Source organism: Balaenoptera ricei, chromosome 10, assembly GCF_028023285.1.
Source record: "Balaenoptera ricei isolate mBalRic1 chromosome 10, mBalRic1.hap2, whole genome shotgun sequence".
Taxonomy (NCBI): Eukaryota; Metazoa; Chordata; class Mammalia; order Artiodactyla; family Balaenopteridae; genus Balaenoptera; species Balaenoptera ricei.
Window position 1 is genome coordinate 71,767,541 of NC_082648.1, and position 60,948 is coordinate 71,828,488.

Below are 60,948 nucleotides of genomic sequence, written 5' to 3' on the forward strand. Positions count from 1 at the left end.
AAGCTAAGGTGGAAAACAGAGAATCTGAATATAGTGTGATGATGTTATTCCAAAGATGACAGAGCACATAAGCAGGGCAAACAACTCCACAAAGGAAAATTCCTTCTAAACTGAGAACTGAAACCTATGTTGATTCTAGCCAAAGATAAAGAGGAAGATGGGGAGGGATGGAGAGCAATCCGGATACATAGAACGGTGTGTGGAAAGAAATGGATTAGGAGGGATTCAGAACATTCGAAGTATAAATACATCGGTTACATGTGGCTGGGGTGTAGAACGTGCCAGGAAAGAGATGAGCCAGAGGCGAGGCAGAGACGTATTGCAGAAAACCAGGTCTGTCTGCCATCGCAAGCAGTCTGAACTTTATCCTGAGGGAAATGCAGAGCCTTAGACAGATTTTTAAGAGAATAATCAGAGCAGAATTACGCTTTTAAGTGCTCTACTTATCTGCCTTTTTCTCTAGAAATGAAGGAAAATAGTGAAGTCTATACTTTGTTATTACTCTCAGCAGCATTAGATTTATATTCACCAGGGAAGCCGAACATAAATGAACACAGCTTCAGCCTCCTTCGTTGTGGGCTGAATGAAGTGTGTTCTCCAAAAGGCTATGTTGAAGTCCTGATGCCTGGCACCTGTGAATGTGACATCGTCTAGAAATAGGGCTTCTGCAGATCAAATTAAGTTAAGGTGAGATCATATTGGACCAAGGTGGGCCCTAATCCAATAAGACTGCTGTCCTTATTAAAAAAAAAAAGAAAAAAAGAAGATACACAGACAGGTGAAGAGAGAACACCATGTGACGATGAAGGCAGAGATTGGAGTGAGGCATCTTTGCCCAGCACCACTGGAACTAATAAAAAGACATGGAAAAGACACTCCTCTAGAACCTTCAGAGAGAGCGTGGCTTGATTTCAGACTTGTAGCTTTCAGAACTGTGAGACAATAGATTTCTGATGTTTTAAGCCGCCCAGTCTGTGGTACTTTGTTATGGCAGTCCTAGAAAAGTAATACACCATTCCTCCTAGGTCTGCCCTTAGGCCTTCATACGGGGGTCACTACAGAGCACTACAGAATTCACCAAGTGATAGGCAGTTGGCTCATGAGAAAAGGCCATCATTATATTTTGCAAGACATTTTTACATATTTTCCTCTCTCTAAATTTTCTATATGGGTATGTCTTTAGGTAAATGCAATTGTCTAAGCACCCAAGAAGTTTCCTAAGTTAAGTGTAGTGCCTTCTCATTCACCCGCCAAGATAATAGTGCATGTAGAAATACTCCCTGGGCAGGTGATTCCCAAGATTTTATATGGATGCCATGATGGTAGTAAGAACAAATGAGTTATTGCATGTGGATGTGGTAGCAGACTGGCAGCTTGTTAGCAGAATCTGGCTCTTAGAATGTGTTATTTCATTAGAACATATGTTTCTTAATTTTTTTTAACAATCGTTTTGAATGAATTTAGACGAGGAGCCCAGTTTCCAACATTCCCTCCTGCTCTCTAGATTCTCAAATGTGTTTAACTTGAAGGATCTGAGTTTGTCACTATACACTGTCCACCTTGCTTTGCATATATTTACCTGCCATCTGGCTATATTATGCTTATAGGGGGCAAGAAGGGTCTGCACTGATCTGGTTCTTCTAAGGCAGTACAACCAACCATTGCTATCCCCATGTGAAGAAGATTTGGGTATCCCTGTTCACAGTCAAAGTTCTGGTCCCTCAGGCTTCATTCTTTCCTTTGCTTCTTAGTTCCCATTTCTTCCCTCGGTCCCTGACTCTTGACTTTTGGACTACATTGTCTATATTCAGCCCTGCATTCATTGATTGTATCTTATATTTGGCTCCTCTAATTTGGCTGTAATTTACAAGAGGCATAAGCTTGGTAAATATATGTGGAATAGAACAGAGGAGAAGTATATAATGTCTTGGCCATTTCTAAATCAAGAAGCTTAATTTGTCTTGGCATCTCAGGGCCAGTCTTACACACAGGAAAAATAGGAAGTACTTATATGTGGTTTGATTTTTGTGGGTTCTGGAAAGCCTCAAGCTGGTAAAGAATCATCTTCAGCTTTTGGAAAATGCCTGAATATAATGTCCACTTAATATGGGCCAGCAACTGTGCTGAGCATTTTATCTCATTATCTTCTTTAATTCTCATAATACCTCTATATGATAGATATTGTTATTAATCCCACTTTACAGATAAGGAAACTGAGCTCAGATTGGCTTGATAAATTATCTAGAGTCACATAGTATTAAGTGGTAGAGCTCATATGAAGAAAAAATTAAATCCAATTCCAGGACCAAAGTCTTCTTTTTATATATAGGTTCTTATAAACTTAGAATTCATTTTTTAATAAAATGTTACCTAACCTAAAAACAGAAAAAAGTGATGCTGCTTTAGTTGAATAGAAAGGAGGGTGGAGTAAGTAAAAACCTAATGCACTGCCTTCCCAAGTACTAGGGCTCTGTGGATTAAGGGTGGAATGGATTTAAGGCTGCACTCTCTATTAAATGGTAGCTGCCACAGAGAGTGGAGCTAAAGCCTAAAACTTCTCCTAGTCATTCATTCCTTGACTAATAGCTATGAATTAAGGAGAAAAGCACAGAAAAGAGCAGAACACTGCAGCCGGAAATGGGCAAGGAGGGAGGAAAGAGCCGAGAGAACCTGGTTGACATGAAGCTTAAGGCTACCCAGGTAAAATTTATAAACACCTAGCTTAAAGGGTGTTAATAAAGAGCAGGGATGCAATAGATAAACTCTCTATACCTAGCTGCCCAGACCTCAATATTGGAGCTCTTAACAGAAATGATTACATTTCACTGTTTCAAAAGTTTGGACTCTAATTTTCAGTAGCCGAGTCTCCAGATTTTCAAATCCTAAAACATACTGTGCTTCTTAAAACATGAGTAATGTGTGGAAACTACTTTTCTTTTTTTAAAATTAATTAATTAATTAATTAATTTTTTTGGCCACACCGTGAGGCATGTGGCATCTTAGTTCTCCAACCAGGGATCAAACCCTCACCCCCTGTACTGCAAGCACAGAGTCTTGGACCACCAGGGAAGTCCCTGGAAGCTACTTTTCTAAAATTTCCATCGTTTATGCTAAGCAATAACCCTCTCCCAATTAGTTCCTTTGTGCGTTTTAAGATGGGGCTGCTGTTAGGGCTACATTCTAAGGTGAGAGTTCCTAGTATTTCCTTTGTGTGAAATCAATGAGACAAATCTGAAACCTGTACATCACAAGGTTCCAAGTCAGCCTTGAGAGGTAATCAATAAGAGCAGGTGAGGCTGCCATGCCTGGCTGATCAGTGAAGGATATCACAACCTGGGAAAGGAACACAAGGTCCCACAGTCCACTCCTCTACCTAGTGCACACAAGCAAGCTCTTTGGCCAGAAACATCTCCCTATTTTTTTCTGAACAGACCAGAATTGTTTTGCTTTCTTTAATGATATTACACAGGCAATGCTTTTTTTTTCTGTTAAAAGACAAAAACTCATTCACATATAAATTACTTTCCTCTCTGATGACTAGGATGATGACGTAAAGACAGAGATTTAGAATTTTATTCAGACTATTGTTAAATAATTATCTTCATCATTTTCATTCAGAAATAGGATCATATAATGACAAAAATATTTTCTCTCTATCCCAAAAGCATTCTTAATGGCCTTGACATTACCTGAAATTATTTGGTCACAGTAAAGAAATACGTATGCCTTAATCATACACAACTATTGAATTCCTATGAAACAAACTACTTGTGAAATTTCAGGTACTTTTTCATTTAATCATGACGAAATCAAGGCAAAATCTCTGAACTAGTGCTTGTCATCACTATATGCATTATAAAGTTTAGTTTTGTAATAAGAACACCAAAAAATGATGCTTCTATCTATCACCCCCATTCTAGAGGTGTTATGCTCATTCATCTGCCTGAAAATAGAGAACCAGTTTTAAAAGCCTTATTTTAAAAAGTTGGAAATGTGAAAAATTAAAAACTTCGAAAAATTCAAGTGGAGGATATGGACTACTGATTTTTAAAAGAACACAGAAAGGTGTTCTGAAAGAACACCACAAAGTGATGACAAAAAGGGTGTGTTGTTTTTGCTATTGAAATTCAGCTGTAAAATTCAACAGGAAGGTAGCTTAATGTACTTGTTGGGGTTGGGATTTGTTTAAATATAAATATTTTATGAAGAGTGGCAAAAAAATAAAAATGAAAAAGTTTTGAATGAGAAAATGCTCTCTGTTTAGTGGATATGAGCTATAAGGATGAGTTGAAGGTAAAAATAAAATAGTAAATTTCATATCATGATACTACAGTGTATACTATGTAAATACGCAGATTTATTCTACTGAATCTAAGTCCTAGAACCAGTTTATCAATGACCTCACTTGGCTAAAGAAATGGGGAATAGCCGTTTCTATTTAGAATGGCTGGTTGGTTGTTCGTTTAGTTGTCTACATCAACATTGCAGTACTTCATACAGTAGCTCAGAAAAAAGGATTGAGATGACTAAATCTCATAGGATTGTTTATAGAAGGGCTGAATAAACATAATTCTACCTAAAAGTGTATTAATAAAGTATATAGTGGGATTAGGAACCAAGATGGCAGAGTAGAAGGACATATTCTCACTCCCTCTTGCGAGAACACCAGAAGCACAACTAGCTGCTGGACAATCATTGACAGGAATCAATAGCAGAATAACTGAGGCAGAAGAGTGGATCAGTGACCTGGAAGACAGAATGGTGGAATTCACTGCTGTGGAACAGAATAAAAAAAAAAAAGAATGAAAAGAGATGAAGACAGCCTAAGAGACCTCTGGGACAACATTGAAGGCAACAACATTCGCATTATAGGGGTCCCAGAAGGAAAAGAGAGACAGAAAGGACCAGAGAAAATATTTGAAGAGATTATAGTCGAAAACTTCCCTAACATGGAAAAGGAAATAGCCACCCAAGTCCAGGAAGCGCAGCGAATCCCACACAGGATAAACCCAAAGAGAAACACACCGAGACACATAGTAATCAAATTGGCAAAAATTAAAGACAAAGAAAAATTATTGAAAGTAGCAAGGGAAAAACGACAAATAACATACAAGGGAACTCCCATAAGGTTAACAGCTGATTTCTCAGCAGAAACTCTACAAGCCAGAAGGGAGTGGCATGATATACTTAAAGTGATGGAAGGGAAGAACCTACAACCAAGATTACTCTACCCGGCAAGGATCTCATTTAGATTTGATGGAGAAATCAAAAGCTTTACAGACAAGCAAAAGCTAAGAGAATTCAGCACCACCAAACCAGCTCTACAACAAATGCTAAAGGAACTTCTCTAAGTGGGAAACACAAGAGAAGAAAAGACCTACAAAAACAAACCCAAAACAATTAAGAAAATGGTCATAGGAACATACATATCAATAATTACCTTAATGTGAACGGATTAAATGCTCCAACCAAAAGACACAGTCTCGCTGAATGGATACAGAAACAAGACCCATCTGTATGCTGTCTACAAGAGACCCCCTTCAGATCTAGGGACACATACAGACTGAAAGTGAGGGGATGGAAAAAGATATACCATGCAAATGGAAATCAAAAGAAAGCTGGAGTAGCAATACTCATATCAGATAAAATAGACTTTCAAATAAAGAATGTTACAAGAGACAAGGAAGGATACTACATAATGATCAAGGGATCAATCCAAGAAGAAGATATAGCAATTATAAATATATATGCACCCAACATAGGGGCACCTCAATACATAAGGCAACTGCTAACAGCTATAAAAGAGGAAATCGACAGTAACACAATAATACTGGGGGACTTTAACACCTCACTTACACCAATGGACAGATCATCCAAAATGAAAATAAATAAGGAAACAGAAGCTTTAAATGACACAGTAGACCAGATAGACTTAACTGATATTTATAGGACATTCCATCCAAAAACAGCAGACTACACTTTCTTCTCAAGTGAGCACGGAACATTCTCCAGGATAGATCACATCTTGGGTCAAAAATCAAGCCACAGTAAATTTAAGAAAATTGAAATCATATCAAGCATCTTTTCTGACCACAGCGCTATGAGATTAGAAATGAATTATAGGGGAAAAAAATGTAAAAAACACAAACACATGGATGCTAAACAATACGTTATTAAATAACCAAGAGATCACTGAAGAAACCAAAGAGGAAATCAAAAAATACCTGGAGACAAATGACAATGAAAACACAATGATCCAAAACCTATGGGATGCAGCAAAAGCAGTTCTAAGAGGGAAGTTTATAGCTATACAAGCCTACCTCAAGAAACAAGACAAATCTCAAATAAACAATCTAACCTTACACCTAAAGGAACTAGTGAAAGAAGAAAAAACAAAACCCAAAGTTAGCAGAAGGAAAGAAATCATAAAGATCAGAGCAGAAATAAATGAAATAGAAACATAGAAAACACTAGCAAAGATCAATAAAACTAAAAGCTTGTTCTCTGAGAAGATAAACAAGAATTGATAAACCATTAGCCAGACTCATCAAGAAAAAGAGGGAGAGGACTCAAATCAATAAAATTAGAAATGAAAAAGGAGAAGTTACAACAGACACCGCAGAAACACAAAGCATCCTAAGAGACCACTACAAGCAACTCTATGCCAATAAAATGGACAACCTGGAAGAAATGGACAAATTCTTAGAAAGGTATAACCATCCAAGACTGAACCAGGAAGAAATGGAAAATATGAACAGACCAATTACAACTAATGAAATTGAAACCGTGATTAAAAATCTTCCAACAAACAAAAGTCCAGGACCACATGGCTTCACAGGTGAATTCTATCAAGCATTTAGAGAAGAGCTAACACCCATTCTTCTCAAACTCTTCCAAAAAATTGCAGAGGAAGGAACACTCCCAAACTCATTCTATGGGGCCACCATCACCCTGATACCAAAACCAGACAAAGAATACTACAAAAAAAGAAAATTACAGACCAATATCATTGATGAATATAGATGCAAAAATCCTCAACAAAATACTAGCAAACAGAATCTAACAACACATTAAAAGGATCATATACCATGATCAAGTGGAATTTATCCCAGGGATGCAAGGATTCTTCAATATATGCAAATCATTCAATGTGATAAAACATATTAACAAATTGAAGAATAAAAACCATATGATCATCTCAATAGATGCAGAAAAACCTTTTGACAAAATTCAACACCCATTTTTGATAAAAACTCTCCAGAAAGTGGGCATAGAGGGAACCTACCTCAACATAATAAAGGCCATAGGTGACAAACCCACAGCAAACATCATTCTCAAGGGTGAAAAACTGAAACCATTTCCTCTAAGATCAGGAACAAGACAAGGATGTCCACTCTCACCACTATTATTCTACATAGTTTTGGAAGTCCTAGCCACGGCAGTCAGAGAAGAAAAAGAAATAAAATGAATACAAATTGGAAAAGAAGAAGTAAAACTGTCACTGTTTGCAGGTGACATGACACTATACAAAGAGAATCCTAAAGATGCTACCAGAAAACTCCTAGAGCTAATCAATGAATGTGGTAAAGTTGCAGGATACAAAATTAATGCACAGAAATCTCTTGCATTTCTATACACTAATGATGAAAAATCTGAAAGAGAAATTAAGGAAACACTCCCATTTACCATTGCAACAAAAAGAATAAAATACCTAGGAATATACCTACCTAGGGGGATAAAAGACCTGTATGCAGAAAACTGTAAGACACTGATGAAAAAAGTTAAAGATGATACCAACAGATGGAGAGATATACCATGTACTTGGATTGGAAGAATCAACATTGTGAAAATGACTATACTACCCAAAGCAATCTACAGATTCAATGCAATCCCTATCAAATTACCAATGGCATTTTTTACGGAACTAGAACAAAAAATCTTAAAATTTGTATGGAGACACAAAAGACCCCAAATAGCCAAAGCAGTCTTGAGGGAAAAAAACGGAGCTGGAGGAATCAGACTCCCTGACTTCGGACTATACTACAAAGCTACAGTAATCAAGACAATATGCTACTGGCACAAAAACAGAAATATAGATCAATGGAATAGCATAGAAAGCCCAGATATAAACCCACGCACCTGTGGTCAACTAATCTATGACAAAGGAGGCAAGGATATACAATGGAGAAAAGACAGTCAGTCTCTTCAATAAATGGTGCTGGGAAAAATGGACAGCTACATGTAAAAGAATGGAATTAGAACACTCCCTAACACCATACACAAAATTAAACTCAAAATGGATCAGAGACCTAAATGTAAGACCAGATGCTATTAAACTCTTAGAGGAAAACATAGGAAGAACACTCATTGACATAAATCAAAGCAAGATCTTTTTTGATCCACCTCCTAGATTAATGGAAATAAAAACAAAAATAAACAAATGGGACCTAATGAAACTTAAAAGCTTTTGCACAGCAAAGGAAACCATAAACAAGACGAAAAGACAACCCTCAGAATGGGAGAAAATATTTGCAAACGAACCAAAGGACAAAGGATTAATCTCCAAAATATATAAACAGCTCATGCAGCTCAATATTAAAAAAAAAAACAACCCAATCTAAAAATGGGCAGAAGACCTAAATAGACATTTCTTCAAAGAAGGTATACAGGTGGCCAAGAAGCACATGAAAAGCTGCTCAGCATCAGTAATTATTAGAGAAATGCAAATCAAAACTACAATGAGGTATCACCTCACACCAGTTAGAATGGGCATCATCAGAAAATCCAAACAACAAATGCTGGAGAGGGTGTGGCGAAAAGGGAACCCTCTTGCACTGTTGGTGGGAATGTAAATTGATACAGCCACTATGGAGAACAGTATGGAAGTTCCTTAAAAAACTAAAAATAGAACTACCATATGACCCAGCAATCCCACTACTGGGCGTATACCCAGAGAAAACCATAATTCAAAAAGACACATGCACCCCAGTGTTCATTGCAGCACTATTTACAGTAGCCAGGTCATGGAAGCAACCTAAATGCCCATCGACAGGCGAATGGATAAAGAAGGTGTGGTACATATATACAATGGAATATTACTCAGCCATAAAAAGGAATGAAATTGGGTCATTTGTAGAGACATGGGTGGACATAGAGACTGTCATACAGAGTGAAGTAAGTCAGAAAGAGAAAAACAAATATTGTATATTAATGCATATATGTGGAACCTAGAAAAATGGTACAGATTAACTGGTTTGCAGGGCAGAAATTGAGACACAGATGTAGAGAACAAACATGTGGACACCAAGGGGGAAAAGCGGCAGGTGGATGGGGGTGGTGGTGTGATGAATTGGGCGATTGGGATTGACATGTATACACTGATGTGTATGAAATTGATGACTAACAAGGACCTGCTGTATAAAAAAATAAATTAAATTAAATTCAAGAATTAGAAAAAAAAAAAAAAAGAAAGTATATAGTGAAAATTAAACATACAATAAAACTACCCATGCTGAAATTTGGGGGACGTTTAGGTCCTTTAAAAAAAAAAAAGTATTAATAATCACTGACTACATCTATGGTAAAAGTGCTTATTTTGGTTTACTTAGATAATGCTGCAGCTGGTGGAAATGATAAACGTTTAAACTGTTAACACTCTGAATGTATTGGATTTAAGAGAATAAACATTGTACAAAAATAAAAAAAAAAGAAAGTATATAGTGAATAAACTTTTAATTGATTTGTTTAGCAGAGAGATTGGGCTATCCAGATCTCCTCTTGCTCAGAGAAAATATCGTGTTTGTTCAATCCTACCAGATATTGAGATAACTGATCTCAAGTGATCCCCTACTGGTCCTTTTAATATTTACTCAAATTCAATCAAAGCTTTAAAATGAAGGGGAAAACAGGCATATTCCTGACAAAGGAAACAGAGAGTATTCTGGGGGAATGAATATAAGCCAGGCATCTGCATCTTTGAATTCTGCTGACCTCATCAATAATGTGGGTAAATGCCAGTGATGACCAGATCAAATGAATGCCACATTGCAACCATGCTTGAAAATTTCAAGGTTTATTCAGTCTTTTCAGATTGGAGTACAGTGCTGTGTAGTGTTCTGCTTTTTTTTTGCTTTTTATAAGCATTCCTTTAAAGAACAGTGAAATGACATATTGTTGCAACTCTTTTAATGGCTTTTTCCTGAGCAAATTATATTCTCAGAAATGTAAATATCAATCTCTTCTAAAGAACCTTTATCTTCCTTACTATGCAGTTGACTATCCCCTGAAAAGTTAATAAATAGAAAAGGAATAGCAGATGAGATATCATCATTAATCTACAAGGCATGGTTTCTTTTATTTACATGGCACCAAATATAGTATTGCATAGGCACCACAGGGCATGTTTCTTTTGCTATTCATATAGATCAAGTGTTTTTGTTTTTGTTGTTGTTGTTGTTGTGGTGGTGGTGGGGTGTGTGTGTGTGTGTGTGTGTGTGTGTGTGTGTGTTGATGGTGGTGCTGGGAATGACTGTGATGTTTTAAAGTAATAGTAGAATCCAAAGGGCTTTGAATTTAGGACAAAATACTGTCCCAGTTCCTTTTCTCTTTTTAACACCACATGATAGACATTCTTAAGGCAATGTTTTAGACGAGAATTATATTAGGACAACTAGAAGATCAGCCATTTTACAGTCAGTCATTTGAGGCAAAATAACATATGAAACATTTTACATCAGTCCTAAGTTATGAAGGTAAAAATATTCTATACTCAGCAATGGATAGCTTAGAGGAAATGTTATTTTTAATAGTTCCAATATTTACCTAGAGTTTTTTCCCTTTTTGTCAAAACTTTTTGTCTCAAAAAACCTACAACTAAAATTTATGGAAAAATCTATTTAATGGCTATAATTGATATTGATTTTATTCATATTCAGTTGATGTAGATATGTATCTCTTTTGGAATTGTTCAGAAAACACAGTGACCAGAAAAAATATCAAAGGGATAAAGATATTTTACTTTTTAAGGAATTTTTTTAAAATTATGAATTCCAAATTCTATCTACCCAAATTATTTTCCTCCCTAGATATCACAGATACTGAACTTTAGTTTTTATTCTGTTTGATTCAAGACAATTAGAATTCATATTTTACTTGATTTCCTCTTAATCTTCTTCATACTCATGGTTCCTAACCAAGAATGCACATTAGAATAAGTATTAAAAGACATACTCATGTCCTGCTTCTAATCCTAAAAGGATTCAGATTCATTAAGTTAGAAATAAGGTCACAAGTGACTCAAATTCATATTTATAGTTAAGAAGCACTATGTCTTGATTTTAAACATTCTGGAATCACATACCCATTTGAAGAGCCAATGAAAAAAGATAACTTCTTCCTAAAATAATGCACTTAAATACAAACATATGGAAATGAAAATATACTTTCATAAAATATACCCTAAGACATCGTTTCACCAAGATATTAGACTTCCTCATTATGACTCTAACACCTAAAAGTGAGTACATTTTCTCCCTCTTCCTTTTATTCCACTCTGAACACTTTACTAGCCCTCCTGTCACACTCCCCAGACTGCTTTCCACTTGAAGATAGACAGTCTTTGGCTATGTTACATCTAGGGGCAAGTTTAGGCCAGAGTTTACAGAAATACTGGAAAGTAATACAAAAGCAAATAGCCTCAAATTTTGGAGTACAGAGAAGCATACTTCATACTACTGTTTATTGATTAAATACTACACTGCCTGGGAAAAAGCAGGTAAGGGCACTCCCAGGCAGATGTGAGAAAGTTGGGAAAAGATGAATAGTTTACGCCTCAATTACAGTGGTGTCTGGGATAAGTGCTAAGAATAAGGCAGGTTCTTGGTGAATAGATGCTGAAAGAATGGGTGAATAAATGAATGAACAGCTGAAGAACTGACTGAAAAAAGCAGAAAGGAAAGATTGTTCATTCCCTTTCACTTCTGTGGCCTTAGTTTCCTCATCTGCTACATGGGCGCATTAGAAGCTGTTCAGATTCTCTTCCGTCTCAGACAATTCCTGTATTCTTCGTATTACTCTGTGAATGGAAGGGCGAAGACCTATTCCCTAGTGCAAGGCAGGTATCCAGACTGTAAATTAACAGCCCTCATGGCAAGAGAGGGAGTGTAGAGGGATGGTGCTATTTGGCAATGTATTATCATGTTAAGCTAAAAGCTGGCGGGTAAAGTAAGTAAGTATTTGCTACAAACTTTCTAACATTGAGTAGCTTATGGAAGAAAATACTGCTTCAATGTGAAAATAAATAAAATTTATATTACCTCAACTTCTGGAATAAAGAGGCTGATTTATGTGCCTTCATGTGAAACACGGTCCAAAATCAATTTTTCTCGAAATAAGTAAGATTGAGGAGAGAATACCGAATGCTGTCATTATGTAATGTGTATACATGGAGCAGCTCTATAAAGACACATACATTTGTAATTGTGGTTGCCTTCGAGGATGGGAAATGGGTGGCTAGGAGAAATTTTGAAAGGAAAATTTAATTTACACTGAATTGGGATAATTTTTGAGTTTGTATAATGTGCATATATTGCCTATCTATAAAATATTCTTAAACTTTAAAGTACTACAAAATATAATATTAGTGAAGATGCAAAAAAAAAAAAAAAAACAGCCTGAAAGTTTGTCACCAGTGGAATTACATTTTAAATGCTGTGATGCAGTCTGTTAATAAATGTCCACAGCAGATGAAGAATATTTGGCCAAAAAAAATCAGTGGATACAGAGTGTATACTACCTCCCCTATTTTGCTGCTTTATCCACCATTATTTTTAAAATGTGACCAATATAGTGGTAGGACAGTTAAATAAAAGCTTTTTAACTAGATGGCACTCAGTGGAGTTCTGGTTCATCCAACGTCATATATAGAACAGTTTCATAGAAATCATCATAATTTTTTACACTTCAGAGACAGTACTGACCCAGCAAGCAGTCATCTGTACACATGGTTTCCTGGGAGACGATAAGTATTTTTCCAAGAATTCTGGGACTACATTAGAACACCATTTAGCCATAATACTGTCTTTTTCCTTTGTCTCTAAAGTGGTGGTAACTCTATTAATCAGTTTATTAATCCCTCTTGGAATGTGAAGATTAATTATTATGAAATGCCTAAGTGCTGACAGAAGTGCAAGATAATCTAGTTCAGGTGGCACAAGAAAAGTCAATGAGAAAAACAAACATCATTTTTTAACTTTGTTTATTTGTAGCTTAAAATGTAATGCCATACAATTTTACCAATCACTTAAAAAAGGATTTATATTTGCAGAAAACAGAAGCAAAACAGAAAGATATGAAATAAAATGCCATCTTGCTTCAAGTTTTCAAATCAGTACTTAGAGTACTAATATACATCTATATACATTGCAAGTATATTTTACAAATATACTATGAGTAATCTTGAAACCGCAATAAATATCAAGTAGATTTTTAGGCACACGCATAAAAAAATGCGGAATCTGCATAATTCTTGAGAGTGCTGAGTGACTCATTCGTAGATCATTTTCACACATATATTTTACACAAAATATACAGCCATCACACACATGATCCCCAGTCACCTCAGAACCTCACCTTTCATCCCAGCATTAGTGCCTTCTTATTCTTTGATACTATTGCTCTATACAGCTATTACATAAGAAAATATTTTGCAGTTTTCTTCAACTAATTGCCCAAGAAGGTATCAATGCTACCAAAATAAGTACAGCCTATCTACACAATATATTCATGGAAGTGTGCTGAGCAGCACCAACTTACAGAACTGGTCATTGTAACCCTGGGGTTTACCCTGAAGGCAAACATAAATTTTGAAGTATACCATTTTTGAGTTGCCCATACCATGACATCCAGAAATTATTAGAAACTGAGGTAACACCTGTGGTTTTTAGAGATAGGAATCCTTGAAGAAAACACCAAAGGTATTTTTGAAAATTCTGACCAACATGGACCTCAGTTATTGTACACTTTGTCTGTGGCTCTTTCTGTGCAAATGTAAACCAGAGAATCCAAAGGAATGCTCATGGTGAATTTACGTACACTGCTAGGATTAAAGGTCACAGCCATGGAACACCTGAGATCGCCCTCTGATAAGCGAAGTCTAACGCTTCTCTTAGTAGAGCCAATGTTCATTGATAAAAATGAACCAGATAAGATCCCACTGATTTTTGCCCCCCAGCTACAAGTCAGATTCTGGCATATCTGGCATATCTGCCATCAAGTACCCTATTCCATATCGTCCATTGGGAGCAGTATCCAGAGTGGGTGATCCACTCTGTTTTCGATAAATATTTTTACCAAAATTTGGAGAGGACATCTCGCTTGATGTCTTTCCATGAATGAGGCTTGCATCATCTCCCTCTAAGTTTATAGGCTCCTTCAGAACCCTTCCTCTCTTATAGGTCACAGACGCTAAATTACCAGAACTATCGTCTATAAGGTTGCAGCGACGAATGATGAAGACAATTGGGACGGGCAGTATTGCCAGGACCATCAGAGAGATACAGACAACCATTCCCCACGTTGGGTAGCTCTGAAATTCCTCTGATGCCTGTTAAAGCCAAAAAATAATTATTAATAATCTCTTTCTCTGCAGGGACATGAAAAAATATATATTTGTCTCAGGTTTTTAAGAAAAGAATCTGGGCTAGTCTTATGATTTTGACTAATGAATTGCTGTGGAGGTGACAGTAAGCAACTTCCAGGGCAAAGCCTTAAAGGCCTTGCTGTTTCTGCCTTTGTGTCCTAGAATGCTACCCTGAGTCCATAATGCCTGGAAGAAACCAAGAATGAAAGCTCACATAGAGCCCAGCTCTCCAAGTTTAATCAACTGTATGAGTTAGCTCACACAAGACCCAAAGAAGAATCATCCAGCTCATCCACAGAACCCTAAGAAATAATAACTCATCATTGCTTTCAGTCATTAAGTTTGGGGGTCATATGTTAACTAAGCAATAGTTACCTGTTACATGTGCCACATTATCTTTCTAAAATCTGAAATTAAATTTTGAACTACATCTAGCCCCAAGGGATTTGGTAAGGGATAACAGACTTATTTGTTTAGAATAGTCTTGAATTTAGTTGCTATTATATAGAATTACTAACCATAGAATAAAGGTCAGAGGTATCTGAAAAATAAGCATTCTGATTTTCTAACTGCTAATATGTATTTTAAGATTGCACTACTATGTAGCTAATGCAACATAAGAACAGAAATTGAAATAGTCATGGCTAATATAAAACAGTTATAGCAAAATTTTACTTCAATATTTACTTAAATTATGTATACATGGCTAATGCATAGTTTCATTGTTAGAGTATCTCGAATATAAGTTAGTAAATTTATACAGGAAAAAATATTTCTGGTGGTTTGATCAATATGTTTTCTAAAGTCAAAGGCCCAACTGGTTCATCTATGGTGACATGAATAAAATTACTTTAATGAGGACCAAGTCAGTACTTCTCATGTACTAAAAAAGTCCACAACGTATAAAAAAATCATACATATTTGGGGCCAAAAAAACATAAAAATCTCAAGATCCTCACATAAAAGCAACACCATTCATTTAACAGCAAACTATGCTGTGAAAAAAGCAAAAAAACAAAAACCTCTAAAATGACATGTATATTTTTATCTACCTTCCTTATTTTGCATTTTACCTTATCTTCAATCCATGCATTATAGCCAGGAGGACTTAATCCCATATTCACAATGCTAGCAATTAGCAGTGATAATAGCATTAGAGGAGAAATATATTTCCACATATAGTAGTAATATCTGTTGGGAGCAAAGCCCAGCATATCCTTTAGGTCTTCCATAAACCTAAAAAGAACGAAGGAATTTAATTATTCCTCGAGTTAATATAGCTATATTAAAATATGGTAAATTAAATGTCCTTTAAAATACGCATTATATCAATGGTTTGACGGGGGTTAACCATGATACCCTATGACATTTTACACTGAGTCTAAAAGTCATATTGGAAGATGACTTATAAATTAAGAACATTTATAAAGTAAAATGGAACCAGTTTACTGTAATTTTCATTTGGAGAAAGTCCCCGTAAGTCAATTACTGGAAAGTCGCCTCCAACTGATGATTTCCACTCTATGAACACAATATTTGCAATACATTAAAATTTCCTTGTTTCTTTTTCTCTTAATTAGCCATATGTAATATCATCCAATCCAATTGGTGTTTATATTATCTGACCTCTCATGTCTTTCTGTAGTCTGTTTTTTTTAACTGAAAGAAGGTCCGTACATTGCAGTTGATGTATGTGTTTCTCAGACCATTTTTCGTCTCTAAGTTCCTCATACATCTCTTCATCATTTCCTCTGATTTTTTGTTGAATCAGCTGGTCACTCTGTCCCACAGTCTGTATTTGGCTGATGGCATTCCCACAGTTTTGCTTCACAAGAGCATTTGATCCTCCTATTTCCCATGAATTAACACTTAGACCTAGTAATGATTAGACTTACGTGTTGTTTTTTTTTTTTGAGTCAGGTTATTGAGGTGCTTTTTACCTGAAGTAAAATTCACCCTTTTTAATTGTATGATGTTAACACTGTCAGGAGCATGTAGACATTACATACTAGTCTACATCCCTTAATGTTTATCTCGAGATAAATATTTACTGCCCACCCACCAGCCCTTGTATTAATGTTTCTGCAGACTTCGTGGTTGTCTAAAGCTAGTTCTCTCATAGATTCTTCAAAAAGGGATCGTAGTAACTATATTTCCTAATTTCTTGCATGTTTCTAATTGTTTGTCTGTGGTCACTATACCTGAATGTCAGTTCAGCTGAATTTAAAATCTGTGGCTTACATTTTTTCCTTGAGAATCATACATATGTCTAACTACATAATATTGTTACAAAAATTTTGTTGACTATTAGATTTTTCTCTCATAAATAATCTTCTTTGCTTTGTTTTGTTTTGTATTATTTTTGCCTGGATGCCCTTTTTTTTGTGTGTGTGTCTTGTAGTAACATCCTAGGCTATGTCCTCGTGTTGGCCTTTATGTCTATTTCTCCAAGTATGTTGTTTGCCCTTTCAACATTCAAATTATTTATTTCAGGCAAGTTTCTTCAATTATAGTTTTTAGCATTTGTTCTGGCTACTGTTTTTAGAGGTCTTCATTGTACATATGCTGAATCATCTTTGCTTAACTACTGTGTTTATTTATTTCTCTTAAATCCTTTGTTATTTCTCCTTGATTTTCAAAAGCATCCCTCCTTTCTAGCTTCTAATTCTTCTGAAATTAGGCACTGTACTTATCATTTTTGTTTTCTTTTTAATTTGATCTTCATTTTTTAAGTGTTTTTCTTTTATTTACAATTATTTCCTGAGTTCTATCACCTCTGTTTTCAAATCTTCCTTTTCTCCAACTATTATAATTCTCAATTTTAAAATAACTGATTTCTGCTCTTTTTTTGTGGCTTCTATCATTTTTAAACATTTATTTCAACTCATTTTGAAGTATTGTTAGTTTTCCATCTATTTTGCATGTGTGCTTTTGTTGTCTGCAGAGATTTTACTCTGCTCCTTTCCTATTTAAAAAAAAAAAAAAGAAACTTTTCTTAAGATTTGGCCACAGTTAAGTGAAATGAATTTTCCTGTGTGTTTTAGGAGAGAGGGATGGGCCTTTCCTCTCTATTTTTGCAAAGTAATCAAAAAAGGTGGCTTCAGAATTTCTCAGTTCTGTTTACCTCTGCTCTCCTCCTCATATTGACCTGGACTTTCTTTTCCATGGCCCCTACTACCTCTCTCCTACTCAACTCAGGTTTTGCTCCCACCACTTTTTCTTCAGTGAAGAGCTTTATCTTGGAAGAGAACTTCGGGTTATTCATTTCAAGGGTTTTTAGAGACCAGATTGCTCTAGCACTGATGATCTTATTGTATTTTGGTCCCTCTGCACTCCGCAAAATGTGGGCAAAGATCCTATAAAATTTCTCCCAGTTTAGCTCACTGTCTTCCGATCAGCCTGCCACACATTTCAGGGAGGACCTGGGGGTGACTGGAAAGCTGTCAGAAGCCCAGCTGCGTATCCTCTACCATCTCCCACACGGAAGTGATATCACACAGGTCCTGTGGCTGCCAGTGGTTTGCCCCAACCTTTCATATTTGAGGGTTCACAGGACTATCTTCTTGCCAGTGTTTATGGGTATTTAGTTCTGCTTTCTAGTCATCCTTTTTCTCTTTCATTTTTAAAAGGAGACTCAGGAAAATACAATCTACGCAGCCATCACTTTCAGCTTTACAGGATCCTCCTTCTCGTTTTCTCTCATTCTTATTTCTTCCTAGTCCCTAACTTGCTATGCTCCAATATTTCTTTTTCTGCATTTGAATTTACTGTCTCAAAAGTTTAGGTTTTGAAAGTCTTCTTTCTCTCAACTCTGTGTCTGGAAATGTAGGTAAATGTGGCAGAAGACAAAGAGCTGAGCTCATGACACTGTTGAAGGGGAACAGGAAGAATATAAGGTTGCTACGACATTTAAAGGAGGGGAAAGTAAATAAATGAGAGCATTTTAGACAGGAGAATTCTAATTCTGCTCGTAGGACAAGATATGAGCTTTAGAAACCAACAGACCTGGTTGCAAATCATAGCTCCATCATCTTTTAATGTATATCTTAGTCCTTCTGAGCTTAATTTTTGGCATTTTCAAAAAAGATAATACCTGTCTTGGAGGGTTATTGTTAGACACATAGACAACATATGCACAGCACACTACCTCACATACAGCAGAAATTTATAGATGCATGTATTATTAGTAGTATTATTCTTCCTGTTGTTATAATGATTATTATTTAGGAACTACTAAAAAGAAATATTTACTACTATGCCTACTGTAAATGATGAAGTGTCTAAATGGAAATCTAAATTATGATCTTATTGATCCATAGATCAGTCCAATAACAATGTCAAATTCCAACACAGTGCAGGTTAGGAGTTGGGGGTAGCTTGGTAGAGTGTAGAAATATCTGGTTTTGAAATTAAAGTCCTGGCTCTGTAACTAACATACTGTGTTCTCCTGTACAAGTAGGGCCAATTTTCCATCTAGGATATGGATAATATTAGTTACCACAGATTGTTATAATGACTAACATTAAATGCGTGTCATACAGCTATTACTACTATTGCTATATAGTACATGATCATTAAATGTAAGTTCCCCTATCTTTCCTTGCCTGGAGCTTTTGCCAGTAATAAAAACATTCTTTAAACTTTGTCGCAAAGCTCACTCAATACCAATAAAGTTCTTTATGTTGTTTAGGAGGACTCTGGTCCACAATGAACTTATTCCTACTTCACAGAGACCTCTAATAAGCTTGATGGTCTTATTACCTTTAGTTAATCCATATATGTTAACTAAAGACAGCAACTTTAAAAAATATTGGACAAGGCCTCTGGAAACTTTTTTTATTCTGAGACTACTCTAATGCTTCATTTCATGCCAAGTATATATACTTTTCAAACTGAGCAGGTATATAATTCAGAGGTTTAAGCATCTCATGAATTCAAGTCATGACTCCACATAAATATGAAGTTTATGTATAGCAAATGCCATATATACCTTGGAGCGTCATATATATATATACCACTTCCCAAAATTGGCCTGCTGCATAAAACATTGTGTAAAATGATAAAATAAGGCATTTTGTAGCATAACAAAATTAAATTCCTCTTGTAAAACAGGTTAGCAACGTAATTAGAAGTATCGTCTTTAGAGTTAAGCAAAAATGGCTATGAATCCCAGGTCTACCTCTGTTCAGGTGTGTGATGAGCAAGTCACTTGGTGTCTCACTAAGCCTGCATTTTCTTATCTGTAACAATAGCTCAAAACAACTTAACAAGGTTCTTGGAACTTAACCAGTATGCTCTAAACCTTGGAAGTTCCTATTTGATAGCCAGAATTAAATCAAAGCTCCAAAATCCTAAACTACATTACCATCTACACCATTCTATCTAACCATCTAATAAGGGGATATACTTCGTTAAAATTATTGAATGGAGTCTTCAAAAGATTTGATTTTTGTGACAAGGAATTTTTCCCTCTAGTCACTTCCCTCCTCTTCTAAATGAGTTATATATTAACAATTGGTCTTTCCAAAATAGAGATGAAAAATGAATGCATAAGAGAGAATATACTTACTTATCTATGCCGTAAACAAAGGATACAGCAATATTCTCCAAAATGACTACAATTAGCAGAGGCAGGGTAGCAGAATAATCATCAAACATTGTAACAAAGTAATTTCCAGAGCGCTGCACAAACATCAGGCCAATACAAAATGCGAGAAGACAACAGATAACTGGACAAAAGGAATAAATAACAAAATTAAGCCCTACTCAGAGTCAAGTCTTTTAAACTTCATTATAAGTTATTATATGCAACAATAATTTTGTTTCCACTTTTATAAGTTGTCAATGATACAAATAGGATACCTTTCCTGATACCATGGAATATAACATATTGGGAATTAGTTACCTGGATTTAGCCCCAGATTTAATATGAATTCATTGTAAGACAGTAACTCAACTCATCTCCTCGAGTCTGTGGAAACGTGTTTACTAAACACAAATAACAAATGAGGCAAAACTGAGGATATATTAAAAGTATAAATCTCCATACCCCTCTTCTCATTATTAATAGCAAAGTGACCTTTCCAGGCAGCAAATGTTCGTGGGTCATTTCTACTTTTAAGAATGTTTTATAGTTTTGGAAGCAATACTGAATTTTGAAATTAACAATGAGATTAATGTAGCTTAAAATAAGACTATGATAACATGTATTTTTCTATCTGATTGAAATATGGTTATTGTTAAAGCATAACTGAAAAAAATCTGATGAGACCTTGCCTTAGCAGCAATCTGTATCTCTGTCCTGATATTGCCCAAATAGATTAGTTGGGAATACAGCTATGACAGGGTTGGGCAACCTGATTCTCCAGGTAACTAAGAAGAACCATCTAAAAGGAGTTTCTGCAGCAGTACTGAAGAAAGATGCAGAAACTTCTAACCAGCTACCCTTAATATAAAAACTTAGAATTCTGGAATCCATATAATATTCCCATATTTGTGTTAGACTCTTTATTCTCTCTTGCACGTTGGTAGAGAAGCCCTCAAAAATAAAAGATGGCTGTGTTCTCTTTCTCAAGCAGCTTTTAGCAGAGGTGAGTAAAAGTGAAAGAAGTGGAGCAGGTAAGGGCAGTTCAGAAGGGGAGAAAAGACATCCCGGGGGTTCCATCTGATGGGGGTTCCCTAAAAATCTCAATAAGTATGGGTTAAATTAAGCCATTTCCTCCATCTTGTAAGTGCTATGCTAGTGGTATGAGTTACATCGTACGTAAGTGAATATTCTATATAAACATATCATGTAGAAAAGGAAAAGTAGCGTTCACTTGGAGTCTAACGCATATTGAAATATTTGAATGCTTGTCACAGCAAATTGTACTCAAAGTATCAGGATCCAAGTAGCAGAGCTTGGATTTGAACCACAGCCTGTGTCACTCTCACTCTCTCCTAATTACATTATAGTATAAGGTAGATAGGAAGAAAGTGTATTCCAGGTGGTAAAGACACTGAGAGTTTTGCTGACGATGTGAGAGGAACAGATAATGAGTAAGTCACTTATCTAAGTCCTACTGTCCTATCAGAGGAGATGAAAACATCTGACAAAGGTGATGGGGTAACATTTAATCTAAGTATATAAAACATGACTCAAAGTAGAAGTATGATCCCAGAATACAGGTAACAGGGGTAGAGAGTATATTCCTCTTTACTCTGACCTAAAGGTCTTCCACTGGGAGTTACCAAATACTCACATGTGTGTTTCTCCCTCTACACTGTTGTTTTCCCCTTAATTTTGCAAACCCTCTTACCACAGGAGGGTTGGGATATGGGGCAAAGACGAGGAAAGCAGCAAAGATGACTGTTATTTAGTCTGCATGTCAGGCAGGGTATTGATAGCCTTAAAATAAATAGAAACTGCAGAAGTAGAGACTGACTTTCAGGAAAAGATAGAGACATTTCTTATTTATGTTCAGCTGAATTAAAGATATTTAGATGTAAATATCTCACAAACTGCTGAAATTGTTTTACACACACACTTAGCAGAACGGTGAGTGATAAAGATATATATGTATTTGAGAGTTATTTACACATAAATTATTATTAAATCTTTCAGAGCTAAAAACAGCCTTGGGGAGCTTGTGTACCACTGCCCAGCATTTAAGATCATCTATATATTTTTTCCCATTAATTATTGCATCACTTACCAGCACTGTTACTGCACTCTGGTCTGGCTGGCTTCCTCGCTGCTTCCTTTGTCTCTACTTGGCTATGTAAATGAACACTATCCTCTGACCCCTGAGAAGACCCCTTCCCTCTCTAATTCAATTTCCATGGCTTTCGCTGACACTTCCCTCATATATTTAGATGACCTCTGCTGCGTCTTAATTCGTAGAACAGGTAAAGTCCCTATCATGCTATCTATCAGTATATTACATGGTACAAGTCTTATCTACCCACCTTGATTTTAACTATCAGTCCTACTCTTTTTAGAGGAGAGGCTCTCCTATATCTCTGTATCTCTGTTGTAATTTCTCTTATATCCTTGATATCCCTCAAATGCGAGGACGATGCAACACACAACCAGTATTTTAATAACTACTTGTAGATTGGACTTCTAACAACCATCAGTATTGATAAATTGTGTTATTGTCTTTCCTACCTAGATATATTAACTTCTATCAGGCTACAATTGCTCTTTTATATGAGAACTCAATTTAGGTTTATCAATTTCAGCTATGCACTTTTGGAAAATCCAATGACCTGAACTACTATTTTTATAATTATCTGAGTTGAATACAAAATTATACATGAACATTCTGTGACTTTGTTCTAGTGCCGGTAATTCATGATAATGACATTATTCCTAATAAAGAGTAATAGAATAAATGATCACTAATAATTAATAGAATCTGTATTAAATATGTCATTTGCATATTATATAAATAAATCCCTAAATAACAAATACTAGTATTATTAGTAAGTAGACATTAATAATAAACACTTTTCCTATTGCCATCTCTGATCTCTCACCAAGGGTAAAACAGCCCGCCCACATCAGTTCAATGAAAAGTCAAATACATAAAAACTAACCAGTGAGAATTTCTTTCCTCACTTTGAATGTGTCCACAATGGGTGTGATGATCCCTTCAATGGTTCCAAACATGCTGCCAAGCCCTAGATTTACCAGCATGAGGAAGAACATCACTGACCAGAAGGGAGATGCAGGGAAATGTGTCATTGCTTCTGTAAAGGCAATAAAAGCTAAACCAGTCCCCTGAACAGCCTGTAAGATATACAAAACGGCCACGTTAATACAGAGCAATATGAAGTGCTGGCTATATACATCAGTTGCAAAGGGCAGGAGAACTCTGAATAATGCAGGGGAGTTACTGGAGATAAACATGCTGATACCATGTTGTCTCCTAAGAAACTGTTGCCTCTAAACAAACTTCAAGGTGATCGTGTTATCTCATAAAAACAGCAGATAGACCAAAATTTTAAAAGAACTTTAAGAGTAAGTTAGTAATTAAATCTTTCCTTACAGAATTCAAGATTTTTATGTTAATGATGGCTTCATCCATAATTTCCTGAACGTGATTCTTTATGTTTAGTCTCAAATACAGTTAGCTATCTTAAAGCAAGTGATTAACAGCCAATTTCTCCATTATATTTTCCTTTTTGCCAATGTAAAGAGAGGGTGACAATTAATGCAAGGCTATTTATTCATGTTCACCTATGTCGTGTTTATTAAAATGTATGACAGTGGCTAGAAAACGGACTTAATCATGACTTATTGAACACAATTATTAAGATGGGCAAATATCATTCATGTGTCCAAACAACCATACAATATGTAAATGATAATTGTAATTCAAGTTTTGTATTAAATATTATACCAGGAAAGGTACCAGACTAATTTCATTTTCTGGGATGAAAATCACCTAATTTATATCCATATTTTAAATTATTGTGGCTTAATCAGTGAAACTACTTTTCAAAGTAAAACAGACTTTTTTGATTTAAGAAAATGTGTTCTCTGAAGTAAAGAATGTGAATTTTGAAACAGCATGATCTTCCACAGGCATTTTAAAGATCATTTTCCTAAAAGAAGTCTTCTGGGTAATGCATATTTTAAGTTAATAAGAATTATTTTATCGCATAAACATAGCCTACTAACTTTATTTAGCTCATCTTCAATTTGACAGGAATTGAGATGAAGAGCAGGAAACTCTTCTTCTTTCACTTTTTGAATGATGTCATAAACTAAATGATAATCTTCCGCAGTAACAGCTGAAAAGTTGATATGATGCGGAATAATATCTTGACTAATGTTGCCCATTTTCACAAGTTTGATGATCATTTCCAAATTTCTGAAAAGTAAAACAGCATTAATGAACACATGGGTTTGGGAAGGAGATTTTTTAATATAATTATGCCATCAAAAGCTAAAGAAAATTAACAACCATACTCTGCAATGCATTTCTCATTTATGACATTTGCTTTGAAGCCCAGAACTGCAAACACCACCAATGTTGCCAGGATAGAAGTAAAAAAATTGATGAAGGACACCAGGACGGCATCAAAGTGGCAGTTGTTGTCTCTCTTGTTGTAGCTTGAAAAGGCAATGACGCCACCAAATCCCAGACCTAAGGCAAAGAACACCTGAGCTGCAGCTTCTCTCCAGACCTTGGGCTCCAGCATCATTTCAAGCTGTTTAAAATTAAACAGAATATAAGTCAGCTGCAAAAAATTATTTCAGAATAATCTACAAGGAATCGGTTCTATTGTTTAAATACATCATAATGACACTTATGCACCCAAAGATTATTTAAAACAGGGGGATAGTCTGTTCTTAAGTAGAAAGAACAAATTTTTCATTTAGGAATAATACAAGGAATATGAATAAGAAAGGCTATAGACTATCGAAACTTTAGATGGAGATGTTACTTAAATACATGGAGAAAATACTTATATGGGAATTTTTAAATATTTTTAAGACAAATCATCAAAGGAGTATTTGAGAGAGAAATGAAATATCTTCAGTTATTCTTATTTATGTCTTTGTTTTCTTTCCAAAGCAGAATAAATCAGTTAGCCATAAAAGTTAAATAATTGTTTAACAAATACCCTAAGTTTTGTGTTTTCTGGTGAAGTCTAACAGCCAAAGCAGATAATAATTATAAGCTGGGTAGAGCTGAACTATTTGTACTTTGCATATTCAGATAGGTATTATTCATTCATTGAGTAGTTTCCTGAAAGCCTTTTCTTTGAAAACAGAAGAAATCCAACCATATCATCGCTAAGACCTTTTCAGATCCAAAGTTCTAAAGTTTGGAATCTGTGCTGAACATATATTTCAAGTAACTGTGCTTCACTTCTTAAGCAATTATCACTGTATATAACCAAACCTTTTAAATGGAACTATTAATATTAGCCATACCTGGCACAGACCTCAGTAAACAGTTGTCTGATTTCAGTAGCAGTAGTGTTTAAATTGGTATTCTATCTCTTTTCACCATTGCAATGAAATTGCCTTTATTGGGAACAATGCCAAATGTGGTTAAGAACATGAGTTACATAGACACTTTCAGATCCTGATTCTGCCACTTAATAATCTAAAAATAGTGCAACCTAGGGCAGGTGGCCTGTCCACTCTGAGTTCAAGCTTTCTCAACTGAAAGATGAGAGTAACAAGACATGTACTACTTATCACATTGCCTGCCGTCCTCAAAGTCCTCAATAATTGCTAACATATGGACTATAGTGGCAGGCACACTGATAAGCACCTTATATGGATGACCTCATTTAATATTCACAACAATCCATGAAATTGTGGCTAATATTATCTGCATCTTAGAAAAGTTAAGTAACCTGCCTCAGGTTACACAGCACTTCTGGGGTAGAGCTGACATATGAACACAGGTAGATTTCAAAATGCATAAGCTCTCAAACATTAGGATATGTTGTTCAATTAATTTTAGTGATTATTACCGAAATTTGTGCAATGTTATCATAAAACATAATCATGATTATATTTATAATTTATCTGCAATTAACTAAAATATGCATACTGTTTACTGACTATCGCTGCTACATTACCATTCTACGGTTGATACCCATCTAATAAAATACACTCATTCAACTGTCTATCTCTACTTTGCCCACTAGATGGCAGACAACACCTATGTAATAAAGACATTCTGATTATTTCCAATTCAGGAACTAAATCTCCATTCACTGGGAATATTTCGTGTGCTTAGGTACTTTCTCCCTTACATAAATAATGTAAATTAAAAAGTTATTGACAACTTCTTATCGTTATTATATTAACTATCATCCTACACTGGCCTAATACAGAATCTTATCAACAGTCCATGAAAAGTGAGCTGAAGAAATAATTAACTATATTTTAATAGTTATCTCCAGTTCTGGTTTAAAATGTTAACAGTGCTGCAGTTTTAAACACGGGGACCATGTAAAAGCATCATATCAAAGTATTTAGAGTCTAAAGTATCTAGTTAAATTAAATATTTAGAATTATGTCACAAACAATTGCCAACACAGAGAAAGGTGATACTCCAGGAATTCACAACAAAGCTAGTTGTTTTTAACCCAGAGAACTTTTTTTTTTTTTGAAATTGCAAATATAAATATTTTGGTCACTAAGTATGGCCCATCTGAGGCTGATTTAAATTATAATGTAGCTGAAATTCATAAATCTGAACTAATTATTCACTGAGGAGTTCCAACAACTCTAAATGATAAACAGAACTTTTGAACTATTCGAGAAAACCAGATCACAGTGTCAACATTTTTGCTACTCGAGAATGAACACCACGTTGGAACCAGATATACAAAGAACACAGCTTCTGTGACACAGTATCAAGGCAGCTGCCAGGAGTGACAGTTCCAAGGAGGCTAAAATCTTCTGCCCACATCTCTCAGCACCATGCTTGGCTGCACAGTCATCGTTCAGACAACTTCCAATTTCTGAGCTAATTTTGAAATTGTGTTTTTATAACTCGTTGTCTGCCTATGATAGAGTTAGCAAACTAATGTGAAGTGTAATGTCAGTGTATAACCAAAATATATGTACACCTCAAACTTGATTTTTCCTGTCAAATCAGTATAACAAGTCCACAAGGATTGATTAATCAAGTCAGCTCTAAGTTAAACAACGGAGTCTAAGTTCCTAACCTTTTAGAAAACCTAATGAGAATTTTCCTAAAATGCATACGCATTTATAAAAGTTACAGAACTTCCCAAATGCACTAATGTTAAGTACTATTCTAGAAAATACAAAACGGCAAAACGAAACAAAGTAAGAAACCTTGAATTTCTCTGAGACAGGATTTAGAGGGCAATAGGGTTCTTAACCTGGGTCCATGGATTTTAGGTGATCTGTCAACCTCCTGAGACACTAAGCAAATTAATATGTTCATTATTTGTTCTGGTAAGAAGATTTCATTATCAGTTTTTTTTCAAAGGGGTCCATGTCAAAAGGTTAAGAACCACTGAAATAGAGGAGGAAGAGTAAAGACTGAAAAGTTCTAAAATGTACCAGTGTAAAAATAGGAAGTTAATTTATTATAAAATAGGAATTTTTGAAGTTTAAATAGTGAAACTCACTAATGGGGCCTTTAAAATCGGAGAGAGATGGATATAATTATAGATGTCCAAAAGCTCCGGTTTTACTAGGCTGGTTAACATAACAGCTATAATTTAATAGTCTAGTGCACATAGGTTAGAACAATTATCCCTTAAATCTAACTGTGGGAACATTTTAACAATAAACATAAGGCTTTTGTGATCATAAGCCTTAACTAGAAATACAGTACATACCTCAGGGGTAAACATGTGACGGATGCCATCAATTGAACCATTTAAAAGGAGTGCTCTGATTAGGAAGCATATAAGTACCACATACGGGAACAGAGAACTAAAATACATGATCTGCAAAGTAAGAAAGATTAAAAAAAGGTGAGACATACTAACAACTATTTTCTTTTTCATAGTTAAGATTATGTGTTCTGTTCTATACTGTGAAAGTGACACTTTTTATAATATGATAAATAATACTTTTAATACCTTGCATAGCCATCGTATCAGAGTGGCTTAATAGCCTTGATTCAATGTGACTAGTTAAGATTCTATTTGAGATATAACAAAAAATAAGAACATTTTCCTTATTTAAACCCCTTTTAAATAGTCCATAGGTATGGTGTAATTTGAATAGTGTTGATTCCTTGCAGTTCACAAAGCAAGCAATATTTAAGAGAAATGAATGGACACTAATTCGTTAACAAATTTCTACTTTATTGTTTTAGGTAGCAAAAAAAAAAAAGTCCTTTTTTTGTTTGTTTGTTTTTAATTAAGCAAAGTTCCATTATAATTCTATAAAGCTTCTGGAATAGAGAGTGGTCCTGTTAAGGCTCCTACAGAACTTGAATAATAGTGTAGAGATTTTTACTTTCTACTTCAGAAGTCTCATCATTAAAGTTAAGCAAATGTTTATCATAGAAAAGCAGCTGTCCTAACCAGACATGTACTGCCTCCTTGACATCTCCATGTGGTATCCAAAACTTACCCGATTTTCCGCCAAAGCTGTCCCCACCCATCTCCATCTCCCACCACCCATCCATTTGCTAAAGTCAAACATCCAGAAGTAGTTCTGCACTATTTGTAATATTCTAGTTTCCAAGCTACCACTCAGGTTATCTCATTCCCTGCTTAACCCACTCCAGGGACCTCTAATGCAGTTGGAGTAAAATGCGAATTTCTCCCTCTGTCCTGCAAAGCCTTAGACTAGGCTGCCTACCTGCCTGCCCCACCACTCTAACCCCAGCGGAGCTTCAGCCCCGAGGGAAACCAAGCTCTTGAGCTTCAGGGCCAGAGCAGGCTGTGCCCTCAGTCTGAGGTATTCATCTCCCTCATCTGTCCAAGACTCGCTCCTCTTTGTTATTTTACGTCTCATCTTCATTTTCTCAAGACTACCTAGAACACCCAGAATAAGGCGATGCCTTTTTCCCATCAATATACCCCCATCTGCCCTCCTCTATGCCCCATGAACCTTCAATAATATTATTTTGTTTTGTCTTGACAGCATTTAACACTGTTGAAATTATCTTGTTTACTTGTTAATTTTCAATCTCCCCTACTGGAATGTAAGCTCTGTGAGGGCAAGGACTTTTTCTCTCCTGTTCACTACCAAATCCCAAATACCTAACAGAGTTCCTAATACATAGTACGTATATAATACTTATCTGTGGAGGAAGGAATGGAGGAAGGGTAGGAAGAATGGAGAAAAAACCTGCCATAGCAGAGGATGGCTCAGGCAGGTTAGAGATATTGAATCCTATAGTAACTGTAGACAAACAATAGGCAAGTCAACACAATAATTTGCCCCTCTTCTACTGTTCTCTACACCTTATTATATTAAGCATTCTAAGAGAAAATTAATATTACAAATAAAATCTCAGCATAATTAGAAAGCCACATTTTTCTAAAAATAATTATATTTTAATTTAATTAGTTGTAAAGAAATATAATTTTTTGATCATTTCAAAATGGTATAATTTTTAAATTGCATCCATTCATCCACATTTCTTGATTTCTTTTTATCAGAATGCTTTTAGATGGAGTAATTTTTTTCATTCTTTCTGCCTACTTTTAGAATTCTTTAAATTTGTGGGTCTACTATATATATCTATTCAAGTAGCCTTGGTCTCACTTGATTACAGCTATTCCTTTTATGATTCTTCACAAATCTTGGGGCTAACCAGAAGCATGGATTCACCTTTGCACAATAGCTTCTTTTTGTTTGTTTTTTTTTAACAGAACTCAAATTTGCTGCCTTATAAATGACTTAAAGGACTTCCATTAATGCATTTATTTTAAAAGTGAAAATGAAGGCTGCACACTGAAATAATCTGGATAGTTTGATTATGATTCTTTCCAATAAATACGGTATACCCTCAGTATATTTTAAATATAATTTCAAATTAGAAGCTAAAGGAAGAAATGATTCTTCCTGTATGTGTATTTACCCAGGTTAAACAACTCTAACACACCTGAATATGGTCCTCTTCCCCACATCCCATAACAACTGACCAACAAGTCCAACTGACTCCAAATTTCATCTGTCCCTTCGTTTTCATCCTCAGTGATGTGTCACTTTTCACTATTAGCTTCCTCCTCATTTTGCTTCTCGATTTTCCCTGCCAGCTCTCCTCTTCATCCCTGAAATTCATCACCCACCCTGCTACCAGAAGGATCTTTCTAAGGATCTGATGGTGTAATGAACTGCTAAAAATCTTCAAATATTTCACACCATTTGTTAAGTAACAGCCAGTCATTTTACCAGTGTCCATAGATACTTTAATACCTGCAATCAACTTACATTTCCAGCCTCATTTCCCACAAGCTGCACAAATTGTATGTAAAAGTCACACGGGGTTACTCAGCAGAATTTGGGCTTTGCACATGCTGTTTTACATGCCTTCAATGTCCTCTCTCTGAAGTTTCTGGTGAACTCTTCTTCAACTGTCAAACTCTAGCCCAAAAGTTACCTGCTTTGTGAAGCCCTCCCCCAGTTCCAAGTTAATTTCAGTGACTGCCTCTGTGCTCTATACTCTCAGACACTTTTTATTTGTACATCTTACTGCGTTTATTCTGCTGTCATTATTTGTCTCACCCATTAAATTATGGGTTCCATGAGGATAAAGATGGTAGGCTATTAACCTTTGCACATTCTTAGATACTCAAAAATATTGTACATTAAGAGAGAATTCATAGGAAGTTTTCCTTTCTGTACACATTCCCTAAAAAAAAAAAAAAAGGAACAAACAAAAAACCCTCATCTTTATTTTACAGTATTTTAAAAATTAGGTACGAATTATATGATGAGACATTTCAAATTTCATTTATTAATTCAACACATATTTGAGTTCTTAATACTCATCTGGCTTCAGTGATAAGACTCTGATAAGATAAGGATAGCTTCCTCCAAAAAGGAACAGGAAAATTTCATGTTGGATGTAACATGGAGGAAAGTAACAGTCAAGATTTTAAACACTTAAAAACTTAAGTAGTAATAGGTAGGGTTCACACCTGATTTTTTTTCTTCTGTGAGCAGGTAACGGACAAATATTTAATCATTAAATTCTGAGATTTAAAGATGTGTCTTAGGTCAGCATTTTACAGAGGTATCCATGTTGTGCTTTTAAACACAAATTCATTTTATTTAATCATATGGGTCTCATAATAATAAAATTATCAGTTGAGTAATATTTTTGAAAATAGTTTAAATTCTACCTGACTATATGTAAAATGCTACCCCAAACACTTTCTCCTTATTTTATTTTTTGCATTGCTACCTGATATTATTTTATGATTTGTTTATTGTCTGCCTCTGCCACTAGAATGGACATTCCATGAAGACAGATATTTTGTCTGCCTTGTTCACCACTGTACCTCCTGAGCTAGAGCAGTGCCTGGCACACAGTAAGTGCTCAATAAATATGTGTTCAGTGAGTAGATGAATGACCCTTAAGTATTATTCTTAAGAACTTGGAAGTGAAACAATGAAATATGTTTCTTTGGCTGATTTTAAGACTCCCTGGGCCTTAAAAACTGACATGCCTTTCACAGCAAGTACATTCAGTAAGAGACATAAGTTTATCAATCAAAATGTTGCATGAAGATATTTTCATTCTACTCAACTATTGAAAAACAGAAACTATATGAAATCATTTAGTTGTTTTTCTCTCTTACATGTTAAAATGTTTATTTTAAACATACCTTCAGAAAGAGTCATTCTCTCTGAGGATTTCATAGCCTAGTTCTAACTCTGCCACTTATCAGTTGTTTAATTCTGGCCAATTATTTATTTTTCCTAAGCTTAACTTTGCAGTAAAATGGGGATAAGAACATGCAAATCATCTTGCTGCTAGAAAGATTAAACAAGCTAATGTATGCAGAGTACTTACTTAGCACAGTAGTAGTACTAATGGCAAAGTAGTACTAGTAGAAAATATTAGAGTTAGAAGAAAGCCTAGAGCTTCTCATTTCTATCCTTCCCCTGGGGGCAGGCATCCCCTGTATAGAGGCTCTAACAAAGGGACATGCAACCATACCACCTCTGTTGGACCATCTCCAGTAGTGCTAAGCTCTGCCACTGTGCAACTGATTTCATTGTTGCCAGGCTTGATTCCTGAAAGGTCTTCCTTTCCTTGAAGGTTTACCACCATCCCGCCACTCTGCATAATTCCAAATATTTGATCATGGTCCTGTTCTCTGTGACCACACAGAATAAGGCTTATTCCTCTTTTTATTCAACTATTGGAAGACTGTGATCACAAAGCTGAGATGGCTCTTTTCCATAACAAAGTAGAAAATAAAGATTTCAGTAAAATCCAGTATTACAGGTGTGGTTCAACTGGCATGTGCCTACCTGACCTAAAGGAGAATGACACTGTCATACTCCTGTCTTAATTCATGCAGTTTCAAATTAGCATTGTGTGTGTGTGTGTGTGTGTGTGTGTGTGTGTGTGTGTGTTGGCTAGGCATATCACAAGTTGACTTTTCTTTCAGCTGCTAAATTCTCTAAGTTTTTTTTTTCACATACTACTCTTAAACTTCATTACCCTTAAACCATATATCTCTATACTGCATTTGTGTGATTGTTTATTTGGAAGCTTTTTTGTTTGGCAGGCAAACAGAGCTTTACATTTATTCCTAATAAATTTCTTATTATATTTAGCTCATTGTCTCAGAATGAGGAATTGTCACAATTTAGACTTTCATAACTTTGTTCATATTACTTACAGCTTTCTCCCCATCTGTGCCTACTAAATTTTTTCTTCAAAGTCTGCTGAAAAGCTACCCTCTCCCTGAAGCCTTCTCGTTGAAATAATAAACTACATGTAGTCTATAAATTGTATTAAATTTTTCCAGATAAAGTTATATTACACGACATAAGAAAAACATCCCCAATGTTGTGATAAGAAAAGGATGAATATTTCTTTAAATGATAAGACACATGCTCAGACAAAGAAGAAATAAAATGTGGTGGTAAGACTTGAGCAGAGAGATTTTTGGACTTCTCTGGCTGACCATAGTTGGTTCTCGTTCTGTCAAATGACATTACCTTAGGAAGCATATAAATGTGGTTAGATTTGGCTTAGGAATCTAGTCCTTTATTTATAACTTGACTGTAATGGGGCTCTGACATCGTAGAAGACACACCAAATGGAACCAATTAATTGAACTTACTTAATCACAGAATACACTAACATTCACAGAATATGGTGTTATCTACCACATTCATTTCTACAAAGGAAAAACGGTATAGAAGTTCCATCAGGAAGGTAAATGTAAAATCAGCTGTGAATAACAAGTTTAAAAAAATTGCCAAACATTTCTAATTAAATATGAAGTAACAGGAAGCAAAGATGAATTAGACAGACTTCGCCTAAAAGAGTTCACTTTTTGGTGGGAAAAAATATACCACAGTGAGAGACGTTATAGTGTTGCAATTAAATAACATGGGCTTTAGATTTAGACAGAGCTGGGTTTGATCCAGGTACTAGCATTTACTAACTATGATTCTTTGGGCAAGTTACCTGTTTTCTCAAACTTGTTTTTTTATCTGTAAAGCAGGTCTGAGAGTAGCAATTACTTCTTAGAGTTGTTTTTTTTTTCTTTTTGTTTTTAAGATTTAATTGAGATAAAGTATATAAAGCACTTATCACAGTGCCTAGAACAAAGTAAACACGTAATAAATTTTGCCTTCTGTTATTGTTCTTGTTCTCATCATTATCAGAATCATCTCCATCATCATCATTTATTACCACTAGTACTGCTGCTGCTACTACTACTACTATTCCCACTCTTACTAGTATATGATGGTAAGTGGCAATATGTTAGGCTGGAAAGATATATGATCAGATCTATGCTTTGGAAAGAAAAAACAGTAGAGGTGGGTTATTAAAGGGCAGAGAGAAGACGAACCAAAATTAATTCTTGCTATGGTCCAAACAAAAGAAGTAGAGAGCTTTAAAACAATGGCAATAATAATGGGAAAAAATGTAATATGAAAGCAAAATAGTGAATAACAATTACTTTCCTAATGCATCCTTTTAAAAAATTATCTGATTGACTTCCTGGGGTATCTAGAATTCACTTACTGTCTTTCTCAAGCACAGCCTTATAAAATTTTCCATTTGCCCTGGCAGGCATGCCCTTTAGTCTTTTATATTACTCTGAGTTCCTTGTTGAGATATATCATAACTACCTAATGTTCATATCTTTAAGAAACACTCCACACTAGACTATTTTAAAATCTTTTATGCAACTTTTCCCTAGAGCACCTATAGTAGAGAAAAATGAATGATATAACACAAATAAAATAAACAAATTCTTTATTCTACCACTCTTCCCAATTTCCATGATTGGAACTAATCAGAGAACTAAAAACATTAAGGTCAGCTGAATACCAGCAACAAGAAAGGACTTTTAAGTATTGATAAAAAAGCTCAAAACAGATCTTGATAAAATAGGGAAAGATTATAAACGACTTTAGATTTCATTATAAAACACTTATATCTTTATTTATGTCCTTTCCTTGATTTAAATACATTGTTTAAAGCACCACTTTTTACCAATCTTTAACTGCTGAGAGTAAAGTGCTACTTGCAGTTTGCCCACACAGATTTATAGTGGGTGGGGGAGATAGTTCCCAGGAATGGTGATGAGGTGATTAGCAGAAGCAGGAGGGACTCTAACATACTAACTTTTCCAGAAGACTGAATGCCTTTGATCATAGCCAAGCACACCACAACCCAGGCAGCCAGCAAGCAGACGGTCATCTTCCAGTTTAAGCCCCCACTTTCCGAAATGGAACTGGAAATATTCAGTGCTTCTCTGTACCAATAATAGGTAGTGGCAGAACTTTTTTCGCATTCTGGCTCTACAACTGTAGAAAGAAAGGTAACACAATCATTTCAGACTATAAAGAATAATGAGGCCATTTTCCCCCCAGTAAGCCTGTAAATCAATTCTTAACTTTTCCTAGAAAAGTACTACTATTCTACAGAAGCATTTAAATCCACAATGAAACCTCAACTGTGCAAAAATGTGAAAAAGTCAACAGACATGAATCCTCTTTGACATTTCTTATTACACATTTCTGAAATAGGAATATGTGAGATTTTTATCAAGGTGATTAAAATGTATTAGGTTTATAGCCCCTTCTGCCCCCAGAATTATCTGATTGACTTCCTGTGGGGCAGAGCTGTCAAAAACGCTAGCTTCTAGCCATGTGTGACTTTTGAAACAGAGCTGGTTTGGAGTGACTGGTGCTGTAAATATAAAGTACACAGGGGCTTTTAGAGACTTAGTGTGAGAAAAATAATGTAAATTATTACATAACTAATTTTTATATTAATTATATGTTGGAATGTTAATATTTTGGATATATTGGATTAAATAAAATATTTCACCTGTCCCTTTTTACTTTTTGTAAATATGGCTACTAGGACATCTTAGACTACATATGTGAGTTTCATTCTATATTTACTGGACAGCGCTAGGGAATTGTTCTTTATGTTCTAGGATATAAAAATAAATGATAAGAAAACCATAGAAAAACAACCCAAGACATAAAAACAACTCCTTCAATCTAAATTCTTTTTGTCCTCTTTTTTATTTTAATGAAAATGTAAGGCATCAATAAAGATGTACAGAATAAAATATTGTCAAAATTTACAATTGAAGGCTTATAATTGTTTACCCTAACATCATGGGGCACAATAAAATTACTTGGAAAGAGCTAGATAAATTAAATGATGCCAAACATCTATCTTTCTGAGTATATCAAGGAAAGTTTGTTATAATAACAATTTTGAAAGATTTTTCCACATTATTTAAAAAAAAAAAATCTTGAAAGCGCCTGCCTTTACCAACTGTATGATCTTTAGATACAAAAACACTACATGGTACATATCTTACAAGTGTGTGAAGCATTTTTCACCAAAGGACACTGATCCCAAGGTAGAGGTTGCTGAAAAGACTGAGAAAAATAAAACAAACTCCAGCCAATGATGACATTGTAGTAGAGAGCCACAAAAAAGCATACCTGCAAAATAAAATAGTGTGATTACATTAAACCTCTCATGCCCCTTCCTTTAAAACAATGAGATGAAATGCATAAAACCCGTTTAATACTTTAAAAAAAAACCTCCTCATTTTATTTTTATTTCAAACACATTATCTTTTCTAAAATGATGACTCTCATAGACATTAAGAACATGCATTAACAAGATTGAACTACATTTAAATTTACAGCTTGTTTTGTGTATTACTGCAAGCTCCAGTAGTGTTTTTTTTAAAACATGATTAAAGAGTTGAGTAGAAGTACACACTCAAAGGTTTCATTTAAATTCAAACTATATCATTACAAACCCTGTAAAAAGTATAAGGCATATACCATACCAGGAAACTTACTACACAACTTGCAAATCCAATCCCTCCCAGTTTAGGGCTTATGTAATTCCACACACCAATGCTTCCTCGCCGAATTCTTTGACCCACAGAAAGTTCCAGGAAAAAAAGGGGAATACCTATTACCAGAAGCAGTATTAAATATGGCAAAAGGTAGGCACCTACAGAGACAAGAACAAATAAAATAGATTATATTTTCAACAGTCACAGCAGAGAATACACTAATTCTGATTATCTCATGAAAGATGATATTTAAACTTCTATATAGTATAACTACAAAGGACTTTAAAGAAAATGCAGTTTCATTACTTTAAGCTTTCTGGTATTTGAAACTTGAATTTGACTGCTACAAAGAGTTTCTGATAAAAAATAATTATTAAAAAGGTAAGGATATCAATGAATAGTTTTAGTTTCATTTTATTGAAACGGCAAACCACCTTTATTTTTCGTAAAAATAATTGCTTCCTTAAAATTAATTATTTTCTCAAATAGGTTTCACTAACTCCTGGAAATCTTATTCATATGACGTTAATGAAGTCATTTATTAAATTTTATTCAAACTCATCTAAATCATGCATTTCAAATCTGATAAGTCAAAATGAATGGGATGTTATGGTATTAAAACTGACTCTTCCTAACTAACAACAGGGAAGAAGAAATGGCTGCTTAGACTGAAAGAGAAAAAAGAAAAAAAAGAAAAAGAACTTCTACCACAGACAAATGTCATTTTTTCCCATATATATATATGTATATGTCATATAAAAAGTTCACTTCAGGAAACAAGTAATATTTTGCTTTCCAAAATTCTGTTAAGGGGTAGGGAGGACTGACTAAACTGAGATATTTAATAGCTATTGTAAAATATATGTGCTATTTCCCTTGTAGTAAAGTTTTCATACTTAAAAAATATATATATTATTTTACAGCTAAATTTCAATTTAAGATATATGATTAGTGACTTTAAAATGTACTGAACAGTTTGACAATGTTAATATTAGACTCTGTTAATTGATAAAGTCAAATGTGAAACCTGTACTCATTTCTACATGAGAATACATATGCAAATTATTCATTATATGACTTCTAAAATGGACTTGCTACATTCAGATTTCCTGTCTGGAGTTTTGTCCAACCAGATACTGCCAAGTGGGTCATGTAATCAATGGTACTAATTCCCTTTTTAAAGTGGAGGCCATTTATTATATTTTCTCCTTTTAAAAAAGTGTTTAATGGTATTGAATAGATTTTGGAAACTATTCAAATTGTTATGGTACCTAGTCTGCTGAAGAAGTAAATATTAATGATTTTTTTTCAAATCATTTATCTCAGTATCTATATATCTCTGAAATAATTACTATATACAAGAATTTCCCAGGACTTCCCTGGTGGTCCAGTGGCTAAGACTCCACGCTCCCAGTGCAGGGGGCCCGGGTTCGATCCCTGGCCAGGGAACTAGATCCCACATGCCGCAACTAAGAGATCGAATGCCACAATTAAAGATCCAGCGTGCCGCAACTAAGACCCGGCACAGACAAATAAATAAATAAATGTTTTTTTAAAAAAGAAACTGAATTAAAAAAAAAAAATTCCCTTAACATGGTGGTTGGTAGAAAATCTCTACTCTCTTACAGCTGATTTTCAGTCTTTGAGACATGAGTTGATCTACAAAGGGGTATGCAATGTAAAGCATCGATGCATGAGATTATAAAACAGAATTATCAAAATTCAAATTCTAAAATGATTAATAACATTCAGGCACTAATGACCTGAACATGTTTCCTGAAGGACCGAAAGTGCATTTTAACACGTCTCAAATCCTGGGGTGTGAATTGGTTTATGTGTGTGTGAATGACTAGGAGAAAAAAGAATGAATTAAGACTGGACTCATTGGGAGCATTTCCTCAGTTATGTGTACATGACATACTATTAGATACCTGACCTTTTCTTCCAACTCAAATTTCTCTAACACGAGCCTCCATAACAAAAATAGTCATAGCTAAACTACAACTGAGAATTTACTATTTGCCAGGCACATTTCTATCCACGTTACATGTAGTTACTCATTTATTCCTCACAAGAATCCAATGGGGCAAGTACCATTATTTTCCTCATTGTACAGGTGTGGGAATTCAGCCATAAGAAATAAGTTAACCTGTGAATGGTCACCTGGATAATGTGGGAAAGAGCCAGGCTTTATAGTCAAACTGACTTCAAAATTTGAGCTGGTAGCTTCTACATTATAACACTTACTAAGCTTAGCCATGTGCTTTCAGTAATATCTTCAGACAAATCAACTTATATTGGTCTATTACTTTTTATTCTATTATTCATAAAGTGCCTCAAATGATGAATAAGATTTAGGTAACCTGAGACTGTTTGACTAAACAGTCAAATACCTAGACAGCTCAATGCCATACTGCACGCTGAGTACTGCCTTTTGAACTCCAACAGCCATCTTGAAACGATAAAGCCCATTGGTGTTTCATAATGTCACTCTCTAGCATTTGTAATTAGAAGAGAGGAAACAATACTAGGAAGGGCATCTTGACTCTCTTTACGTATGAAAGAAAGTAAAGAGGAGGAACCATTTTTGCTAACAACTGATTACTAACTATGAAATCCTTTAGAGCTCTCCACCAAGACAGATACTGTATTAAATGGAAAGCAACCTGAGTTTTCAGCCAAGATAGCGGTCTTCCTTAATAGTATCGCCAGTTAGGCTCATAAGGTGAAAGGTCTGAAAATCAGAATTCATCTTCTGCCAGTCTTGCAAATGGGATGATTTGTGAGACACAGAAAGCAGGGCAGTACATGGCTGCTTGTAGCTGATTTAATAAATAATTCATCTGTGATGTTAAAGACTAGCTAGAGGAGCTTGCCGTTTCAGTGGAGTGATGGGTAGTGCATCACCAGCTTCACGTACTGATTCTTACCTCTCTGGCAGATTTGTCACACAGGCTACTTTTCCCCAAACCTGTTGTTTTGTCCCCGGTTGAATTAACTAAGCAAGACCTTAAACTTATTTTGTCACCATGACACCTTAGCTTTTTATCTATTAGTGACTGAAAAGAAACCATTTCACATATGAATGGTTTTATTATTTCATTTGATATATAGGTTGTAACTACATCAAAAATAAAATAAAACCATATTTTTGTCCAGTCAGCAAAACTATCACAAACTGGAATCAAAGACCAAAATATTCAGTCTTTCCTTTACGTGCCGAAATGCTGCTTACAGAATATTTAGTGTTTAATCACACTTGTTTGAACAGCTTCCATATATGTATATGGTAAAGATAGTAATGGTAAAGAAAGTAAAGCTTAATATTAAAGTTATTTTAATTTAATAACCCAAATGTTAGTTAACTTAATGTTCAGTTTGACTTTGGTGTACTATTGAGCTTGTATCCTACATGAACAATGTATTCTTTTGTATATGGTTTTATTTTCTTGATTTTAAGACAATTTCCACTAAATAACACTTGGTAATTATATGCACAAATACAAAAAGCTAAATATCATGTTGATCTAGATAATATGTTTAAAATTAGGAATGCTAATTATCATCTTAAGGATGCTAATATCTAAGGATGAAGACTTTCTGGCATTATATTAAGTATCTGGTTAAATTCCTTCTACTAGGATATACAAAGTTCTGGTCAGCATTTGAAGACTATAATCATTCTAAATTTTATGTACTTTTTGCTTTTTTGAAGAGGGAAACAACTTAAAATTCAGAGTTAGTAAATTGTGGACAGAAAATTCTCCCTTGTCTTGTTTACCAATATCGTTTCATATCAAAAACTTGAGGACTTTTCTCCAAAGTGAATAACTGATAGGCACAAGGGATGGAACACTGGTTAGAAAAGTCAGTAATTTAGAGATGTTAATAGCATTCACAGAAAGAATTTGAGAATTTATGACCTTAAGCAATCCTTGAGTGTTCATAGCAAGCCATCTGCTCCTATGGAAACCTCATCTGAAAACAGAGCTGAAATTACTTCCAGCAAAAGTGTCTCCCTAGTTTTACAGTGGAATTCATAGTTTCTAAAATAGTGAGACTACAGCAACAACAGGGGCTATTTGACATAATCAACTGCAATTTGCTCAGCAATGTATCACTCAAAAAAAAGCAGAAAACAGAAACTTACCACCCCCATTCTTCTGACAGAGGTATGGGAATCTCCACACGTTCCCTAATCCTACAGAAAATCCAACCTGGGCCAGGATGTATTGTAGTTTACTGTTCCAAGCTGGTCGTTCATCTTCGACTTCAGATCCTTCTTCAACATCTGTGTCTTTCTCTTCTTGGACGTCAACAATTAGTTCACTTTTCTTAAAGGCATCATCAGCTGAGTCTTCATTGGAAAGAAGGTCTTTGACAGACTCAATAACCTCATCGTCTAATTCTCTTTTTACCACCTTGCTATTCTTAGGCATTGGAAAGTGCGGGCAGTGGTATTTTTTTAAATTCCCTTTTGGTAAGTTTGTTAATTCTTTTTAAAAATATGTTAGTTGATAGGAATAAAAGATGGAGGAGGATATCAAAGAAATCTTTGATTCAAGGTGATAAAGTCTTATGGATCCTGGATCTCTATGTCCAATATTCTGTGGGTACCTGTAAAATTTTAAGTTGAAAAACAATAATATTTAATAAGGAAAAATATTTAAAATACCAAAGACCCTTTCTTATTAATTTTTATGATGCAAACTCTTTCTACAAAGTGTAAAACATATGACTGTCCTTGACCTTTCAGAGCTTATTATTTCCAGAAGTATAAGAATTGTAAAGTACGCAAGGGCTTCACACACATTTTCTTTTAGCTAACTTCTTCCTCCTTGCAAAAATCTACTTTGATCTCAGATATACACCACTGCATAATGTTTACTCGGTTCATTCGTAAGTAAGTAGAATTTTGAGACCCTTTTTCTTAATTCTTCCTTTTTCCCTCTCTGACTAAAGTACATCCCTTATTTTATTGCTTATAGAATTATATACACAATTGCATGCCATCCCTGTAAATTTGTCTTACACAGAATTTCTTCTGTTGGCATATTCATCTACTTATTCATTTGATATTAAGGGAAAAGACATTAAGGGATATATTGGGGGAGGGGAAATTTCTCCTCTTTCCCCTCTTAGTTCTTTTGGTTGGTAATTAAAATGACATAAGACAGATTAACAGGAGAAAAAAAGTTTATTATTTTCATACAGGAAATCCACATAAATATGAAGAATTCCAAAGACAGCAAGGCAAGGTGAGATATATATATATTATTCTGGACTAAGAAGGAGGTAGGGATCTGAGGCTTTAAGAGGAAGTAAAATAATTCAAAGGAAGATAAAAAGAGTTAATGTTTGGTAAACAAATGTTTGCTGGGTCATCCAAAGACAATAGGACACAGAGAGAACTTTGATCAAATGGGCTTGGCTAGGTTCCTTCCTGTCTACCACACCTAATACTTGACTATAGTTATCAGTGGTGATAGCTCCTTCCTGGGACAGGCGTCCTATCTTAAATTCTTTTAGGCAGTAAGGGGGGAATTCAAAGTTTCTTCCTGAGTCTTTTGGGCTTTCATTTTTTCAGCTCAAAGTAATCTGCATGCTGGAGTGGCACATCTTGTGGCAACCTACCCTGAATCCCATCAGACACAAACATTAATGAAACATACAATATCTGCTTTTAACGAGCTTATATCTACTATAGAGAAAGGCACATCCCAAATAACTGCACTACACTGCACAATGTAAATGACCCAACATCCTTACAATAGGAGAGACCAGGAACATTGGATAAAAGTGAACTTAGAGTTGAGCAGAAATGGAGTGGGCCACACCAAACATAAGGAAAAACATAAACAGATTCAGGAAGTGGTAAACATTTGTGATATTTGTGTGTACATTCTCTCAAACAACTCAAGAACAACACTGCCATCACCTTGGCATTTTCCCCTTTCTCCATTTCTGTTTGCGTTATATCTCATCTCCTTTCTCTATTCAGATACAGACCAAGTAAGTGTACAAGGCATATCTACGAACCAGTGAGACTATTTTTTTTTTAATTGAAGCAGAGCTGATTTACAATATTGTTTTAGTTTTAGGTGTACAGCACAGTGGTTTGTTTTGTTTTGTTTTTGCAGATTATATTCCATTATAGGTTATTATAAAATATTGGGTATAATTCCCTGTGCTATACAGTAAATCCTGATTGCTTATCTATTTTATGTATAGTAGTTTGTATCTGTTAATCGCATATGCCTAATTTGTCCCTCCCCCACTCCCCTTTGGTAACCATAAGTTTGTTTTCTATGTTTGTGAGTTTGTTTCTCTTCTGTATTCATTTGTATTATTTTTCAGATTCAACATATAAGTAATATCATTTGTTATTTGTCTTTGTCTGACTTACTTCACTAAGCATAATATTCTCTAGGTCCATCCATGTTGCTGCAAATGGCAATATTTCATTCCTTTTTATAGCTGAGTAATATAGTGTGTGTGTGTGTGTGTGTGTGTGTATACCACATCTTCTTAAGCCAATTATCTGTTGATGGGCACTCGGGTTTCTTCCATGTCTTGGCTATTGTAAATAGTACTGCTTTGAACATTGGGTTCATGTATCTTGTCAAAGTAGAGTTTTCCATTTTTCTAGATATATACCCAGGAGTAGAATTACTGGATCATATGTTAGCTCTATTTTTAGTTTCTTTAAGGAACGTCAATACTGTTTTCTACAGTGGCTGCACCAATTTACATTCCCACCAACAGAGTACAAGGGTTCCCTTTTTTCCACACCTTCTCCAGCATTTATTATTTGTAGACTTTTTGATAATAGCCATTCTGTCCAGTATGAAGTTGTCTATTTTAAAAAGTGACTAAACATATGAGAGTTTCTCCTCAAAATTGGATCAGGAAGCTTTAAAAATGATATCCCAAGAATTCTGCCATTCATTGCTAGAAAAAAAATGGAATTCTTTGATGGAATTCCTGTTAGATTTACATTAAAAGTCAGAGAAACAGTCTGTCATACTTTATCTTATAATCTTAATGAAAAAGACAGGGTGCTGGGTAATGCAATGAAAAGAAAAATTCTTTAACTTAACCATATAACTATTAGTCATTTTTAGGTTTGTATGTGTTTCATTGTTTCCAAAATTAAAATATATACTCTAAGAAAATACACTCGTTAAGATTTGGTGAAAATTAACAGGAAGACTGTGAAGGAAATTCTGAAAGAGAAGCATTCCCAAAATATTCTGAATAATAGACACATCTCTAGAATAACTGAAGAACTTCTCATGGTGACTATTTTAAAGAGGCCAACAAGGGTTGGATACAGAAATAGTTTCATGAGGTTAGAGATTATGTATGTTTAATTTATACTATTTCCCCCTAGAGCTCAGTAATTATTAGTTGAATAGATGAATAAATATAACCACTGAAAAACTGAAATAAGCTAGTTTTCCAAATAGTTTTTTGCTGGAAGAAAACAATCTGACATATAAGAAATTGTGATTTGTGAGACATGAATTATCTAAAGGTCTACATTTTTTGGATCATCTAATGATAAACTGTTTGCATAATAACTTTACTGATACATGGATAAGAGCATTTGTTTTAATCTGACAAGCTTGGAGTTATGCCATAGCTCTTTTACTTAGTTGTGTAACTTCTTGTAGTTATATGACTCTTAACTTAGTTTCCTCAATAAACATTGGTCTGTTACTCCTTTTGCTTTTTTCCATGCAAATAGAAAGGTAAGGAATGTATTGAAGTTTAAAGATATTATTACAGTAAAATCACCCACCATTTCATGAAGAAAAAATTTAAAAGACAGTGTTATTCATGATCCTCCCTCAAATTAATTATCTCAAAATTGTTGTATTTCTTCTATAGATTTCTAGTCTTTGCAGGAAAAAAATTAGAAATAACATCTTTGGCCACTGTTGCATGTTTTTTACATATCCAATGAATAATCATACATAGGATATCTTTTGGTATAGTTTAGTTTAAAGATTCCTGTCAGACTACCCAAAGTTCACATTCTTATGAAAAAAAAAAATCAGTGTCTAATGGAAACAAAATTTGAATGCAACTTCTATTTTAAATGCCTAAAATATACTTAACTACATATACAGATTTATAATGCAATAATCTTAGGCAACCTTTATAAAATTTAAAACTTAAAAAGTGATGCTAAATATGTATTTGCATGCATTTAGAGTTCCTTTTCCATTATAAGCAAAAAAAAGAAGTGATAGTACATTAATAATATCACAAGTAAAATAATTTACACTCTCATATCTCACTTTGTTTCTCCCACCTCCTGCTCCTATCTGGGATGGTTATAGGAAAATATCAGGTGGGGTTGCAGTTAACATTGAAGTTTCCACAATAACACGTAAGTCTTGGGGAAAAATGTATATCTCTTCTTCAATAGGCCATAAGCTCTACTTGGAGAATGACATTATCTTACCAATCTCACATTCTCAATGTTTAAATTTGTCTGTCAAATAAATGAACTGAAGTATGACAGAATAATATTGTATAATAACTACAAGTATTTTGCATTATTACACATTTGGTTGTTTTTTTGTTTTTTGCCTTTTACCCCAAGTCCCTATATTTACTGAGTCAGAGGCATATCTTTCTTATATAGCTGCTGCATATAGCCAAAAGATATAAATTGAGTTTCTGAGTGGATTTGTAAAAACCTAGTATATGAGACAATTTGGAAGCCAAATTAATTTCAAATTTTCAAGACCTGACTTTTTTGAAAGAGAAATCTTTTAGGAATGTCAAAAGCTTTCCTGAAGAACTTAGCCCGTAAAAGTATGCCATAAACAAAGATTTAAACGTGTAATTGACTATTGCCAAAAGTATATCACTGTTACTACGAAGCAGGAATGTCCAGGGAGGATGTGAAGTAGTGGGTGATAAGTTTTTCGTATTCTACAGGTCACATGGGCAGTAGGATAATCAGAATCAATTAACTGCACAGTCTCTGCCAAGTTACCACCATCCACTCCTGGGAGAGTCAACTTGGCGACAAGCTATCATACTGCTCTTCACCTGTACCTAGGAGTTGCATTAACTGTCCTCATCACTAACTGATAAGAGCCTCCTGTCTACAACAGAGTAACAGATAGGCGAGAGCAGGGGTCAAGAAAATACTGCCCATGAGCCTAATACAACCCACGGTCTGATTTTGTAAATAAAATTTTATTGGAACATAGTCATGCCCACACATTTACATATCTCCTATGGTTAATTTTGTGCTGCAACAACTGAATCACTTTGTATGGATTGCAAAGCCTGAAATATTTACTGTTGAAAAAATTTGACAACCAGTGTTCCAGAGATTAAATCCGAATTGAAGATGCAGAGTGCCCCAGATCACTCCATCTATGCTTCATTTGCACGGCACTAATTTTTTTATCACATGGTGTGACAAGATAGAAATCTCCCCCTTCAAAAAGGAGATTATTTACTATGAGATTATGAGTAATTATGAGATTAATTGCTAAGAATGAAAAGGTTTTACATAGAAACAGGGAGATGGAGGGGTAGTAGTTGAGAGGGAAACAAAAGCAAAAGATAAATGTAGAATATATATCAGGAAACAGAATAGAATAAAACACAAAATACTAAAAGATAAAATAGCAGACTTTTGCTAAGACTTGTATTATCTAATAATAATAATAATATTAATAATAATAATGTAGAAGGGTCAACACTGAGAAATTACTGGTAGAGAGATTCCTAGGGATTTCAAGCAGAAGTAGAAAGTAGAAATAAGTCCAGGATATTCAATCACCTCTATAAAAACTAAGAGAAAAAAGTACTTGATCTTCAATTTTTATACTCAAGTATTTTGTATTCCAATTATAAATGTCACAGGCAAATATTCTCATCCATAAGAGATCTGATGAGCCCTAATGGGGAGAAAGAGGGACAGGCTACATGATCATGAAATTTAGCCAATCGAGACAGAGACCCATGTTAAACGACAGAAGTGAACATTAATTTAAACAAGGACATAAGGTTCAAAATCTATAAGAATTATGTTGAGGAGAAAAATATAAATTAAAACCCAAAAATAACCTAACTAACAAAATCAGGAATTTAAACGGGAGAAAGAAGGAAAGAAAGGTATGAGAACGTCCTCATCTTTCATAGCAGAAAGCAATTTAGGATGCTGTCTAAATATGAAACTCATAGTCCAAAAAAGGATAATGATCCCACCTCTTCATGTTTTTATATAATCCTTCTTATTTACTTTTAATGAGATCTTGTAGGAATTAATATTTATTGCTGTGAAAAGACATGTGTTGGTGCCAAACATTTATTTATTTATTTATTTAATTTATTTATTTTTTATTTTTTTGGCTGTGTTGGGTCTTCATTGCTGCGCTCGGGCTTTCTCTAGTTGTGGTGAGCAGGGGCTACTCTTTGTTGCAGTGCACTGGCTTCTCAATGCGGTGGCTTCTCTTGTTGCGGAGCATGGGCTCTAGGTGCGTGGGCTTCAGTAGTTGAGGCATGTGGGCTCAGTAGTTATGGTTCGCAGGCTCTAGAGCGCAGGCTCAGTAGTTGTGGCCCACAGGCTTAGTTGCTCCGCGGCATGTGGGATCTTCCCGGACTAGAGCTCGAACCCGTGTCCCCTGCATTGGCAGGTGGATTCTTAACCACTGTGCCACCAGGGAAGGCCATGGTGCCAAACATTTATATCTAGGTTCTAGAGACAGACTGAGTTCAAATCCAAACTCTATCACTTACGGTTTTATGACCTTGGCTACATTACTCAGTTATCTAATAATAAAGTGCTTGGATAAACGCAAACACATTGAGAGTACTCAATATATGTTTTCTTTTATTACTATGATTATCGCCCTCTTATGTTTGTATTATATTACAACTTCATTCAATTAAGGATAATGTGAGTCCAGAGCCAATGCTACATGTTTCAGGTGTCTTAACACCACTTTTTTATAAAACCAGTTTTCTATCTCTGCATAATAAATTACCTCAAAATTTAATAGCTTAACAAACAAAAACTGTATTTGCTCATGATTTTGTGGATTAGCAACTTGAGCTAGGCTTAGATGGTCAGTTGTTTTGCTTCTCTTGACTTGGGTCACTTCTGCTCTGCAGTCACCTGTCAACTCGAGTGGAGGAGGATGGTCTAAGAGGGTCTCAAATCACATTCTGGCAGGGACAGCCTATCAGCCAGAGCACTTTGGTCCTCCTACACGTAGTCTCTCCAAAATGCTAGCTCCAGCTTGTTCACATTATAAGCTTAGAGTTCCAACTCTAGCCAAAAGGGGTAAGCCCAACACACAAGTGCTAGTAAAGCCTGTTTGTGTCACATTTGCTGATGTCTCACTGACCAAAGCAAGTCACACAGCTAAGTCCAGATGACTCAAGAGTAAATAAACTCCATGTTTTGATGGAAGGAACAACAAGGTCAATTTGCTAAAGGGATGAGTAGAGGGAAGAGAGAAATACTGCCACCGTTTTTGAGAATAATCTGCATTTGTCCAGTTAAAATTTCCTCTCCCTGGATTTTGGACCTTGAGGAGAAGAACAAAGAGATCAAAAAGTTGGCATCTCATTTAATTCCAAAGGCATTATGCCCAGGCTGTAACTACTACCATAGTCATGGATCCTGGTTCCTAGTTTTCAAAACCGTTTTCATTCTTGCCCTTTTCCATCTTATTGCCAAGCACCCCATTGTTTCTTTGAGTCCCTGTGACCCTGCCAATATTTCTTTTTTTTTTTTTTCTCATAGCCAGCATCAGTTTCTGCAGCTTGCAAAGAACCTTATTATACACCTATTATAAATACACCTATTATAAATGTAAACAATACACCTATTATAAATATAAAACAATTGGTGTCTTCCCATTTATCTATTCTATATAGGGACTTACATACATTAAAAATGTTGAAAATGTTACATTATTTAAATTTGGACTTATCTTTATACTTTTCTCATTCTCCCATTTTTGTATTGCTTTAATATCTTCATGTGTAACTTTTCAGAAAAAAAATCTATTTTAAACACTTAAAGCTAGATTCAAACCTTTTAAAATCAACATAATAAAATTTTAACTTGTGGTTCTCAACCCTAACCATTTTTAATGTGTTTTTCCTTTCTTAAGATTGTTTCATTGCCTCTCCACATAAATTTTGAAATCAGCTTGTCAATTTCTACCCAAAAAAAACAGCCTGCTGGAATTTTGAATGGGATTACATTGATTCTATAGGCCCATTTGTGGAACACTCACATCTTAAAAAATTGAGTTTTCCAATCTATGAACTTGGTATATCTTTCCATTTATTTGTATCTGCTTTAATTTCTCTCCAGAAAAAGAAAGTGATGTTTTTTAATACAAGCTTTATATCCTGCAACAATGCTAAATCAAGTTGTTATTTTTTAAAGATTCCTTAGGATTTTTATATAGACAATATGTCATTGGTAAATAAAGATAGTTTAGCTTTCTCTAATTGTTTGCCTTTAATTTCTTTTTCTTGAGTTATTTTCTGGCTAGGACATCCACCAAAATTTTGAACAGAAGTGTTAAGAGCAGACTTCTTCATCTATGCCCCAATGTTAGTGGGGAAGTACTCAATATTTTACTGTTAGGTACAATGTTAGTTATGGATTTTTTCATCAGGTCCTTTTATCTGTTTAGAAGTTTCTTTTATTCCTAGTTCAGTGATTTTTTTCTTGAATCATGAATACTTGTTGAATTTTGTCACATAATTTCCTGCTTTTATTAAGATAATCACATAACTTCTTAATCTGTTAATATAGAGTATTATATTGATTGGTTTTGTATCTTTTATTATGGGATAAACCCCACTTACTCTAGATGTATTACCCTTTTAATATATCAATGAATTTATTTGCTAATATTTTGGTAAGGATTTTTTTCAACTATATTCATGGGAACATGGATCTGTAAAATTTTTTTTCTTATATTTTACTTCTCTGGTTTTGGTGGACTCCTTAATAGAGTTCTGAAATGGCCTCTCTTTTATTTTCTGAGAGACTATATGTAGGATTGGTTTTATTTCTTCCTAAAATGTTTGGCAGCATTCACCAATAAAGCCATCTTGGGCCTGGAGTTTTCTTTTATGGAATATTTTCAATAAAAAATTCAATTTATTTTATTGATATACAGCTACTTAGGTTTTCTTTTTCTTTCTGTGTTAGTTTTGGTAAGTTGTGCTTTTCAAGGAATTTATATCATCTAAATTGTCAAATTTATTGGCACAAAGTGATTCATAATAGTCCCTAGTGTTTTTTAACACCTGCAGGATTTTTAGTCTTATCTCATTTTTTATCCCTGCTATTGGTAATAGGTGTTTTCTCTGCTTTTGTCTTAATTATTCTTGCTAAAAATTTCACTATAGAGTTAACTCAAAATAGAAATAATTCACTATAGAATTAACAGAGTTCTTACTCCAGCTTTCCAGACTTTTAAACTACTATTGTTAAAACATCTTTTGAAATTATGTTATGTTAGACATTAATAAATGCTTCCAGTGAAAATATGCAAAACCCTAAAATAGCAGGCAGGCACTTGCATCTTAGATATGAGAGATGACTCAAACAGACATGCCTGTGCTGGCTAATTACTGGCATTTTCCACAATCTTAATATTCTCTAATAAAGAACTAGAACAACAGTAAATTATCTCCCTGACTTGGACAAATCCAAATTTTACTGAATAAAGTTTTCTTTAAATATGAACCAATTCTGAACATTGAATCTGAAATTCATTGTGAATTCAAATGAAATATATTTTTTCATATTCTAATGTATAAGGTAAAAAGTAAAGACTGTTTGAACAAAAATAAAATGTTGAACCATATTGAAATACCCAAGAAAAAAAAGGCACATGTTAAGAAGTTTGTAGTTATGAAATAATCGCCATAGAAAAAGACAAAATTTGGTAACATAATGAAATAATGATTTTAACAAATAAACAAAAAATTTTCAACCATATAGAATTCCATCTAAGCATTTATTTTGCAAATTATATCTCTTTATATAAAATGTCTGCATTAAGCAAAAAGATAACAAAAAAAATCACAGAATCAATCAAAAGGAGGAGAACATTTTTACAAGTGAAATACAAAGTCACAACTTACACTTGGTAACATACGTTTTGCCCAAAAATGTGGACTATAACACATCTATCAGAATGGCTAAAATAAATAAATAGATAAATAAATAAATAAATAATGACACCAAAAGTTGGTGAGGATGTGAAGAAACTAGATCAATCATATACTGCTGATAGAAATGTAGAATAGTATAGCCACTCTAAAAAATAGTTGGCAGTTACTTTTAACACTAATAATAGAGTTACCATTGTGACCATCATTTTGCACTCTTAGGCATATATCCCAGAGAAATAAAAACTTCTTTTCAAGCAGAAACTTGTACATAAATGTTCATAAAAGCTTTATTCATAATAGCCCCAAACTGAAAACTACCCAAACGTCCTTCAATGGGTGAATGGTTAAACGAACCAGAGTACGTCCATATCATGCAATATCAGCCATAAAAAGGAAAGAACTATTGATGCATGCAACAACCTGGATAAACTTTAAGGGAATGATGCTAAATGGGGGAGAGAAAGCCAGTTTGAAAAGGATACATATTTCATGATTCCATTTATATTACATTTGTGAAATTAGATAATGACATAGATGAACCACAGAACAGTGGTTGCTAGGAGTTATGGTACAGAAGGACAGGTGGGTGTGCTATAAAAAGGTAGCACAGGGGAATCTTGTGAGATGGTACCATTTAGTATCTTCATTGTGATAAGGGTTGCATGAGGCTATACATGTGATAAAATTGCAAAGAACAATACATACATACACACACATACAGAAAAAATGACTGCATAATCTGGAAAAGCTCTATGAATTGTACCAATATCAGTATGCTGGTTTTGATATTGTACTGTATTTTTATATAAGATTATAAAGTGGGGGAGGCTAAGTGAAGGTTACACAGGACCTCCCTTTGCACCTTCTTGTGAGCTTGCAATTATTTCAAAGTTAATTATAATTATACAGCAATTCCCAGAAATTGAAATGTATTTTTGTTGACTTCTATAAACCAAGGACAGATCTTAAATTTTATTTAACTAAGTCTTTCAAAAGGCCTTTTAAACATTTTTAAAATACACAAAAAGTCTTTTAAACATTTAAAGTTTTATTGAGAACACCTCAGATTTAGGCACTGTATTCATTTCCTGAGGGTGCTGTAACAAATTCAAATTTAGTGGCTTGGAACAACAGAAATCTGATCTTTCAAAGCTCTGGAAGCCAGAGATTCGAAATCTGTTTCAGTGAACCAAAATCAAGGTGTTGTCAGGTCTGCAGTCCCTCAGGAGGCCCTAGGGGAAAGTCTGTTCTTCGCCTCTTCTAGCTTCTGGGGCTGCCGGTGTTCCTTCACTCATAGCCACATCACTCCAGTTCATACCTCCATAACCACATTGCTTCCTCCTCTTCTATGTGTGTCTAATCTCCTCTGCCTCTTTCATACAAGGACATCTGAGATGGCATGGCATATAGGGCCCATCTGGACATTCTAGGATAACCTCTTCATCTGAAGATAATTTCTGCAACAAGTCTTTTTCCAACTAAGGTAACAGTCACAAGTGCCAGGAATTAAGAGGTAGACAAATCTTCAGGAGCTATTATTAGCCTCCTGCAGGCACATTCTATTGTATTACACTTATATATCTATTTGTATTATCATGCCTTATGGAAAAAATGAATTTAAAAGCATTCAACATGTTTCATTGTCATCATCATAGAATGTCAAGTATGATCTCTCTTAGATATTTCCTATAATAGATAGCAAACACAAATGTTAACAATTCTTCCCAATGCTATATTATCCCTGTTACTCATCTCATTAATAAGATGGAGTCTATTTCCCCTTCTTTTAATTCTGGGCTGGCCTTGAACTTCCTTTGACCGTTAGAATGCAGAAGTGACACTATGCAAATGTCCCTAGGCCTCAGGAAGCCTGGCAGTTTCTGCTTTGACTCTTTTGGAAGCCAGACACAATATAAAAAATGTCCACCTGCCCTGTTAGAAATCCCACATGAAAAGTGAGAGAGAGACTCTATCAGCCACCAATTGTACCAGCCATCTGAGCTAAACCCACAGGCACAAGTTGAATAGCCCCAGTTGAATAGCCAGCTAATATCAACTAGAAATATCAACTAGAACAGATGAAGCACCTAGCTGAGCCCAACCAACACAGAGGATAATGAAAAATAATAAATCATTATTGTTTAAAGTCACTACAATCCCAGGAAGGTAACAGAGGGTGAATGCTTCAATATAACATTGTTTCAAACCTACTAAAAACAAAAAACAAAAAAACGCATAGTTTGTTATGTAGCATATGTACTAACTGCCTAATGGGGGAGATAAATTGAATAGTCATTGAATTTAACTGAAAGTAAAAATACTTAATTAAATTTGAAATATTGTCCAAGGAACCATTCACAGTGGGGCTAGACCTGTGTAAAAAAAGGTGTGGTTTAGGTTTTTAAATCCATGCAGTGATTTTCTTTTAACCACAAGATAAATATTAGCCTTGAAAGACACGTTTAGTTACCCTAATGTAAAGCTCCATAAGGTCGATCTTATGCTTTTGTATATCATTTTATATATCAGAAACGAAACAAGGATTATAAGAAAACCTGCAGACATCAAAATGACCATAAGGAAATACTAGCAAAACTCTACACACATAAATCTTGACAACTTAGTTGAAATAGGCTAATTCCTTGAAAAACACAAACTACCACAACTTACCCAACATAAAACAGGTCATTTAATATCCATATAACTATTTAGAAACATGAATGCATTATTTTAAAACTCTCACAAAAGAAATCTCCAGGCCCAGATGGTTTCACTGGGAAATCCCACCTGACATTTAAGAAACAATTAGCACCAACTCTGCACAATCTCTTCCAGACAATAGAAGATGATAGAACACTTCGCAATTCATTTTATTAAGTATTACTCTGAATCCAAAACCATACAAAGATGGTACCAGAATAAAACAAACAAAAAACTATATATCTATATCCTTCATGAATAAAGACAAAAACTTCCTTAACACAATATTAGAAAACAGAATTCAGTGCTATATAATAAGAATTGTACCCCATGACCAAGTGGGTCTTACTCTAGGTACACAGGCTTGTTCAATATTCAAAAACTAATAATGTAATGTTTTCTCTGAAGCTCAGGAACAAGACAAGAATGTCCATTCACATACTTTTATTCACTGTAGTACTGGAAGTTCTAGCCAGTGCAGTAAGGCAAGAAAAGGAAATATAAGGCATATAGATTGGAAAGGAAGAAAGAAAATTTTCCATTTGTGCAGACATCCTGATTGCCTATATTGAAAATACCAAGGAATCTACAAAATATGAACAGTACTTTTATATTGAATACTTCACATGATGAAAGAAATCTAAGAAGATCTAAATATTAATATGGACAGACATACCATGTTCACGGACTGAAAGACTCAACACAGTAAATAAGTCAGTTCTTCCTAAATTGGTATACAGATTTAAGGCAATTCCTATAAAATCCCAGCAAAAATTTCTGTAGATATAGATTAGATTATTCTAAATTTATATAAAACGTCAAAAAACTAAAATAGCTACAACAATTTCAAAATGGAAGAATGAAGTAGGAGGAATCTTTCTACCTTATTTGAAGACTTATATAGCTACAGTGATAAAGACTGTGTGAGGCTGACAGAAGGACAGACAAATAGATCAATGAAACAGAAGAGAGTACCCATAAGCAGGCCCACACAAATACATCCAACTGATTTTTGACAAAGGTGCAAAAGCAATTTCAGTAGAGAAAGGATAACCCTTTCAACAAATAGCTCTGGAACAATTGGGCATTCCCAAGCAAATGTAGCCTGGACCTAAATTTCATACCTTATACAAAAACAAATCAAAATAAATCACGGACTTAAATGTAAAACGTCAAACTATAAACGTTTTAAAAAGAAATCAGAAAGAATGTTGAGATCTAGAGCTAAGCAAAGAATTCTTAGACATGAAACCAAAAGCAGAATCCATCAAAGCAAAAATTGGTAAAATGGACTTCAAAATTTAAAAATTTGCTCTGTGAAAGAACCTATTAAGTGGATGAAAAAAAATAAGCTAAAGACCGGGAGAAAACATTTGCAGACCACAACCCCAAGAAAAAAAAACAGTATTTAGGATCTGTAAGAACTCATAAAAGTCATCAATTAAAAATAATTAGGAAATGGACAAAGGACATAAAGGGACATTTCACTGAATATGATGTCTGGATGGCAAATGAGCACATGAAATGAGGTTTGACATTATCAGCCATTAGCAATGGTAACTAAAACTACAATGCGATGTCATTACATACTTATTGGGATGGCTAAAATAGAAAGACAACGAAATTCTGGCAAGGATATGGAGAAAACTAGATCATTCATACATTGCTAGTGAGAATGTAAAATGGTACAGCTCTCCAGAAAACAAAACATGCAACTACCATATAATCCAGCAATTGCCCTCCTGGGCATTTATGCTGTAGAAATGAAAATTTAGGTTCCATAAAACCTGTAAACAAGTTTCTATAGCAGCTTTGTTCATAACAACCCTAAACTGGAAAGAACTCAGATGTCATTCAATGGGTGAATGCTTAAACAGACTCTGGTAAATCCATACCATGGAGTACTACTCAGAAATAAAAACAAACCACTAATACACACAACAGCTTAGATGAATCTACAGACAATTATGCTGAGTTGAAAAAGCCAATTCCAAAAGGTTGCACATTATATTCTGCTTACATAACATTCTTGAAAAGACAAAACAACAAACATGAATAATAGGTTAGTGGTCACCACGATTTAAGGACAGGTTGGGAACAGGACTGAAGTGGTTGTGCTTATGAAAGGGCCACACAGGGATCCTTATAATGCTGAAACTCTGTAACTTTGCTTTATCAATGTCAATATTCTGATTATGATGTCATAGTATAGATTTGCAAAAGGTTACACTTGCAGAAAACTGCATAGAAGGCACGCAAGAACTCTCTGTGTTATTTCTTATAATTATATATTATCTTATATAATTATTTCTTAACAACTACATATGAATCTATAACCATCTCAAATTTAAAAAAAAAAAACCTTAGTCAACTCACTAAAAAATGTGCATTTTTATGCTGATATAACCAGTTGATTTTAGTGAATCCACTAAATCTCATCTGCTGCTCTAATACAATTTTATTACTAAGAATACTGAATGTAGGAAACTTTCCTATAAATTCAGAAACTACAAAAATCATGGACCCAAAATATCCATTGACTTTTATACCTTACTCATTTGATGGCATCTGATACCTGGCTACTCTTCTCCCAAGAGTACTTTTTATATGCTACTGTTTTCACTTTAGAATATGTTCAAATTTGTATTTAGAATAAATAATACAGTAATATGGTGGGTATAGAGTGAAAAAAATCTTCCCACTCTTTTTCCCCAGCACATCTAATCCCATCCCTCTCTCTCTATAAGTCACCAAAGTCCTCCACAGATATTTGGTATATATTCAAGCTAATATGTATATTCAGGCTAATATGTGTTTTCTTTCCACCTTCCCAACCTTTTTCTTTTTACACCACTGTTACTATATACTATATGATGCATAATTCTGCATCTTGGTTTTTCACTTTAAAAGTCTTTAAAACCTTTTGCTCTCAATACAATAGTTTATAGTGTTTTTTTTAAATGATCATATGGGTATGTCATACATTACTGTGTTTTTTAAAATGATGGTATGAGTATGTCATATATCGGTCATTTCTGACAGTTTGCTTCAGTGTTCAAGCAACTCACTTTGTATATCTGACATTTACATATCTGTAGAATAAATTCCTAGAAGCGGAACTGCTTAATCAAAAGTTATATGCTTTTATACTTTTGGTAAATATTGACAAATGACCCTTTATAAAAGCTGTCTCAATTTGTACTACCACAAGCAAAGTATGAAAGTGCCTGGTTCCCTCTGCCTTCTTCAATACAGTGAGTCATATTTTTTTTTAACATCTTTATTGGAGTATAATTGCTTTACAATGTCGTGTTAGTTTCTGCTTTATAACAAAGTGAATTGGCTATATGTATACACATATCCCCATATCTCTTCCCTCTTGCGTCTCCCTCCCACCCTCCCTATCCCACCCTTCTAGGTGGACACAAAGCACCGAGCTGATCTCCCTGTGCTATGCGGCTGCTTCCCACTAGCTATCTGTTTTACATTTGGTAGTGTATATATGTCCATGCCACTCTCTCACTTCGTCCCAGCTTACCCTTCCCCCTCCCCATGTCCTCAAGTCCATTCTCTAAGTTGTCTGCGTCTTTATCGGTGAGTAATATTTTTGATCTTTGCCAATCTGATAGGTGAAAAAGCTCCCAGGTTAAGCATTCTGTTCAAAGATAACAATCAATTAATCTGATGTGAAAGGATACCTTAGTGCATCAATCACAAGGAAATAAACTGACCTTCGAGACTGAAAACAGCTCTATCCTATATCAAGTGGTACTGTGCATTTAATACCACCCTGTAGCCCAGTCTCTAGGGCTTGCTGTTCACCGAGAAATATGAGACAATCATTACTGGTCAAAGTTAATGTATAAGCAGATAAATTTGTTTATTAAAAAAATTATTTACTCAATATATCCAAAAGAGTAGTTAGGACTTGCTTTAAGTTATAGGACAAATTGGAAATAAATCTAAAGATGCCTGCTATGTAACCTTGAATGTTTTCACGCATCAGACTACACCCATGGATTTTTGTTAATAATGCCATCTGCTCAGAAACTATTTTAAAATCGACTCTGCATAGGAATATATTATTACAGCCAATCATGCATATGTATGCAGTAATAAAGGGGTTAACACACTCTCCAAAAGAAGTTGAGAAGTAAATTGAGAAGTAAAAGCTTTCCGCCCTTTTGATCACCAACAGTCTCTTTCAGGTCTATCATTCTAAAAGTCAATGATTTTTTAATTACCTGGATGATAACCCCAGAGTTCAAAAGAATGCAAACTTCTTACCAATTAAGACAAAAGTTTTATGTCATGACAGGACAAGCATATTTTCTAACATGTACAAAATAAAATTTGAACTGTGATCACTGGGTAAACTAATGCCTATCAAGTTTAGGTTTTAGTAATTATTCTAACTTATTTTAAAATTTCAACAACTGACAACTAAGCATCTCCACCTGATTATTGGTATCTCAAACAGCTATTATCCAATTTAAAAATTCTTTACTGTTTGCTATGGTTTGAATGTTTGTGTCCTCCCCCCATCCCATATATGTTGAAATTCTAACCCCAATGTGATGGTATTAGAAGTTGAGGCTTTTGGGGGTTAATATGAGACGCTAGAGAACTAACTAGCCCCTTCGACCACGTGAGAACACAGTGAGAAAGCACCCTCTATGAACCAGGAAGCAGGCTCCCACCAGACACGGAATCTGCTGGCACCTTGATCTTGGACCAGCCTCCAGAAGTGTGAGAAATACATTTCTGTTCATTATAAGCCACCCAGTTTATGGTAATTTGTTATAGCAACCTGAACTAGACTAAGATAGTATTTCTTATTTATTAATTGGATAACAGAGCACTTACTTCCTAAAAACATATGTAAATATCTTTCTTAACGCCATTAAAATACAGTATCTTGAGTTACATATATTGGAATATAAAGTAATTATTGAATCAAATATATAACGTGCAATCAGAAAAAGAAAACTTGTGAACAAATGATGACATTCTCTTCCTTTCACAACAACATTAATTCCTATCTTTCTACAAAAAAAAGAATACACTGAATGTTCTTTTCATTTGGAGGAAAATGGTCAATGAATTCAGTAATATATTGATAATATATTTTAAGCTAACAAATATACATGGATCGTTGGTCATGTAAGACACAAAACCCACTCATTTTCGCAAAATAGACAATTTTGATGGTTGAATACTCCGAATTTAATGAGAGAAATACACACACTCTTCGGTCCATCATCAAGTAATTTATTAAATAGCTCCTACAAGTCAAATCCAATACTAGGCGTTGAAGACAGAAGCAGGAGTGTATCTCAGCACCATTCTTGCAGAACTGAGGCTGGGTGGGGTAAGGAGCTCTTCACGGGGTTGTTCGTCAGAGAATGATATTTCTTAAAGCAAACACATTGTCCCCCGTGTTTCGGGAAAGCAACCAGGCAATGACAGGTATAAAACAGCTTTAAAAATGGGGAAACGAGAAGCCCAAATGTAGCACAGAACGCAAACGCTTCGGTCCTCTTGTGTTTCTGGGCAGTGGACCAAACAAACGGTGCAGACTGAGACTGGGTCTACCTTTAAGACCTGGAGGGGAAACGGCCGGCCTAGGAGAAACGGTCGCAGTCTCATTTGCATAAGCACCCAAACACTGCTGACGTCACCGCGCCCGAGTGCGGACCCCGCCCCTTCTTACTCCACTGTTTCCCCGCTAGGGAAGAGAATGGAAAGCGGAAAGGAGAGCTCAGCACCGGAGAGCGCGAACCTGGGGGCTTCCCTCTCCGCGAGCGAGCGGCAAACGCCGCTTTTCCGCTTACCGGAAAAGCATTCCAGCCACTGCGGCCTCTGAGACCGGGTAGGTCATAACTGTCCCCAGGACAGCTCGAGCGTTTTTGATCCATTCGTATTTATAAGGCGCGTTACTGACTGAAAGTCTACCCCTATACTCAAAACGGTCCTCTGCCCAGGCCACGCACAAACGAGCCGAGTTCATGAAACGTAGAAACGGTCTCCCATCGTCTCCTTAAAATCCCGGCGCCAACACCCTCACCGCCACATTCTCAAATCCCTGGATGCGCAGAAACACACAGGCTGTGCTTTCTCCGGGAGCCTCGTGCCTTGTGCGGGAGAAAGGCCCACTTCAGGACCAGTTAACGCAGGATACCTCAGGCAAAAGGGAACTGGGGTCACGTGAAAACACACCGCCTTGGGCAGTCGCCTTCGGCAGTTGCAAAAGCAACCAGAAGCGAACGAGGAATGCGGTTGGCTCCTCTCCCCGCCCCACCCTCACCTGCACGAGGATCAGCTTCCAACTCACCGAGAGCCCTGGAAGCGTCTCGCTCCGTCCCGACCCTGGCAACTTTCCGACTTGCCTCAGGCGGACCCCGCCCTTCGGCCAACCCTGACTGGACTTGGAAATGACTAGTCTTTTGGGGATGCTGTGGTCACGACAGGAAGGAAGGATGGCGGCACGTTTCGACCCATGTGCTTCCCGTTACACACCGCTTCTAGGCCCCCCGATTGTGCACAGGTGCAGGACGCAGAGCCCGAAGGGTCGCTCGCAGAGCCCAGCTTCGCCCTCCTGGGGCTCTGGAGCCGCCCTACCTCCCCTCACCCCCCGGACACAGCCTGAGTCCTTCCCGGGATCCCTCCATCAATTCCGCTCCCTTCCCCGGCCCCGAGCTCCAGGGTGCCTCGCGGTGAGCCCCACCCTACCTCCACCGTGTCCTTAGCGGTAGGAGCGTGTCCTCACCGTCAGGGTGTCTTGGCCGGCGCCTCTTGCTGTGTCCACGTCCCGACAGTAGCAGCAGTGGCCAAGGGGTCGGGTCCAGGTGGCTGACCGAGGCCGCGGGGAGCTGTCTGGAGAGAAGCAGCTGCTGAGGGCGGGCGGGTCCTGGGGCAGGGTGGAGGGGGTCTCTGCCCTGCGGGCTGCAGGGGACTCCTCCTGAGCGCCTGTGTGTCCGCCAGGCGAAGAGCACGAGATGCAGGCGCGCGGGTGCGTGCGCGCGCGGGTGTGTGTCAGTGTGTGAGTGAGGGTGTGACGGAGGCGCCCACGTGCCCGGCCCGCCGGAGCTGCGGCCTCCGACAGGCTGCGGGGGAGGGGGGAGGCTGCGGGCGCCTGGGGGACGCGAGCCAGGTCTCCAGGCCCGGCGCCGCACCTCCCCGGCCCGCCGCCCCTTGACGCAGAGGCCGCTGCGGCTGCCTCGCGGCGTCCTCCCTGCGCTCCAGGCGGGGGACGGGAGGGACTCCGGGAAGCCGGCTCCAGAGCAAAACAAAACAAATCCCCCGTGCCATCCCGTACTCCCCCAACCTACGCAACCGAAAGGATGGGCACCACTTGCGCGCCCCCACCACTGCCACCCCGCCTTTGTCTCAGCCGGGATAACAATAGAAATGGTCCTACCTCACACCCT

General features: G+C 35.6%; 1 protein-coding gene across 4 annotated transcripts; it reads right to left on the reverse strand.

Moving 5' to 3' along the window:
• Nucleotides 1-13,416: 13,416 nt before the first annotated feature.
• Nucleotides 13,417-60,747, reverse strand: SLC6A15 (solute carrier family 6 member 15). Of its 4 annotated transcripts, none has more exons than XM_059934710.1 (12): nucleotides 60,288-60,747; nucleotides 40,782-41,248; nucleotides 36,632-36,789; nucleotides 36,137-36,263; nucleotides 34,921-35,102; nucleotides 27,971-28,081; nucleotides 24,597-24,838; nucleotides 24,306-24,498; nucleotides 23,219-23,411; nucleotides 20,208-20,367; nucleotides 15,712-15,874; nucleotides 13,417-14,602 (listed from the first exon to the last, which is right to left on the reverse strand). In XM_059934710.1, the coding sequence occupies exons 2-12, from the start codon at nucleotides 41,068-41,070 to the stop codon at nucleotides 14,231-14,233; spliced, it is 2,190 nt and encodes a 729-aa protein (XP_059790693.1). In that variant the 5' UTR covers nucleotides 41,071-41,248; nucleotides 60,288-60,747; the 3' UTR covers nucleotides 13,417-14,230. The 4 variants fall into 4 exon arrangements, with proteins under 4 accessions (XP_059790693.1, XP_059790692.1, XP_059790694.1 ...); XM_059934709.1 differs by having other exon boundaries at nucleotides 60,251-60,747; XM_059934711.1 differs by lacking the exon at nucleotides 60,288-60,747 and adding an exon at nucleotides 59,853-59,888.
• Nucleotides 60,748-60,948: the final 201 nt, after the last annotated feature.

What these genes read in the sequence shown, in the direction of transcription:
- SLC6A15 (XM_059934710.1), bottom strand. Translation starts at nt 41,070, where the DNA reads ATGCCTAAGAATAGCAAGGTGGTAAAAAGAGAATTAGACGATGAGGTT. An exon ending in GAAAAATGCTTCACACACTT is followed by an intron (nt 35,103 to 36,136) that starts GTAAGATATGTA and finishes TTCTTTCTACAG; the next exon opens with TTGTAGAGCCAGAATGCGAA. An exon ending in TTGAAGATGAGCTAAATAAA is followed by an intron (nt 23,412 to 24,305) that starts GTTAGTAGGCTA and finishes TATATCTTACAG; the next exon opens with GCTGTTCAGGGGACTGGTTT.